This window comes from Delphinus delphis, chromosome 1 (genome assembly GCF_949987515.2).
Source record: "Delphinus delphis chromosome 1, mDelDel1.2, whole genome shotgun sequence".
In the NCBI taxonomy this organism is placed as follows: Eukaryota; Metazoa; Chordata; class Mammalia; order Artiodactyla; family Delphinidae; genus Delphinus; species Delphinus delphis.
Genome location: NC_082683.1, coordinates 24,876,971 through 24,946,354, shown reverse-complemented (window position 1 = coordinate 24,946,354; position 69,384 = coordinate 24,876,971). Strand labels below are relative to the sequence as shown.

At 45.8% G+C, this 69,384-nt stretch overlaps 1 protein-coding gene across 1 annotated transcript; it reads left to right on the top strand.

The window, feature by feature from the left end:
• Window positions 1-35,809: 35,809 nt before the first annotated feature.
• SPOCD1 (SPOC domain containing 1) lies at window positions 35,810-64,468 on the top strand. Its single transcript, XM_060003367.1, has 16 exons — window positions 35,810-35,917; window positions 36,611-36,970; window positions 53,683-53,721; window positions 54,720-54,896; window positions 55,360-55,401; window positions 55,556-55,613; window positions 55,936-56,026; window positions 56,770-56,929; window positions 57,037-57,153; window positions 58,805-58,930; window positions 60,816-60,948; window positions 61,178-61,328; window positions 61,646-61,781; window positions 62,321-62,410; window positions 62,700-62,886; window positions 63,801-64,468. Exons 1-16 carry the CDS (start codon window positions 35,810-35,812, stop codon window positions 64,466-64,468), a joined length of 2,643 nt encoding a protein of 880 aa, XP_059859350.1.
• Window positions 64,469-69,384: the final 4,916 nt, after the last annotated feature.

Genomic DNA, 69,384 nt, shown 5'->3' with positions numbered 1-69,384 from the left:
CTCACTTTTGCGGCCAAAATCCTCGAAAGCGTTCTTGTCCTTGCTTTCCGTTCCTCTCCCCTCGTCTCCTCTAAACCTGCTCCAATGAGTCCTCCTCTCCCAGCGCTTCACCAAAACTGCCTTTGTTCACCTTGCCTGACCCATCAGCAGCAACTGACACAGCTGATCACCCTCTCTTCCTGGAGACACCACTTCCAGGACCTCCCTCCCTCTGGGTTTTCCTCCTTCCTCACTGCTCTCTGTCTCCTTTGTGATTCTTCCTCTTTTCTCTTCTCTCTCGTTGGACGCCCCAGTCTTGGGCTTTGCTGCTCCACTCTTTCCTGTGTACTTTCATTCCCTTGGTGTGCCTATCCAGGTCCATGGTCCTCAGTATATTTATTTACATGCCTATGTTTCCCAAATTATATTGTCCACCCAGAGCTCTTTTCAACTCCATGCTCACGTATCCAACCACCTACTTACTCAACATCTGTACTTGGATGTCTAAGAGACATCTCAAACTGAACATGTTCAAAACTGAATTCCTGATCTTCCTCCCATTCCCAAAGCCTGTTCCACCCAAAGTTCCCCCCACCTCAGTTGATGAGGCTCCTTCCAGTTGCTCAGATCAAAAACCATGGATTCCTCTCTGTCTCTCACATCCCATATTCCAAACGGGAAATGCGTTGGTTCTGCCTTCAAAATATACCCAGAATTTGGCCATTGCTTACCACCTCCACTGCCATCACCCTTGTCTGAACCATGGTCTTTCGCTTGGATTGCTGCAATAGCTTCCTAGTTGGTCTCCCTGCTGCTACCTTGTCCACTCACATTCTGTTCTCCACATAGTACTAGAGGGATCCTTTAAAATGTGAATCGGATAATGTCAGTCCTCTGCTCAAAACCTCCAGTGGCTCCCCATGTCCTTCAGAGTAAAAGGCAAAGTACTTGCAATGGCCTCTAGGGCCCTCCGTGGTCCGGTTCCTTGTCCTGCTCCTTTTCGCCTACTCAGCTCCAGCCACACTGGCCTCTGGTTGTTTCTCCTGCATCCCAAGCACGCTCATGCCACCACCATATGGGCTTCACACCAGCTGTTTCCTGGGCCTGGAAAGCGCTTTCCCCCAACACCTGCTTCCACTCATTCCTTCATCTCCTTCAGGTCCTCACTCAAATCTCACCATTTCCACGAGGCCAACTCCAAGCACCTTATTAATACAGCAACCTGCCCGCCCAGCCCTTGCTGCCTCTTACCCTGCTCTGCTTTTGTTCCCACAGCATTTGTCATCTCCAAAAAGACATACTTACTGATTGTGCTCACTGTTTGCCCTGCTAGAGGCCAAGATCTTTGTTTTGTTCCCCAATGTCTACTAAATGCCCAGAATGATGCCTGACATTTGGTAGGCACTCCTCAGTAAATAGTTTTATATGAACAATTCCATTAGAGAAGTAAAATTTTAATTTGCATTTTATAGATGAGGAAGCTGAGGCACAGAGAATATAAGGAATTTGTCCCAGGTCACCCAGCCAATGAGTGGTGGAGTAGGACTTGAATGGACAAATCCACGTGCCTAAAAACTACCCTAAACCACCTCTTTGAAACTTAAGAAATGGGAAATTCCATGTAGGCTACTCCCTGGATTCAAGTTACTTATATTATCTAATTCTTTTTACTCAAAGAAGAGTGCACTCCTGGGAATTCCCCGGTGGTCCAGTGGTTAGGACTCCATGCTTTCACTGGTGTGCCCCCCAACCCCCCCAAAAAAAGTGCACTCCCACTCAGGTTGGGACTGAATTTTGCTTTTTTTTCTCTTAAGATGTGTAAACATGATTTTCTGTTTTACAGTAAAGACCTTTGAACTTGATGAGATCGCTCATTCTGTCATGTTCTTATGGTCACATAACTCTAGGCACCGAACATAAGCTCCATGAGGGCAGATATTCTTGGATACTCTGTATCTTCTGTTCCTTACTGATTCTCCAGTACCTAAAACAGTGCCTGGAGCAAGGTAGGCACTCCATAATTGTTTGTCAAATGTCGAATGGATGATATTTGAGATGATAACCAGTTAAATTTTAGCTATATTATATGGCTTTGTCTGACTCACAGTCACCATTCATCATGCCATACTCCAATTTATTGCACGCACTACTTGTTCCTTCCGCTTTTCATTGTCTGAAAGTGCTAGAGTGCCTACTGTGGACTGTGATCCTCCACTGGTTTTACTTCCCTGGGTAACTCCTCCCAACTCCATGTGATCTGGGTGGAGTTATCAGTCATGGTGCCCAAACCATTAAGCCATGGAGGGGTGAAGCATGGCCCAGCCCAGCCCAATCCTATGATTGATTGACCCTGTTACTGAAGCAATCAGCTGGGAGTTTTTATTATTGTTGTTATTATTATTACTATTATAATTAACAAGACGTTAAGGTACTCTTTCTTTTTTTTAAAAAAAATTATTTATTTATTTTTGGCTGCGTTGGGTCTTCGTTGCTGTGTGCAGGCTTTCTCTAGTTGCGGTGAGCAGGGGCTACTCTTCGTTGCGCAGGCTTCTCGTTGCGGTGGCTTCTCTTGTTGCGGAACATGGGCTCTAGGCACGCGGGCTTTAGTAGTTGTGTCTCGCGGGCTCAGTAGTTGTGGCACGTAGGCTGTAGAGTGCAGGCTCAGTAGTTGTGTCGCACAGGCATAGTTGCTCTGTGGCATGTGGGATCTTCCCAGACCAAGGCTCGAACCTGTGTCCCCTGCATTGGCAGGCGGGTTCTTAACCACTGGGCCACGAGGGAAGCCCAAGTTACTCTTTCTTATGTTTCACAAGGGAATGAGGTGTAGGCTGTCAGTGAGGTTGCCCCTGAGGATGCCAGTGGATCTCTTTCTGCTCACATAGAGACTGTGTGGCATGAGGGCATGGAGCCAACGTACAAATAAACGTAGAGAGACGGAGAGAGAAAGAGAAAGTGAGGGAGGGAGGGAGACAGAGAGACCTATGCCATGCTTTTTGGTTTTTAATATTTATTTATTTATTTAGGCTGTGCAGGGTCTTAGTTGCGGCACACGAGATCTTTAGTGACAGCATGCGTGTGGGCTTCTTAGTTGCGGCATCCATGTGGGATCTAATTCCCCAACCAGGGATCGATCCCGGGCCCCCTGCATTGGGAGCACGGAGTCTTACCCACTGGAACACCAGGGAAGTCCCCTATGCCATGTTTTAATGGTAGTTCTTCAATAGTCTTTAAAATCTTTTCTTTGATTATTGGTCTGTTCAGCTTTTCTACTTCTACTTGAGACAATTTTGGTAATTTGTTTTGATAGATTATCATCTTCTTGTGGGTTTACGCATTTGTTGCCATGGTGTTATCTTTTAATTCCTTTAGCTACTTCTGTATCTATCTATCTATCTATCTATATATATATATATGTTTTTATACTTAATTAGGCTTGCTAGTGGTTTTGTACTTTAAAAAAATGTTTTCAAAGAACCAACTTTAATTTATCCTTTTAACTGCTTTTTAAAAAATATATACATTTATTTATTTATTTTTAAAATTTTTGGCCGCATTGGGTCTTCATTGCTGCATGCAGGCTTTCTCTAGTTTCGGCAAGTGGGGGCCACTCTTCGTTGTGGTGTGTGGGCTTCTCATTGTGGGGGCTTCTCTTGTTGCAGAGCACGGGCTCTAGGCATGCGGGCTCAGTAGTTATGGCACGTGGGCTCAGTAGTTGTGGTCCACTGGCTTAGTTGCTTCGTGGCATGTGGGATCTCCCCAGGCCAGGGCTCGAACCCGTGTCCCCTGCATTGGCAGGTGGATTCTTACCCACTGAGCCACCAGGGAAGTCCCTTAACCACTTTTTATTTCTTTCTTTTCTACTTCCTTAATTTCTTATTTTATTTTTATTAATCTTCTTCTACCTTTCTTCATTTTGTTATTTCTCTAGGTCTTAGGTTGCGTATTCAGTTCATTTGCTTTCAGCATTTTTTTAACAGTAAAATAATTTGAAGTTATAAATTCTCTTCTGAATAAAGATCATTATACCCCATATGTTTTGCTATAAAGTTTTCTCTTTTCCTTAATTTTATTATTATAATTTCTGTTTTTATTTCCTCTTTACTCAGGTATTCTCTTCCATCCACTTTTCCTGGCTAATTCTTACTTGTTCATCAGATTTCAGCTTAGACGTTATTCCCCAGGGAAGTCTTCCTGACCCTGCAAATCAGGTTAGAGCATCTTGTTATAAACTCTTACAGAATTTATACTTCTTAATACACATCAGGAATGATTATTGGTGCGATCATCTGTTTACTCTCTCTTACCTACTAGGCTGAAAGCTCCTGGGTGCAAGGACCAGTTTATCTTGTTCTGTGTTTCAATATGTATTTATTGAATGAATGACCGAAAAATGGTTATTAGGGAGAATGTGAAACAGTACAACTCTTTGGGTGGGGAACTTGAAAATACTTTTTAAAAATACACGATTGCTTATACAATTACCCTTTGTCCCAGAAATCCCACTTCCAGTATTCTGACCTAAAAATATGCTGGGAAAAAAAATGCTGCAATGATTTACGCGCAAGTTTATTCATTGTGGCATTATCTGAGATAACAAAAGGTTGGAACCAATCCAAATGCCCATCACTAAGACTGGCTGAATCAGCTGTGGTCCATTCACACAGTGGAATACTCTCCAGCTGTAAAAAGAAACGTGGAAGGTCACTGCAATGGAGTGATCTCCAGATATATTGTTAAGCAAAAAACACAAGGTGTAGAACGGAATATCTAGGATTCTATCTTCTGTGTAACAATGGGGAAGAAAGGGATATAAAGATGTATACAAATTGTTTATATTTGCAAAAAGAAACAGAAGAATAAACCAAAATAATAAAAATGAAAAGGATACCTTATGTGGGAAAGGACAGGGTAGAGGGACAGCAATAGAAAGGAAAATTTCCACCCATAGACTGTTATGTGGTTTTGACTTTGGAATCAGATAAATATTTTACACATTCAAAAATAACGTTAAATCAGAAAGAGAGGAGTAAAAAGCAATCTCTAGAATTTGAAAACAATCTGAAATGAAGAACCTTGAATGTGTATCAAGTTAGTGATATAACCAGTCAGTAAAAATGATTGTTTCAAGTGGCTTTACAGCACAGCATATCCACTACATCTTTTTTTTTTAATAGATCTTTATTGGAGTATAATTGCTTCACAATACTGTGTTAGTTTCTGTTGTACAACAAAGTGAATCAGCCATATGCATACATATATCCCCATATCTCCTCCCTCTTGAACCTCCCTCCACCTTCCCTATCCCACGTCTCTAAGTCACCGCAAATCACCTAGCTGATCTCCCTGTGCTTTGCTGCTGCTTCCCACTAACTATTTTACATTCGGTAGTGTATATATGTCGAGGCTACTCTCACTTCGCCCCAGCTTCCCCCTCCCCGACCGTGTGCTCAAGTCCATTCTCGATGTCTACGTCTTTATTCCTGCCCTGCCACTAAGTTCATCAGTACCTTTTCTTTTTTTCAGATTCCATATATATGTGTTAGTATACGGTATTTGTTTTTCTCTTTCTGACTTACTTCACTCTGTATGACAGACTCTAGGTCCATCTACCTCACTACAAATAACTCAATTTAGTTTCTTTTTATGGCTAATATTCCATTGTATATATGTACCACATCTTCTTTATCTATTCATCTGTTGATGGACATTTAGGTTGGTTCCATGTCCTGGCTATTGTAAATAGTGCTGCAGTGAACATTGTGGTACATGTCTGTTTTTGAATTATGGTTTTCTCAGGGTATATGCTCAATAGTGGGATTGCTGGGTCATATGGTAGTTCTATTTTTAGTTTTTTAAGGAACCTCCATACTGTTCTTCATAGTGGTTGTATCAATTTACATTCCCACTAACAGTGCAGGAGGGTTCCTTTTTCACCACATCCTTTCCAGCAGTTACTGTTTCTAGATTTTTTGATAATGGCCTTTCTGACTGGTGTGAGGTGGTGATACCTCATTGTAGTTTTTTGTTTGTTTGTTTTATAAATTTGTTTATTTAATTTTGGCTGTGTTGGGTCTTCGTTGCTGCATGTGGGCTTTCTCTAGTTGTGGCGAGCGGGGGTACTCTTTGTTGCGGTGCATGGGCTTCTCATTGTGGTGGCTTCTCTTATTGTGGAGCACAGGCTCTAGGCGTGCGGGCTTCAGTAGTTGTGGCACATGGGCTCAGTAGTTGTGGCTCATGGGCTCTAGAGCGCAGGCTCAGAAGTTGTGGCGCACTGGCTTAGTTGCTCCACAGCATGTGGGATCTTCCCGGACCAGGGCTCGAACCTGTGTCCCCTGCATTGGCAGGTGGATTCTTAACCACTGTGCCACTAGGGAAGCCTCTCATTGTAGCTTTAATTTGCATTTCTCTAATAATTAGTGATGTTGAGCATCTTCTCATGTGCCTCTTGGCCATCTGTATGTCTTCTTTGGTGAAATGTCTATTTAGGTCTTCCACCCATTTTTTAACTGAATTGTTTGTTTTTTTGATATTGAGCTCCATGAGCTGTTTATATATTTTGGAGTTAATCCTTTGTCTGTTGTTTCATTTGCAAATATTTTCTCCCATTCTGAGGGTTGTCTTTTCATCTTGTTTATGGTTTTCTTTGCTGTGCAAAGCTTTGACGTTTAATTAGGTCCCATTTGTTTATTTTTGTTTTTATTTCCATTACTCTAGGAGGTGGGTCAAAAAAATCTTGCTGTGGTTTATGTCAAAGAGTGTTTTTCCTATGCTTTCCTCTAAGAGTTTTTATAGTGTCTGGTCTTACATTTAGGTCTTTAATCCATTTGGAGTTTATTTTTGTGTATGGCATTATGTAGTGTTCTAATTTCATTCTTTTACATGTAGCTGTCCAGTTACATGTAGTGGTGCCCATTTATTGAAGAGGCCTTCTTTTCTCCATTGTATGTTCTTGCCTCCTTTGTTGTAAATTATGTGACCATATGTGCGTGGGTTTATCTCTGGGCTTTCTATCCTGTACCATTGATCTATATTTCTATTTTTGTGCCAGTACCATACTGTCTTGATTACTGTAGCTTTGTAGTATACTTTGAAGTTGGGGAGCCTCATTCCTCCAGCTCCATTTTTCTTTCTCAAGATTGCTTTGGTTATTCGGGGTCTTTTGTGTTTCCATACGAATTGTAAAATTTTTTGTTTTAATTCTGTGAAGAATGCCATTGGTAGTTTGATAGGGATTCCATTGAATTTGTAATTGCTTTGGGTAGTGTAGTCATTTTCACAACATTGATTCGTCCAATTCAAGAACATGGTATATTTCTCCATCTATTTTATATCATCTTTGATTTCTTTCACCAGTGTTTTATGGTTTTCTGAGTACAAGTCTTTCGCCTCCTTAAGTAGGTTTATTCCTAGGTATTTTATTCTTTTTGTTGTGATGGTAAATGAGATTGTTTCTTTAATTTCTCTTTGTGATTTTTCATTTTTAGTGTATAGGAATGCCAGGGATTTCTGTGCATTAATTTTGTATCCTGCAACCTTACCAAACTCATTAATTAGTTCTAGTAGTTTTCTGGTGGCATCTTTAGGATTTTCTATGTATAGTATCATGTCATTGGCAAACAATGACAGTTTTACTTCTTCTTTTCCAATTTGTATTCCTTTTATTTCTTTTTCTTCTTTGATTTCCATGGCTAGGACTTCCAAAACTATGTTGAATAAGAGTGGCTAGAGTGGACATCCTTGTCTTGTTCCTGATCTTAGTGGAAATGCTTTCAGTTTTTCACCTTGATGCTTGCTGTGGGTTTGTCATTTATGGCCTTTATTATGTTGAGGTAGGTTCACTCTATGCCCATTTTCTGGAGAGTTTTTATCATAAATGGGTGTTGAATTTTGGCAAAAGCTTTTTCTGCATCTACTGAGATGATCATATGGTTTTTATTCCTTAATTTGTTAATATGGTGTATCACATTGATTGATTTGTGTATATTGAAGAATCCTTGCATCCCTGGGATAAATCCCACTTGATCATGGTGTATGATCCTTTTAATATGTTGTTGGATTCTGTTTGGTAGTATTTTGTTCAGGACTTTTACATCTATGTTCATCAGTGATACTGGTCTATAATTTTCTTTTTTTGTGATATCTTTGTCTGGTTTTGGTATCAGGGTGGTGGTAGCTTTGTAGAATGAATTTGGGAGTGTTCCTCCATCTGCAAATTTTTGGAAGAGTTTGAGAAGGATCGTGTTATCTCTTCTCTAAATGTTTGATAGAATTTGCCTGTGAAGCCATCTGGTCCTGGACTTTTGTTTGTTGGAAGATTTTTAATTACAGTTTCAACTTCATTACTTTTGGTAGGTCTGTTTGTATATTCTAATTCTTCCTGGTTCAGTCTTGGAAAATTGTACCTTTCCAAGAATTTGTCCATTTCTTCGTGCTTGTCCATTTTATTGGCATATAGTTGTTTGTAGTAGTCTTTTATAATCATTTGTATTTCTGCAGGGTCAGTTGTGATTTCTCCTTTTTCATTTCTAATTTTATTGATTTGTGTTCTCTCCCTTTTTTTCTTGATGAGTCAGGCTAAGGGTTTATCAATTTTGTTTATCTTCTCAAAGAATAAGCTTTTAGTTTTATTGATCTTTGCTCTTGTTTTCTTTGTTTCTATTTCATTTATTTCTGCTCCAATCTTTATGGTTTCTTTCCTTCTACTGACTTTGGATTTTCTTTCTCTAGTTGCTTTAAGTGTAGGGTTAGATTGTTTATTTGAGATTTTTCTTGTTTCTTTAGGTGAGATTGAATTGCTATAAACTTCCCTCTTAGAACTGCTTTTGCTGTGTCCCATAGGTTTTGGGTTGTTGTGTTTTCATTGTCATTTGTTTCTATGTATTTTTTTATTTCTTCTTTGATTTCTTCAGTGATCTCTTGGTTATTTAGTAGCACACTATTTAGCCTCCATGTATTTGTGATTTTTACAGGTTTTTTTCCCCTGTGATTGATTTCCAGTCTCATAGTGTTGTGGTCAGAAAAGATGCTTGATACAATTTCAATTTTCTTAAATTTACTGAGGCTTGATGTATGACCCAAGATGTTATCTATCCTGGAGAATATTCCGTGTGCACTTGAGAAGAATTTGTATTATGCCACTTTCGGGTGGAATGTTATAAATATCAATTAAATCTATCTGGTCTATTGTGTCATTTAAAGCTTGTGTTTCCTTATTTATTTTCTGTTTGGATGATTTGTCCATTGGTGTAAGTGGGGTGTTAAAGTCCCCCACTATTATTGTGTTACTGTCGATTTCCCCTTTCATGGTTGTTAGCATTTGCCTTATGTATTGAGGTGCTCCTGTGTGGGGTGCATAAATATTTATAATTGTTATATCTTCTTCTTTGATTGATCCCTTGATCATTATGTAGTGTCCTTCCTTATCTCTTGTAACAGTCTTTATTTTAGAGTATATTTTATCTGATACGAGTATTGCTATTCCAGCTTTCTTTTGATTTCCATTTGCATGGAATATCTTTTTCCATCCCTTCACTTTCAGTTTGTATGTGCCCCTAGGTCTGAAATCGGTCTCTAGTAGACAGCATATGTATGGGTCTTGTTTTTGTATCCATTAACCCGTCTTTGTCTTTCGCTTGGGGCATTTAATCCATTTACATTCAAGGTTATTATTAATATGTATGTTCCTATTACCATTTTCTTAATTGTTTTGGGTTTGTTTTTGTGGGTCTTTTTCTTCCCTTGTGTTTCCCACCTAGAGAAGTTTCTTTAGCATTTGTTGTAAAGCTGGACATCTTTTGTTTTTTTTTAAATTTTTTAAAAAATAAATTTATTTTATTCATTTATTTATTTGTTTTTGGCTGAATTGGGTCTTCGTTGCTGCGCGCAGGCTCTTCTCTGATTGCAGCGAGCGGGGGCTGCTTTTCGTTGCGGTGCATGGGCTTTTCGTTGTGGTGGCTTCCCTTGTTGTGGAGCATGGTCTCTAGGCGTGCAGGCTTCCGTAGTTGTGCGGCACGCAGGCTTAGCTGCTCCGCGGCATGTGAGATCTTCCTGGACCAGGGGTCGAACCCATGTCCCCTGCACTGGCAGGCGGATTCTTTTTTTTTTTTTTTTTTTTTTTGCGTTACGTGGGCCTCTCACTGTTGTGGCCTCTCTCGTTGCGGAGCACAGGCTCTGGACGCGCAAGCTCAGCGGCCATGGCTCATGGGCCCAGCTGCTCCGTGGCATGTGGGATCTTCCTGGATCTGGGCACGAACCCGTGTCTCCTGCATCGGCAGGCGGACTCTCAACCACTGCGCCACCAGAGAAGCCCGGCATGGCAGATTCTTAACAACTGCGCTACCAGGGAAGCCCTAGCTGGACATCTTTAAAGAAACATTTTTCAGGGACAAAAGAACCGCAAAGAAATCTTAACACTTCATTTGGAAGTCGTATTGTTAGTAAAAATATTGGCATTATTTTTGAAACTATTTTATATAGATCACATGATAATGCAAATCAGTAATGATGTTAATACTGGAATCCAAGATCTTCAGTGTCTGAGAAAAGAGATATGAGGATAAGACCAAAGAAGTTAAGTAAAAGCCTTGAATGTTACATGTGAATTGGAAATATTAGCAGAAACTCATAATCCTTTTATTTTTCTGTTCAAAAGTATGTACTTCCCAGTTCTGTTCACTGAAAAATTTGGACGCAGTGATAGCCCACCATCAATGAGCATACCTAGTGCCCAGATGTCTTTTCCAGCTACCATGAACCACGGCTCCTTGGAGGATTGGCTAATTCCAGGTCTGGGGCAGGAAATAGACAACATGAGCCTGGGACATCTTGTTGGGTCAGAAAGCAAGGACATTGTCAAAGAGTAATGGGATCACGTCCAAAGGAAATATAGAAGCCAAAAAGAAGAGACACCCACTGGTTAAAGATGGGAGAATTTGAATAGCAGAAAGAACAGTGACTGATAATGCTTGAAACACACTGAATATACAAGCACTCATTTGTCCATATTGATGCTCAGAGAGAGAAAGCCGCAAATCAACCAAATATCATTAAATACCACTGAAGGTAACCAGGGCATAATTCCTCATCCTGAGGATTAGCAATGAAAAGGAAAGAATTAAGACTTTATCCTGTCATTCTTCTACTATTTCATCTCAACCAAAAAGCCCGAGTTTATGAGAGAAAGTTCCTTATAAAAAATTCCAGCTAATAAATGTGGAAGGATTGATAGGATTAGAAAATCATCTTTTTTACAGCCCCTAATAAAATAATGGGTTCAGGCAATAATCACCAACGGATGAAATTATTATATGAAAAGTTGTTGGGGAGTTTTATCATGGAAGGGTCAGGCTGTCACCGCCTGAGCTCACTGGTTAATCTTAGCACCGCTATGTGTGTCTCCTGATGTGGTGTCATGTGACAGCCCTGCCTATCAAGTGTCTGCCTGTGCTTGGATTCCCTCAGAAAAGCAGACCCTAGGAAGAGGATTTGGGTTCAGATAGTTTATTTGGGAGATGATCAGAGGAAGTACCTTTAAGGGAGTGGGGAGGTGAGGCAGGGAAGGTAGAAACCCAATAAAAATGAATTAATGAGTGGGATACCACTCAGACAGCTGGGACCCAGTTCTTCTGGGCACCCTCTGAAATGCTGTGCAGGACATATGTTAGAAACCTCCTCTGAGAGGCAAGGAAGCTGGAAGTGTTGAGCTACCCGCCCCCACCCTGCTCTGGTCAAAGATCGCTCCTGGGGTATTAATACCCCGGCTCCTCTCAGGACCAGAGAATGCCCTCAGGATGCAAGACTCAGAAGGGCACTGGGGGGACTCTGGGCTTCCACTGCAGGGGGCACTGGTTCGATCCCTTGTTGGGGAACTAAGATCCTGCAGGCAGCGTGGTGCGGCCAAAAAAAAGAAAAGAAAAGAAAAAGAAAAAAAAATGAAGGGCTTTGGTACAGCCCGTCTGCAAGTGGCCTCCAGGATTGGCCAAGAGGAGCTGGCCAGGCACAAATGCCAGCTGCTCTGGTGCCTTGCCGGAAGAGTTGACTTCTAGTGACAGGAAATCCTGGGGATGGAGGGACGAGGTGAATGATACACACAGAAGCAGGTGGACAAACCCAGAATGGGGGACATCCTACAGGACAAATGATTTCTTCAACATGCTGTTCTCTGAGCTGGTTACCACTGGGGGCAATGGGCCGAATCCCACTGGAGCCCCTCTGAGGACCAGCGAGGAGGAGGCCTTGGAGTTGTGCCTCTTAAGGCCAGAAGCTGAGGCGTTTATCCAGGACTCCCGTCCCCCACGGTGGAAGGTAGCTCCAGGGACGTCAGCCTCCTACATTTCCAAACTATGCCTGTTGGAAGGCTGAGAGGCCTTCCCCAGCTAAAGAGAAGGCCGAGGCAGAAAAGCCCAGGGAAGCCACAAGACGCATTTGAAGTGGGGGTCAGGGTGCGGGCAAGGTGCACAGAACCAGCCCCCTAGCTGCCAGGAGTCACTGGGCCAGTGGGATGTGGGGAGGGGCACCACCGTGGTCTGTAAGCGTCTTGGCAGATTCTCACGCGGGCTCAAAAACGAAGAGCCAATGGCTAATGTGGCTCTTCAGCCAAGGTGGCCCCTGGTGCCTACTTAAGTGGCCCCAGAGCCTCTACTGGTGACGGTCCAGTGCCCATAAAGCCCCCTGGTAGCGGTGATTGATGGAGAGGGCTCAGAAATCTCTGGGCACTGACTCCCTTCCCTTCCTTGTGGTCCCACAGGTCCGGTTCCCTCATCCCAAGCCCCCCTGACCTCTTCCAAGGTCATGCCTCATCCTGATCCTTTTCCCTCTCCCCGCCCGGTGACCCCATTTACTTCCCAGGTGGCACATGGTGTGGGTCTTCTCTGTTCTCTTTTCAATCTGTACTTAAGGCATAAACTCTTTCTCCTGCTTCCTTCAGGACCTTCCCTTTCGATTCTCAATAGCATTTTCTTCTCTCGGCAAAAGCAGCCTCTTGAAAATCAAAGGCTCTGCCTTTCAAAAGTGTGGTTTCTGATGTGAGCTTCAGCAGACTATCTGGGAAGTTAAAAAAACAATGACATCTGAACGTTGGCTGTTTCCCTCTTTTTACATTCCAGCTATAAAAGCACTAATTCTCCTGGAGGTAAAGTGGAACCTCTGATTGGCTGAGGAAGTGGGGAAAATAAAAGCGAAATAGTTGCTTTGAGCTGTGCTTGTGTTGCCTTCCTCCATGTCTATGGCAGGTTTGTTTCCCAGTCTGTTACATGTCTTTTAACTTTGCTCCTATAGTCTCCTGTCATTCAGAAGTGAAATGTTTCTATGTAGTCAAATCTATTCACCTGTCCCGCTTTTCTTCTAATGGTTTATGAGGTTTTTAGCATTTAGTTCTTTAAATCAAAGGTACTTTGTATGTGTGTCTGGTGTGAGGTAGAGTTCAAATTTTATATTTTTCAAATTGGACAGTCATTTGTCCTCATGCCATTGATTAAACAGTCTATATTTCCCTTGTGGATTTGAAATGCTAGACTTATGATAGATAGATAATATAATTTCTCTTGTTTTATAAGTATTTTTATTTCTGGATTGGCAGTTGTCCCTTAATTTTACTCATTAAATTTTTTTTCATGTGGGGAAAGGGAGAGATGGTGAGTTACTGTTTAATAGGTACAGAGTTTCAGTTTGGGGTGATAAAATAGGTCTGGAGATGGATGGGGGTGATGGTCGCATAACAATGTGACTGTACTTAACGCCACTGAACTATATACTTTAAAATGGTTAAAATGGTAAATTTTATGTTATGTGTATTTTACTACAATAAAAAATTCTAAAATTGATTTCTACTTGGTGTGTTTTCTACGTATCTTTTCTTCTAGTATAACTTGAGAATCAGCTTGTCAAATTCCATAAAAAAAATACCTTCCAGGGCTTCCCTGGTGGTGCAGTGGTTAAGAATCCACCTGCCAATGCAGGGGGCACGGGTTCGAGTCCTGGACCGGGAAGATCCCACGTGCCGCGGAGCAACTAAGCCCGTGCGCCACAACTACTGAGCCTGCGCTCTAGAGCCTGCAAGCCACAACTACCGTAGCCCGCGCGCCTAGAGCCCGTGCTCCGCAATGAGAGAAGCCACCGCAACGAAGAGTAGCCCCTGCTCGCTGCAACTAGAGGAAGCCCACATGCAGCTAAGAAGACCCAATGCAGCCAAAAATAAATAAATAAATTTATTTTAAAAATACCTTCGATATTTTGATTGAAATCACATGAAATTTATAGGTTACTTAGGGGAGAAGTGACATCTTTATAATACCGAGTCTTTCCATCCAGGAACGTGGTGTGTCTCTCCATTTATTCAGATCTCCTTTTATGTCCTTCAGTAAAGTTTTATAATTTTACTCACATCAGCTTATTCCTAGATATATAGTGGCTTTAGTTGCCACTGTGACTGGAATCATGAGTGTAGCACAGGGCTGTCACTCAGGTCTGTCCCCAGCCCAGCCCCTGAGATGAATGACAGCGTCCAAAAGACACATGAGACAGGAAGAATTGCATGAGTCATTTCACCAAAAGCCTCTGCAATAGGCAGCAGAGAAACCTGAGTTTGTCATCAAAGGGGTCAGAGGGAGAAACGGAGGTGCTGGAGGTCGGGACCGAAGCTCAACATTAATGCTGATGTAGTTAAAAAGCCTCTTTCACTCTGCAGAGCAAATTGTGGCTTTGGAGCCAGGAGACCTGAGTTTGAACCCTGACTCTGTCACTCACTAGCTGTGTGGCCTTGGGCCAGTTGTTTAGCTTCTCAGAAGCTCAGTGTCCTCACGAGCAAAATAAGGGTGAATTCTAATTATATATTTAGTTGTTTAATTAATTGTCTGTCTCCCACCGGACTGTAACTCCACACGGGCAGGGTCCATATGGGTTTAATTCATCAATGTGCAGGGCTGCTGCTAGCCCATACGGTGCTTTCCAGGGAGTTCAAACAAGGCATCCTTCTGAACAGACACAGCTCTGTGAGCCCCCAACTTGGTGACTGGTTCATGCGCTGCAACTCAGCCCCCACTTGTCCCATACTGGGTGCCCTTGTGCAGTGAGTGACCTGCCCTGTGTGTAGAGTCAGTGCTTAGCCTGGGCCTGGCACATGGGAGGCACTGAAGAAATTTATTGAATAAGTTGATGATTCGATGTGGGGTTTAGCGAGAAGGAGATGAGGAAGTCCCTGAGGGGTTCTCATTTGTGCTCAAAAAGAAGTTCTCTACAGGAGTTCTCTGGTGGTCTAGTGGTCAGGATTCAGCGCTTTCACTGCCATGGCCCGGGTTCAATCCCTGGTCAGGAAACTGAGATCCCACAAGCTGTGCAGCGCAGCCAAAAAAAAAAAAAAAGCTCTCTACTTTCAGGCGCCAAAGAACATGGAATTGTCCAAGTGCTTTACTTCCTATATTTCTGCAGGGGCTTGGGATGGCGTCTCCTGGCACCCAGACTGGGACCCCTACAGGAATGGACCAATCTGATGACCTGGTGAGGTGGACAGCCCAGGGCATTTTTGCATGAGGCCTAGGAAGCCTCCAAGAAACAGCCTCCCTCAGGGAGGAGGGAGCCTCACTTGGTAACAAAGCCTTGAGCAATCCAGGGAAGTAAAGATGAAGAGTAACTGGGGAAGCTCTCTGAGGAGGGGAATGAAGTGGTGCCCTGAAGCATGAGGAGGTGCCAGGCGCATGAAGAGCAGAGAAGAGCATTCTAGGCAAGAGGACAACATGTGCAAAAGTCCTGAGGCTGGAGAGAGGTTGCTTGTCTCCTTTGGGGAGTTGAATATTGGCCAGAGTAGCTGGCCTTCCATCCATCTTTTTACAGAATCTTCACTGATTAGGTGCCCTTTGGGATTTCCTGCAACCATCCTCCTCTTCGTGAACTTGGTGAAGATCAAATGACTGAGTCACACCCTCACTACACCACCGTCTCCCCAGTATGTATTCCTTCCCTGAGTACAGCCAGCCTAGGAGTTGAGAGTCATCCCATCAAGATAGGTAAGACCTCAGCTCCACCGTGTATCGGCTGTGGACTTTGTCGATCCCCTCCTTCACCCTCTGTAAAATGCGGATAAGATTACTGACCTGACTGAGTTGTTGGGAAAATTCTCAATAATAAAGGCAAGAACAAAGGAAAGATAATTTAAAATGCCAGGAAAAACATAAAGATGCAGAAGTAAGGAAATATACAAGTTCACTCCTTGACTCAGCAATGAACAATATTTAGATGTTCACAGTAATCCTTACGTTTTTACTTTTTTTTTCTTCTTTCTGTGCTTGCTGGAACTTTCAATACAACATAGAACAAAAACAGTAATAGTGGGCAACGTTGCCTTGTTCCTGACTTTCAAAAGAATGGTTAGGGGCTTCCCTGGTGGCGCAGTGGTTGAGAGTCCGCCTGCCGATGCAGGGGACACGGGTTTGTGCCCAGGTCCGGGAAGATCCCACATGCCGCGGAGAGGCTGGGCCCTTGAGCCATGACCGCTGAGCCTGTGCGTCCGGAGCCTGTGCTCCGCGACGGGAGAGGCCACAACGATGAGAGGCCCGTGTACCGCAAAAAAAAAAAAAAAAAAAGAATGGTTAGAATGTGCGCCATCCGAGATGAATGCTAGCTTAAGAAAATGTGGGAATGGTAAAATCTGAGTCCTCACAGAACCTCTGATCCTTTTCTTCTTGCAACTAAACAGTGGTTTTCATACTTCAACCATTCCAGGACTCCACATTGCCTATGGGGTAAAGTTTAAGCATTAAAAAACAAAAACAAAAACCCAGCATTCAAGGCCTCTTACCCTTTCCCAATCCTATGTCTTCAGGGTTCACCCACTCTTCTCATTCCAAATGTCTGTACATTATAGAACACACCCTTGATGGTATCTTGAATTATAATATTTGTCCTGTGCCTTTATGCCTGCCTGCCTTTGCATAATGCTCTTCCTTTTGCCTGGGATACCCTTCCTTTCATGTACTCCCACTCATCTTTCAAAGGCCAGCTCACCTCTCCAAGGATGCTTTCCTCCTACCCTCTCTAGCATTTGGTATAAGACCCTTTTACAGTCTGGGGCACAGGCCCCAACACATACAAGGGTCTGTAAGTGTCTGTTGAACAAGCACATAAATGAACCCTAAGACTCCAGGTCACCAAAAGGAAAAAAAAGTCCCATTCTTCCAACAAATCTAGGCCTCAGCCTCTAAACTCCCACATGTGTTCAAAAATGTTGTCTTCTGCCTTTATAGTGGATCAACAGATTGGCTGAAAATAAAATTCTTGAGTCACACTTCCTCTCCTTGGCTGACATTGTAGGTGGTGCTCTATTGAATTCTAATGCTGGATGCTGTCACGAAGAAGTCAGAGGCCAGCCTGGTGTCCCTGCCTTGTAAGTGACTTGTCCCCTTTCATGGAGTTGCCCAAAAGATTCTTTCTGAACTTTGAAATCTCATCACTTTATTAGAATATATTTGGTATGGATCATTTCAAGTCTGTTTCTCTGGGTCTCATTTACTTTTTAATGTCTCTTTTTTTTTTTTCCTAAAATATTTTCTTGAATTATATCTTGTAATCATTGTTTGATGCCATTATTTTGGTTTACTTCTTCTGTTAGGTACATACGGTTTCTCTTTGTCATTTTCTTTCATCAGTTAAATTAAAAAGAAAAAAAACTTTTCAGTTCATTTTTCTCACTCTCCTTATTTCTCTCCCCTCTGTCCCTTATTGTGTTTCAGCAGAGTCTGTTTCTTTCATGCTACTCTCACCTTGGCTTTCATTTCTGTGACATTGTAATTTCCCTGAACCCTGACAGCTTGTTTTATTTCCTTTTGTCATCTTGCTGTTATTTCCACGGGCTCTTAGATTTCTTCTCTGTACTCTTGTTTTGTAGAAATAAATGCTTCATAGAGGATTTTTGTTTTGGTTTGGTTTTATTCTGCTGAACGTTCTTTGGTTTTTGTTTATTTGGTTCTTCATTTGATGCCTTTGCTTGCTCTTGTCCTCTTGTTTTGTTTCTTGTATCTGTGTACCCCACTTGAGATGGTTCATTGTTGATTACTAATATTTGAGTGGTGCAAGTTTTCCCTGGACCAGCTGTTTGCAAGAGGTTTATGCTGGGGAGGGGCCAGAGCTGTTTCAGGATAGCAGGAGTTATTCTTATGACTCAGGAGTGTGTATGAGTTCTTTGAGCCTTTACCTGGTTGCTGATCATGGTAGGGCGTTTCGCCGTTTAGAGTCCCTCCCCTCCCCCAAACCTCATTTGTCTGTGTGATTCTTAATTCAGCCTCAACTCCTCTGTTTCACGAAACCCAAGCAGGTCCAGGGAAGCTCCTGGCACGGGCCTCTACCCACCCCATCCATTCCATTTCCCTGGTGGCGTGCCCCTCGCCATCTCACTCTGAAAGATGAATTCTCTGCTTCCTCCTGAGCCCCTTTCCGACCTGCCCTGCTGTTACCTGCTTTTCCACCGAATTGTGATTCCAGATTCAGATCTCTCCTGGTTTCCTCAAAGATGGCCTTTGCATCTTTTCCCCCCTTTGTGTTGCTTTCTGGGAAGAGAAGTGGGGAAGGACCAACTTGATCATTTTCAAATAAGACGTTCCAACTGCATCATGAATACTTCCACTTCTCTCCTCTACGGTGGCTGCCCGTCGAGTCTATGAGCGCTGCGGGATCAGCCTCTGTTGACCTCTCTGGTCTCATTTTCATTGCCCTCCACTCTGTCCACAGTGCACTCTATCATTTCCTTGGAAGCCCAAGATCTTTCCTGCCTCAGGGCTTTTACTCATCCTTCTCCCCCTTCCTTCTGCTCTTTACCTGGCTGACTCCTACACATCCTCCGGATCTCAGCTGAGAGAGTCACCTCCCCAAGGAGCTCTCCCTGACTTCCCAGCTGGGGTTCCACAACCCTGTCAAATGCTCCAGTGCTCATCACCTTTCCTCCTGGTGCACAGTCAGGACACATCGTGATCTTTCCCCCCATGCTGCTCTAATTCCATCCAAGCAGTGAAACCGGGCACTTCAGTAGCCCACGAGGCTTTGTTCAGGGTGAAAGCACAATTGCCATTTGGCCTTTTGAAGTCCTGACAATAGTACTGGGATCCTCATTGCAGGGGTAGCCAGAGTTCCTGGGACTCCCAGGGATGGAAGGAGGGTCTTTGTGAAGAAAGGCCAGGCGCCTCCCCAGGAGTGTTTAATCCAACGAAGAGGGACAGAAGATTCAGCAGGGTTGTTTCCTGGTATTGTTAGGGCGTCGGCCAGTGGCGGGGTGGGGCACTGGTCCACAGAACTCTCCGGAGGGAACAGGGCTAAGCTGCCTTCCTGAGACAGCTTCGGTTGTTCTTTTAATTGTGTTTTGATTGCACAAAGGACCTTTAAACAGCACTAAAGGCAATGTTTAAAAAGAAAGAAAAGCCACTGGACCGCATCCATCTTACACATCTGATGTGCTGGAAAGAGGCCTGGGCTTGGAGTCCAGCACACCAGGCTTGGCAGCCCTCTTTGCCGATTCCTGGCTATACCACCTCGGGCAGCCTGTTACCCCCCTCTCTCTGCCTTAGTTGCCTAACCTGTAAAGGGGAACAGTTTCTACCTCATGGGGATTTGGGGACAGTTGTGGAAGTAAGTGAGATCACATATGTGGAAGCCGTTTGGCATAGTGTCTGGTGTATGGTGGATACTTAGCAAAGCTTCTTTTTTTTTTAAATCAAGGCAACTGTTTTCATTTTCTTGAAATTTTCAGAAAGCTTCTGCCAAGCCTTCATCAAGTCCAGATGAACATTTTGCACTTGTGATCATGCTTTAAATTTAATTTTGCAGTCTGCTTGTACACTTACTGTATCCTAAGCACTTGTTTCAACATTTTCATGATTATTTCATAGTGGACGAGCTACTGAACCAATGTGTCATCATTTATGTCGCCATTCTTCTGCTATTGGACATTTTTCAGTGTTGTAAGTAATTCCGTATCGAATTCTGTAGTCTATATTATTGTTGCTTTCATTGGTATCTCATTTGTGTTTCTCCTACTAAAGGTTGAATATTCTTCCACGTTTACTTACTCCTGCTATTTCCTCACCTGACTTGCCTGCTCATGACCTTTGTCTGGACTTCTCTTAGCGACTCAGATATTTTTTATTGCTGTGTATGAAATCTTTACATAATATAGACATTAACCATTTGTCATTTTCCCCACTCCCTGGGGACAGTTTAATTTTAGTTGTTTTCTTAATAGACAAACTAAGTGTTTCATCTATCAGTCTTTGTGTTTGTGATTTCCTTGGTTGAGTTCATTGTTTAACCAACAAACACCATGTGTAGAAGAGGCATATGGAGAGGTGGGGGGAGGGAGTAAAGGACACCCCATCTCCTGATTTCCAGAAGGTCTCAAGTTGGGGATACAGACATGAACACAGTCACGATGTTGCCCCAGTAAGTGCCAGAACAGTAAGGGTTGCACCAGCACCAGCAGTGGACTGAGCTCTCTCTCTGCGCCAGGCCCCCTTCTAAGAATTTGCATACACTCTCTCATTTAAGCCGCACAACAACTCTGTGACTTAAATACTGTTATTATCCCCATTTGATAGATGAGGAGAACGACCCTCAGAATGATTACAAGACTTATCCAAGCTCCAACAGCTAGTAAGAGCTGAAGCCAGTATTTGAAATCAGCCAGTCAGGCTGTAGAGCTTGCCTTCCTAACCACCAGACTAAGCCAGCTCCCCAGGGCATCCCCAGAGTGGTGATGGTGGTGAGGACAGCAGTGGTAGGGATGGAGCTGTACATCAAGGAAGGCCTCCAGGAGGAGGTGTCGAAACTGAGAAATGAAAGATGAAGACAACTTCACCCTCAGGCAAGGGGCTGTGGAGGAACGGGCATGCCATAAAGAAGGAGCAGCTTTTCCAAAGGCATGAAGCGGTGACCCCCCTGAGAGACTGTGATTTGGCCAGTAGCCTAGCCTCAAAGTACAGGTGGTTCTTTCATTATCCACATTTTATTTATCTGTGTATTCATCACAGGCTCCATGTTAGGTGCTAGGGATCCAGAGGTGAACAGGACATTCAAGATACCTGCCCCATGGAGCTTTCGCTCAAGGTGGGGGAAACAGACAAGAAAGGTGTACTGAACATTTGTCATTCATCACTGCTTAACAGTTTAAAAAATTCCTTTCTATCTGTTGATGAGCCCTTATATCTTGAGTTTCTCCTTCCCGAAGCAGAAGTCAGCCCTCCTTGAAGCGTGCAGATGTGTGACCTACTTTCCTCCAATCACACTCACCCCCTGAGACCACCAACCAGGAGATGGCTATGTGTGGGAACAGCTACACGTGGGGCACACCTTTTGCTGGCCTGGGTGGTGGCCAAGGCAGTACTGGTTCCGGGGTCTGTGACAGCAGCAGCTCCCCCATCAGTCCAAGTTCTGCAATGTGCTTCTTGGAGATGCTCCTGAGCTGCATCTAGAGCTCAGTTCTCCATCATCCAATGAGCCTAACATCCCTAAGTAAATTCTCTTTCTACTTAAATTGGCCAGAGTGGACTCCACTGTCTGCAAGCAAGAATACTGTGAATATGTCGACAAACAAATAAATACGCACACCAGGGAAACCAGGGGGTTTTCCCAGGGTTCCCCAGTGGTGGAGTCGAGATCCAAACCCAGGAGAGTGAGAATCCAGAGCCAGCATCTCCTCCTAGATGCCCCTGGATCAGCGCCCCCTGCCTAGTGGGTTCAGTCCTACAGGGCTTGCTGGCCTCAGGTGACCATCCAGTCTTCCATCTTTCAGGTAGAAGAACATGATTTCCTCTCCCCTTGTCAGGTGCACCATTTGCAGGTGGCTGGGAAGGAAGCCTTTGCATGTGGCACCCGGATCCCAGGCTTTTGATCTCTTGCAGCGACTGCTGTACTATCTTCCTGCCCTGAGGACTGCAAGGCGATGGGCTTGTGTATTTTTGTTAATGTTACTGTCACGCAATTCTGTATCCATCTCATGGTCAGAAATAAGGGAGGGCTACAGCCTGACAGGGCCTGTCGCAGGAAGGGAAGAAGGGGAGAAGCAACCCAGGTTGTGTGGCCTGGAGGTTGTGGGCCATCTGAGCCCCCCACGTCTGTGTCTTTGTGGGGAAGGAGGGCTCAGTGCCCCTGGAAGCCAGCTGTTTGCCCTTGACCTCACTGTTAAGACTACTACTGCAGAAGGGAAAATGGGGACTCCTGCCCGCAATTCAGGGTCTGCTTTAGTTAACTCAGCATCTTGTTCTGGGAGACAAGACAACTCGCCCAGACCACTGAACTGACAGCAAGGGAAGTCGATTGCACACAAGTGGTCTATCCACTGGCAGGGCCTGCCTGTTAGCAGCAAAAGACATGAGGTGTTTTTCTGCTGAATGCATTTCTTTGCATTTTCCAAAGCTGGTCGATCAATAGCTACAGAATTTCTGTCTCAGCTCCTTACACCCTCAGGTGGGAAGATGCGCCATTAGATAAGTCAGGTTCCCATCAGGTTCCACTGCTGTCAGCGACGGCTGGCCATGGCCTCTCTAGACCCTCATGACAGCCTTGTAGGGTCTGAACTACTGTGAGTATTTCAGAGATACGGAAACCGAAGCTCAGAGAGGGGAGTCATTACCCAAAGTCCTAGAGCTGGTCCTTGGCTTCAATGCCCCTGTGCATGTAATCTGTTTGTTATTACCATTGTCAGTTGCCCGGGCTAGGAGTAATAATGATCCTCAGAGAGGGAAAGTTGCCACTCCAAGGTCACAGAGCCAGTGAATGTCAGCTCTGGAGTTAGCAGCCAGCTCGTGGGATTGCAGAGCGCTCTGCTAGGAGAGCTCGTCAGCCTGGCTTGTCCAGCCTCCACATGCCTGCCCTGGGAATAACGGAGAAAGGCCAGAGGCACTAAGATTTGTGTTTCTCTGAGCAGCCCCCAGAGGGAGAAGCTGGCTCCTTCCCCATCCACCATACCAAGGGCATCAATTCCTGGCTCCAGAAGGACCTACTCCCCAAGGCTGCAGTTCTATTTTTAGCCTTGAATCCATCAATAAACAGAGCCCGGCAAAGCAGGCAACTTCTGGCTGCCTGATATTAGTAAGAAGAAAGACAAGGACTGTTTATTAAGTATTTTCTGTGTGCTGGGCATTATGCGACATGCTCCACATGGATTATCTACTGAAATCTTCACAACATTCCTATGAAATGACTACTATTATCATCATCATTTTATGAGTAAGGAAAATGAGGCTTGAAGAGGTTGGAGAATTCGCTTGAGGTCACATGGCTGATAAGCTGCAGAGTCAGTGTCCAAATGCAGATTACACCCAGGTTTGTGGGACTCGAAGTCCATGCTCTTTCCAACCTGGGAGTCTCCAGATAAGAAAGCCTGGCAGAGGGAACAGCACAGGCAAAGGCAGGGAAGTGTGACGTGCAAGGCCTCTTTGGGGAACAGTGAATAGTCCAGTGAGATTTGGGTTGAGAAGGAAGATGAGGCCAAGGCCTAGAGCAGGGCAAGATTCTGTAAGATCTTGAATCCCAGGGGGTTCTGGATTCTGGATTCTGGAAAGATTGTGAGTGGGAAAATGATATTGTCATGTATGAGCTTTAGAAGTAGAGGATGGATTTGAGGGAGAGACTGGGACTACTCCCACTACTAATAGCGGTAATAGCTTCCATTTATTGAGCATCTACTATGTGTGTTAGGAGTATTAGGTGCATCTCATAAGTTATCACCTAATAGACTTTGGGGGGCTCATTCAATGGTAGCTGTTTGGAGGCTATTATTATTTCTCTTTTACAGATGAGAAAACTGAGCTATTGAGAGGTCAAGTAACTGCCCGGGGCCACTAGGATTGGAATCCGAGTCTGGTTGATTGCAGAGACCTTGATGCTACCCTGACCAGATGGGAGGGCGAGTAATAAAAACAGTTTTAGGCAAAAGGACATTTATCTAAAGTCCAGGAATGAAGAAGATAAGGTAGGTTGCAAAGATCATAGAGGCAGAATTTTTATTTTGTTTTGTTCTTTAAGTAAGTTTATTCACACATACTGAGGACAGCAGTTACGTCACTACGGTTACAAAGTTTTCTGGGGCCGGAACTGGCAGACAGACTCAACCAGGGGAAAGGGCATTGTTTCTGCAGGGCAGTGGCTGGGGAGGGAGGAAAGGGCAGGGTCCAAAGTTCAGGTGTGTCCAGCAGCTTCGAGGTCCCCCATGGTCAGAGGTGCAGCCAGGGCTGGGGATGCCCCAGTAGCAAGGGGCAGGGGTGAGTGAAGGGGGATGGGTCAGTCTGAGTCTCAGCTTCATCTGATATCTGACATCAAAAGTCTCCAAGGAGATAGGAAATATACCCGTCCCCTGACACACATACAATAATGGGGGTACATCAAATGTCAAAGGGACATAGGAGCCAATTGAAAGAGCTCCCGGTGACCAAAGCTGGACCAGTTTGAGTGACAAAAGAAAGAAAGTAGCATTGGATTACAACCCAAAGTGTACGATAAATATCCATGAGTCCTTACTGATACAAATAAATGATTGAACAAATGATGTAAAGAAATGTATTAAGAAGAGACAAATGCCCCATGTGGATTTCCAAATAATTTATGTAGACGTTCCGCCCTCAGGGAGGTGGAGAATAACGCCCCACTGCTTAAGTGTGTGTTGCACACAGTGACCGCCTTCCTGAGTACAAGGGTGGGGGGGAGGGGGACACAGAATAACTTTTTCAGTGGAGAAACCTGGCAAACGCAACCTCAGCCAGGTGATCAAGGTCGACAGTGCTAAGCAGTCATGTTGATACGACGAGTGTCCATCGGCAATCTTGGGCAGGGTGCCAGCAGCTTTGCATAAAAACAGGCATGAGGGCTTCCCTGGTGGCGCAGTGGTTGAGAGTCCGCCTGCCGGTGCAGGGGAACGCGGGTTCGTGTCCCGGTCCGGGAGGATTCCACATGCCGCGGAGCGGCTGGGCCCGTGGGCCATGGCCGCTGAGCCTGCGCGTCCGGAGCCTGTGCTCCGCAGCGGGAGAGGTCACACCAGTGAGAGGCCCGCGTACCGCAAAAAAAAAAAAAAAAAAAAAAACAGGCATGCCCACCTGCAGCAGCCACAGCCCGGGGTTACTGCTGACTGCGTCTGTCCACGACCCTGTGGGATGGGGATCAGGAACCCTGGAGCATCTGGCCATTGATCGCCTCAGCTGCTAGGAGCTCAGAGGCACAGGAAATCCAGTCCCTTCAACCATGGCCCGGGTCTTAGAGGGGGAGCCGGGCTCAAGCAGCATCTTGGGAGGGCTCTGTCAGAGGCCCAGCAGTGCCCAGCAACCTTGACTGGGATCCCTGGCTACAGAGTTCACGGTGTCCAGGGGCATGACCTTGAGTCAGAGGAGCAAAAGTGCCTAGAGGAGTCCCTGGGGCTGGGGTCCAGGCAGCTGGCAGCCTCAGCAGAGTCCTGAGATACAGTGGTGCATCTCCACCTTCAGACGAGACCAAGCCTCAGGAGGAGGGGCTGCATCCTTGTGTTCCGGAACCTCTTGCCTGGGGCCCAGAGGGTCTGCTTCTGGTTTTCCAGTTCATGAGTCAACCACATAGAACATGTCCTTCAGCAAATCAGAGAACCTGGGAGGCGGAGCGATGTTGAGCCAGAGGCCCGTCCAGGCTGGTCTCGGTGGAGGGGACAGCACTGTGACCTATGAGCGAGCAGCCCCACTGCCTTCCGCTGAAGATCTCTGGGGCTGGGGCGTGCAGTGCATAGCAGTAGTGCTGTTGCTGGCTGGCAGGAGCTGGCCCGGAGCTGGCCGTGCAGGGGGTGCCTCCGGGGAAGCTTAGCTCCCAGTGACTTCTGTTCTCCCTCCAGGGGCTCGCCTCCTGGCTGCTTAGTGTGGTCCAGATCAGTCCCTTCATTCCCTGGGTTCCACAGCTTGTGAAGCCAGGTGGAAGAAAGTGCACAAAGGCATCCATGGAAAATGAACTTTGTCCTCTCTGGCCCTCCCCAGCGGCTGGAGAAGCCAATTTACAAAAATCAGCTCATCTCAGGGAGTGAAGACTGAGCTTCCTCCTAGATGAATCCATAGTGGAATCCAGTGTGGTAGCCAGAGGGAAAGAGCAGAGCCAAGGCCCAGCCCGTTGAGTAATTGACTGGAGGGAATCCTGCCAGATGAGAGCTGCCTGGTGCCCCAGGAAGGCCCCCAACCCTGGGAACTGCTGGGAAAAGCAGAGGGAGAGGTGCAATTGATAGACCTCACGGCTGATGACAGGTGAGTCTGGCTTCCAGGTTTCTGGCTGGGAGGACTCAGTGGATGGGCCCCAGGACACTGGGAGGGGGATGTAGGAGGAGGACCAGGTGGGGCAGGAACCCAGCGTCCCTGGCTAGAGGCTGGGAGCGGAGATGGCGCCTCTTGGACAGGGAGGACAAGGCCCTTTGTGTCAGGACTCCACATCTACTCACTCGGCTGGTGCCCAGCCAGGAAGGCCCAGCCCCGGAGCCCTCAATCAGTGGCAACTTCTCTGCCATACGAGCAACACCTCGGCCTCCTCCATCAGCACCCTGTCTCTCCCTGATTCTCAGGAACCCCTTTGTTTCTTCCCATCTGGGCTCCAGGCCTCAGCTCTCCCCATCCCCTTCCCTTCCTCCGACGCATGGAATTTCCGGCCCGGCAGCCAAGTGTCACCTCCCAGCCTGCCAATCTAGACTGGGCCTCAGACACTTTGCGAGGGGGAGGGAGGGAAAGAACCACCAAGTGTTGAGTAGCTACTGGTCTAGGTGCTCCTCACGTCACTCTGCCAGGTGCATTGCCGCCCTCTCACTGATGGCAGCCCTGGGATTTGAACCTACGTCTGGCTGACTCCAAAGTCAGTGCTCTTTGTGCAAGAGGAGAGAGCTGTACTGCCCACATGCTCTAAACACTGAGGCAGCCCCTTGCTCCTTCATCTCCATCATCTCCTCTTCCCTGCTTCCTTCTCACTTGGCCGTAAACTCAATGCTCCCTTTTCTGGAAATCCTCTCCCCTTGACCTTGCAATCCTCTCCTTCCTTTTGCTATCAAAGTGCCTGCTTGGTTTCCTCTGTCACTCCACCCCTTACCCCTCTGAGTTTTGATCAACTCAACCCTCACCCCTTCCCCACACACCCAGCACAGCCACTCCTGCTGGAGTCACCAATACCCACCAGGCTTCACGATGGGCCCTTTCTTTCTTTTTTTTCTTTTCCCTATTATGGTTTATTACAGGATATTGAATATAGTTCCCTGTGCTATACAGTAGGGCCCTGTTGTTTATTTTATATATAGTAGTTTATATCTGCTAATCCCAAACTCCTAATTTATCCCTCCCCCACCCCCTTTCCCCTTTGGTAACCATAAGTTTGTTTTCTATGTGTGTGGGAGTCTGTTTCTGTTTCATAAATAAGTTCATTTGTGTCATACTTTCAATTCCACATACAAGTGATACGCTGGGCCTTTTCTTAGTCTTTATATTTCCAGGTTCTTCTGTAGCAATTGACACTCTCTTTTTTAAAAATTATTATTTATTTTGGGCTGCGCCGGGTCTTAGTTGCGGCATACAGACTCTTAGTTGCAGCGTGCATGAGGGATCTAGTTCCCCGACCAGGGATCGAACCTGGGCCCCTTGCTTTGGGAGCACAGAGTCTTACCCACTGGACCACCAGCGACGTCCCAGGCAATTGACACTCTCAACAGATAAACTACTCCTTGAAAAAATAAAAGATTTGTTTTTCCTTAAAAATGTAAAGGAAATATATGACCCCCCAAAAAATAGAAAGAAGAAAGAGAGAGAGAGAGAGAGAGAAAGAGAAAGAGAGAGGCAGGCTACTAAGAATTAGAAAGTGGTCATTAACCCAAATGAACTTTTCTATGAAACAGAAACAGACTCACAGACATAGAGAACAGACTTGTGGTTGCCAAGGGGGAGGGGGTTGGGGGAGGGATGGATTGGGAGTTTGGGACTAGCAGATGCAAACTATTATATATAGAATGGATAAACAACAGGTTCTACTGTATAGCACAGGGAACTATATCCAATATCCCGTGATAAAATATAATGGAAAAGAATATGAAAAAGAATGTATATATATGTATAACTGAGTCACTTTGCTCTACAGCAGAAATAAACACAACATTGCAAATCAACTATACTTCAATAAAATAAAAGAAAAGAAAAAAAAAAGAAAAAGAAAGTGGTCATTAAGAAGCGAGAAAACGGCACTGTTAGGATGCAGAGTCATTGGGTTTCTCCCACGTTGGTGGTGGGAGTGTAAGTTGGCACAACTACTTAGGAACACAGTCGGGCATTAGGGTGTAAACTCCAACATTCACCCATCCTATCCAGTAGTCGCCGCTGGTGCCAGTGTCACATCCCCTTAGTTCACCTTTAAGCCACAGCTGTAAACCCCCTCCGCCCAGCTCAGGACTCACGTGTGCTGACAGCTCCCCACACAGCATAGGTACACATTTTTCTGTTTTCTGCCCAGGGTTTTCTCCACTGGGTGGCTGGGGGTGGCAGCACTCAGCCCATGCACAAGCACAGCCTAGAAACGTAGGGAAGTTAGCATCCCGGGGGCATCCCTTGATCAATGGGGCTCAGGAGCCTGCAGATAAATGCCCCTGCTGTCCATCCTTCAGGCCCACAATTCTGGGAACCAGCCCCCGGCAGTCACCTCAATATTTCTCCCTTATGTTGTATTTTCCTCCTTCCCTGTCTCACTCTTTCCTGCTTCCTGGCATGACTCCTCAAATAAATTATCAGCATCCCTTTTGTCTCAGGCTCTGCTTTAGGGGACCCAAACTAAGACAACTGTGATCCAGCAATTCCACTCCCAGCTCCATATTCAAGAGATAATCTTACCAGGTACGTCAGGAGATACAAGAATGTTTCTGTTGGCACAAAAGCACTGGCAGGAGAACAGACACAGAAATTCTCGAATAACATACAATGGAGTATTATACAGCAGTCAAAATGAATGCAGTAAGGTTAAGTGCAACAGTCTGCATGGAATTTAGCAACATAATTTTGAGTGATAAAAGTATATCACTAGGGCTTCCTTGGTGACACAGTGGTTAAGAATCTGCCTGTGAATGCAGGACCCTGGTCAGGGAAGATCCCACATGCCACGGAGCAACTAAGCCCGTGTGCCACAACTACTGAGCCTGAGCTCTAGAGCCCAAGAGCCACAACTACTGAGCCTGCATGCCACAACTACTGAAGCCCATGCGCCTACAGCCCATGCTCCACAACAAAGAGAAGCCACCACATTGAGAAGCCCGAGCACCACAACGAAGAACAGCCCCCACTCACCGCAACTAGAGAAAGCCCGCGCATGGCAACGAAGACCCAACCCAGCCAAAAATAAATAAATAAGTTAATTAGTTAATTAAAATAAAAGTATATTGCCAAATATCACACTCAACTGGTACCCTTTTTATAAAAATTGAATACTAGAAAAAAATATACTTTTGGGAAATAGATATAGATTTGATAAAACTACATAAAAAAGAAATCAAGAGAACACTGAACACAGGATTCAAATTCACTTTGGGTGGATTGAAGTGTGGAGGACCAGATTGTAGATGCAAGTTCTTATCAGTGTTTTATTGTTCATATTGGGCAGTGGCTCCATGGATTGTTTTATATTATTAAAATAAATACATAAATTCATAAGCAATTTAAGGGAGGCCTTGTATGGACCAGTGATGAGAATCTGTACTATATACCCAATGACTATGATGAAACTAATTATGTATTATATTATGTTTGTAACTTTTCTGGGAGCCTAAAATTATTCCAAGAGAAATGACTTATTAGCAGGGGGAAAAAAAACCTCACGGAAACCAAAATGCTCTTTCCTTGGCGTTGGACTTGAGGTTGAACTACCAGCTCTACTTCTCTTCAGATCGTGCATGATCCTAGGGAAGTTACTTCACCTACTTGAACCTCAGCTTTCCTCTTCTGTAAAAAGTGAATAATGATGCCTTATAGTGCTGATGAGAATATTAAATGAGATAATACACAGAAAGTCCTGACCCATAGCAAATGTTCAATAGATATTTTCTAAAGAAACCATCTGACGCCTGCATCCTGTCTGCATCCTCCCATGTGGTTACTCCATCTCTAGTTTCACTTCTATGGGTTCAATGCAAGAAGCATCTGAGAGGGAAAAAAAAAAAAAAGTAAATCCTGGTGATAAATTGAAGTAAGTATTGACTGTAAAAAAGTTAAAGAATAATTTTATATGTCTTAAAAGAAAGGGAAAAAAGGGTGAAATTAAAATAGCAAAGAAATGGAGATTTTTAGGAGGGGTGAAATCGTGTTAAAGGAAATTGTCTTACTCGGGAGAAGAACAAAAATGTCAATGTAGACTTCCTTGGATAAATATAAATGGAAGTTCATATGTTATAAATTTAAGGGTAACTGTTAAAGAGTAGAAATAGGAAAATATAATTTCCAATCTGGTGGAGGAAAATAAAGGGGGTAAGTATAATTTGACAAGTCCTAAAGAAGGCAAAAGGAATAAAAAGAAAGCAGAGAATTCGTGATAAGAAAGCATAAAGAGCAATGGTAGAAATAAGACCAAGTATATCAGTCGTCCCAATCATATGAATAGGTAAAACACACTAATGGGAGACAAGAGGCTCTGATTGGATTTCTAAAGCCTAACTATATGCCGTTTACAAGACGAATAGTGAAAAGCAAAACTACACGTAAAGGTTGAAAATAATAGAAAAATTACACCAGGTAAATACTGACTGAAAGGCAGAAATGTATTCATATTAATATCAGAAAAACTGAATTAAAGCAAAATAACATTAATAAGAAGAAAGAACATTTGGCACTGATGAAAGTTATAATGTACTAAAAAGATTTAAAATTATTTATGAATTTGTATGCACTTTAAAAAGTGTTTTGAGGTATATACAGCAGGAACGTACTGAAGTAAAGGGAGAACTTGACAAGTCCACAATAATGGTGTGAGATTCAAAAACACACCTCTCAGAAATTGATAGATCAAGTAGATGAAAAATTAATATATTATAGAGGAAAATGTGGAAGGACTCCCTCGGCATCTATTCCCACACCCTAGTGTGCAGAGGATGGAAAGCTAAAAACTGTTTCCCAGAGTCTCTTACAGCTAGTGTTCCAGATGTGGATTAGTTTCCACCACTTGGTGCCACAGTGCAAGATCTAGAAGGTGGATGAGAGGCAGAGATCATTGTCCTTTTCCTTGGGCTGTTATTGCTTACAAGCACAATCCTAGAGCCATCGAGTTTTTCTGTGTCAATGACTGGCCTCTGGTTTTGTGAATGTTAGGAAGCAGTGTCTGTGTTGGCAGTGCTGGTGTCCCACTCTTTGGCTTGTTACAACCGTGTACCATAAACGTGGTTCTAGCAATAGATAGCATCGCAGAGACCCAACCTCATGTGCACTCCTACAGCCCTTCCAATGACTCTGTAAAAACTTAATGCTCATTTTGCTTAAAATACCTGGAGTGGTTTCTGTTTTGTGCACTGAATGCTGATTTCTACAGATTCACATTACTATAGATTACTATGGATTTGAAAATGTGGTTATAAACCTTTAATATATAAAGAGGCAAGAAAAGCTTACACCATTAAACTGAGAATTTACATTATTTCAAGCACACAAATATTTTTAAAATTTATTTTATTTTTATTTATTTGTTTATTTTTGGTTGCGTTGGGCCTTTGTTTAGGTGTGTGGGCTTCTCATTGCGGTGGCTTCTCTTGCTTCGGAGCACAGGCTCTAGGCGTGTGGGCTTCAGTAGTTGTGGCACTCGGGCTCAGTAGTTGAAGCACACAACAAATATTAACGGCTCACAAAGGAAATCTTAAACATTTCTCAAAGTCAACATTATATACCGTTTTCTCTCATCACAATGCAGTAAAATTACATTTATTTTCAATAATAACAGGTAGCTTTAATTTTTTCATTTATTTGAACCCTAAATGCACACATAAACTTCTAAATTATCCATGAATAAGAGAGTAAATTATAACAAATTATAAAATACTTATAGCTGAATGATGATAAAAGCATCACCATTACCTATGAGGGCTTGTAGGATGCAGCTAAAGAAGTACTTGGAGAAGAATGTATAGCATTAAATGAATTAATTATGAATAAAAATAGTTTTTAAAATGAGCTGAAGGTTCAGGTTAAGAAGGAATTAAAAGAACAATAGTAAACCAAAGGAAGTTGAAGAAATCGAGTAATGAAAGAAAGAGCAGAAGATAAGGAAGTAGAAAATATAATGACAATGGAAATTCCCTGGCGGTCCAGTGGTTAGGACTTGGCACTTTCACTGCTGGGGCCCAGGTTCAATCCCTGGTTGGGGAACTAAGATCCCACAAGCTGTGTGGTGCGGTATATATATATATATATATATACACACATACATATATATATGTATATATATAATGACAACAACAACAAAAAAAACAGATAACAAACAAAACAAAAGTCTAATTCTTTGAAAAACACCCTAGAAAGACTGATCGGGAGAGAGAGAAAGAGAACAAGCCCAAATAAACATTATTAGGAATGAAAAGGGGAATATAACTCTGATACAACAGAGATCTTTTGAATCATGGAATACTATGGACAACTTTGTGCCATTACATTTGAAAACCTTGAAAAAATGGACAAATTTTAGGAAAATATAAATTGCTAAAATTGTTTCAAAAACAAATAGAACTGAACAAACCAATAGTCATTTAATAAATCAACATAGTAGTAAAATGTCTCATTCACCAAATGGCACCATATAATTTTCCAATGAATTTCACCAAATGTTATAAGGAGTAGAAAACCTAGGGACTTACCTGGTGGCGCAGTGGTTACGAATCGGCCTGCCAATGCAGGGGACACGGGTTCGAGCCCTGGTCCGGGAAGATCCCACATGCCGCGGAGCAACTAAGCCCATGCGCCACTACTGAGCCTGCGCTCTAGAACCCGCGAACCACAACTACTGAAGCCCGCGCGCCTAGAGCCCGTGCTCCGCAACAAGAGCAGCCACCGCAATGAGAAACCCGCGCACCGCAACGAAGAGTAGCCACCGCTCGCTGCAACTAGAGAAAGCCCGTGCGCAGCAACAAAGACCCAACGCAGACAAAAATAAAATAAATACATTTTAAAAAATGAAATAGGGATAATAACAGTATTTACCTCTTAGACTTGGTGTAAGAATTAATATAGGTAAATTAAAAGAGATAAACATAGGATTAATATAGGTTAAGGATTTAGACCAGTCCCTGGCTTGAAGTAGCACTATTTGTATTAGCCATCATTGTCCTTTTATCCTCTATGCCACGTGGTACCTTCATTCCCCCTTTCTTTGCCCAGTGGTGGGAGACATCCATTATCTGAATGGACCAGAATAACAGTCCACTTGGTCTTAGGGGTCCTGGTCCACGTCTCTGCTATCATGGCCAGGACATTCCATAGTGGGAGGTCATCTCATTCCCCAAATTTTTTTCTTTAGAGCAGTAATTGTGGTCATTGGTGACATCAATCTCAACTCTTACCTCATTTGTGACCCTGGCAGCCATATCGTGAGAGTTTTCAATATGGATCACGCTACAACTTCCTTTTTTTTTTTTAATTAAAATTTATTTTCTAGAAGAGTTTTAGATTTAAAGAAAAATATTGAAGATTAGTATAGAGAGTTTCCGTATACCCAGCACTCAGTTTCCCTCACTAACATTTGCTTTTTTAATTCAACATTATGTCTTTGAGATACATCCATGTTAATCTACATATATCTAAATGTATTCATTCTAACTGGGTGTAGTAATTCATTGACCTGGAAGCTTCTCAGCCTCACATGTCACAGGTTCAGTGCTGGGGAATTCCATCTCCCTCTCAGTGAGGTCTATCAAATCCCTGGTTCTGAAATGAAAGTATTTACATAGTCATAATGTTATAAATGTCATTTGGTTTTCAATGTTAAGAAATACATACAGGCAAAGTATGGCAAACTGAATTATGTTTACAAGAGAGAATGTACATGCTAACAACCTTAAAGCAAAAGTTAAGGTTGAGTTGATGGAGGAAGGCAGAAGTGGGGAGGGGAAATCAAGGGAAATTATTCATTTCACACGGGAGAGTCAAGAGATACAATCTAAAGAAGAACAGACATTTAAGACTATTATTTAAACGGATACAGTTGACCCTCCATATGTTCTGGTTCCAGATCTGGATTCAACCAACCTCAGATGGAAAATATTTTTTAAAAATTTTCAAGAAAGTCCCCAAAAGCAAAACTTGAATTTGCTGGGCACATGCAAAATATTTACACAGCATTTACATGAGGTATTATAAATAATCTAGAGATGACAAAGTATTTGGGAAGAGGCACATGCGTTATATACAAATGCTGTGCCATTTGATATAAGTGACTTGAGCATTCGGGAATTTTGGTGCGCCTGGGGGCTGGGGAACCGAATCCCCCATACAGAGAGAAGACTGTAACAGCAACCAATGGAATAAAAAAAAAAGATGAATATAAAAACAAAAACTGGGAGGAGAAAGGGGGAAAGGTTGATTAATGAAATCACACAGCAGGTTAGTCAATAGATACTGTTAACATTAATAAACCAAGTAATAGAGGCATGAGTATATTATTCATAGTTATATGAATTTTTTAAAAAGAGAGAGAAAGAAAGAGAAAGAAAGAAAGGAAGGAAGGAAGGAAGGTTGCTCCCAAGAGTTGGGGAGTGAGACGACATTTTTAGCTTTTTATTTCTAATCTCTCTGTTGGGCATTGCATCGGGTGTGCATTCTCATCTATATGAATTATATTTGAGATAACAATAATTAAAAATAAATAATTGAGCAAAAATCTAGATCTGATTCTGACACTCCTCTAGAGGTTCAGGCACTAGATCTGATTCAGACACTCCTCTAGAGGTTCAGGCACTAGATCTGATTCAGACACTCCTCTAGAGGTTCAGGTTCAGGTTTCAGTAACTCCCCATCGCCTTATGAACAAGTTTAAACTCTCAGGCAGGCAGGCAAGCAGGCAGGTAGGCATTCAAGGTCCTTTGTCACCAGGCACCTCCTCCGGGAAGCCCTCGGTGGGGGAGAGCGTCCTCTGCCGGATACGGACGCCAGCACGCCTGGGGTACCGCCCTTTGCGTACCAACAGACTCCGCCCCTATCCCTCCCTCAGGGCTGCCCGCCTCACGTGTTCTCAGGCCCTTTACAGTTGGGGGTGGAACCCCGAGAGGTGGAACCCAGAGACCCCAGGTGAGAGCGTGTAGGCCGGTGGGGGACTGCCGGGTCAGGCCTGGGAACCTGACTGGAGTGTCTGTCAGACCCGGCCCGATGTGAGGCGGGGTCGGTCAGGAATTATGGGAATTAACGTCATTACGTGTCTGCTTGGTTCAGAGTGGTTTAAGGGCTGGGCTTTCTGTTGGGGAGAGAATCCCGGCTCTTCCACTTCTTATCTGCGCGTGTCCTTGGGCGAGTCACTGAATTTCACTTTCCTCACCTGTGGCTGCCAGCATGAAATGAAATAATGCACAGAAGTAACTAATTAGTAAATGATAACTGCTGTTATTATGGCCCATTTAAGCAAAAGTGTGAACTCCCAGAGAGGGGAAGACCTTAAAGGTGGCCGTAGCTCAACCCTGCTTGGAGACAGGCCTCCCCTCCCTCACCTGGGGTGCTTACATCAGTGGTACCTGGAGGTGCCACCTGTAAGGGAGGCAGCCTCCCAGGTTCCCACTGGCCTGGTGTCCTGAGTGGGCTGGCGGGTCAGACCCTCCGAGATGAAGTCCCTTTCTGTCTCCTCACAGGGCCTGCCTTCTTCTTTGGGCCCCTGTCGGTGGGCAGACATGTCTCAGGAGGCAGCTGCAGAGGGTTCCAGCACAGAGGACCCCGTTCTCAGTCTCCACAACAGCTGTGGGCTTTTCCAGGAGGATATGGAAGAAACCAGCTCCATGGTAGGCCTGGCACCAGACCTGCCAGGAGGGAGCTCTGGGGCCCCAGTTTGGGTGGGCAGCAGGAAGAGGGTCCTCAGGGAAGAGGCTCAGCAAGGTGCCAGCTCCCAGGTAGTGGGTGCTCCTGGGACTAGCCTGGAGGCCAAGGGCCACCTGGTGGTCCTGGGGCTGCAAGCTATGGGAGAGAGCCAGGATTCGGTGCCCGGCCCCAGGCTCCACATCCAACTGCCCACAGTGCCTGCCCACAGGAGGGCTCAGGCCTCCAAGAGGCTCCAGGTTACAATGCACAACATCTTAGCTGGAAGCTGGCCCAGGAGTCTTTGTAGTGTGTCCGTGGGAACAAGACAGAAAAGCAGGAGGTCTGAGGCCCCCTCAGAGGATGAGGGAGCTGATGACTTCTTGTGGCTTGGTCAGAGCCCTGGTGGGGACAAGCCCCAGTCTGTGGGAGACTCCCCCCAAGGTGCTGACGTGGAGTCCTTGGGAGGCCCTTGCAGTCCTCTCTCTTGCAAGGACACTGGGTGTGGGCCTGGAGATTCAGGTGGAAGTTGGATGAGCTGTGCCTCAGGGATTGAGAAGTTTGAATATTTGCCCACTGCAGAGGGCGGGACCCAGCCAGGCAGCCCCTGTGACCCTGTCAGGTCCCCACTGCCCAGTGGAGGCGAGTCCCTTCATCCAGCTGCCCGGGATCCTCCACAGAGCCCTGTACTGTGCCTGGGAGTGTCCGGAAAGGCTTCCACAGAGCAGCAAGAAGCCAGACACATCGCGGGGCCTGGCGGTGGTGATGGTCCTGCCACCTCACACAACCAGGAGGAGTTGGAGGTCAAGGCTCAGCCAGTGTCTGGGGGGATGCCAGGACAGGGACTCGCTGCTGCCCTGCAGCCTGTAGCCAGCAAGGCTAGCTCAGGCCCATGCATGGGGCAGAGAAGATCCAAGTGTGCTAAACAGTTGAGAAGGAGCCCGGTGCCCCATGCCCAGGACCAGGGCACTGAGAGATGCCCAGACGACTCCAGCCAGGACCAGGCAGAGGAATCCAGCCCAGGAGACTGCCCCAAACTGGTAGGTTGAGTCTGAAAGGTTGAGATAGGAAGGGCATCATTATCTTTTGGAGTCAGTGAGTCCTGGATTGAAATCTTATCTCTGCCCACTTCCTTGTTGAGTGACCCTGGAATTGTTTTTAACCTGTTTCCTCATCTGTAGAAAGGGAATACTAATTCCAATTTAATGGGTTTTTTTTCATAGTATTTGCATATAACCTACACACATCCACATCCTATACTTTATTTTATTTTTTAAAATTTATTTATATTATTATTTTTCTTTTGCTGTACATGGGCCTCTCACTGTTGTGGCCTCTCCCATTGTGGAGCACATGCTCCGGACGCGCAGGCTCAGCGGCCATGGCTCACGGGCCCAGCCTCTCCGCAGCATGTGGGATCTTCCCGGACCGGGGCATGAACCCGTGTCCCCTGCATCGGCAGGTGGACTCTCAACCACTGCGCCACTAGGGAAGCCCTAAATTTGTTTTATTATTATTATTATTTTTTGGCTGTATTGGGTCTTTGTTGCTCCGCGCGGGCTTTCTCTACCTGTGGTGTGGGGGCTACTCTTCGTTGAGGTGAGCGAGCTTCTCATTGCGGTGGCTTCTCTTGTTGCAGAGCACAGGCTCTAGACGCGTGGGCTTCATTAGTTGCAGCACGGGGGCTCAGTAGCTGTGGCTCACGGGCTCTAGAGCGCAGGCTCAGCAGTTGTGGCGCACGGGCTTAGTTGCTCCGTGGCATGTGGGATCTTCCCAGACTAGGGCTGGAACCCATGTCCCCTGCATTGGCAGGCGGATTCTTAACCACTGTGCCACCAGGGAAGCCCCAATGGGGTTGTTCTGAGCAGCAGTCCCTAACCTTTCTGGCACCAGGGACCAGTTACATGGAAGACAATTTTTCCACGGACCGGGGTCAGGGGATGTTTTCGGGATAATTCAAGTGCATTACATTTATTGTGCACTTCATTTCTATTATTATTACATTGTAATATATAATGAAATAATTATACAACTCACCATAATGCAGAATCAGTGGGAGCCCTTAGCTTATTTTCACTTCCCACCAACTGATAGGGTTTTGATATGAGTCTGCAAGAAATTGATTTGTTATGGTCTCTGTGCAGTCAAACCTCTCTGCTAATGATAATCTGTGTTTGTAGCCGCTCCCCAGTGCTAGCATCACCGCCTCAGCTCCACCTCAGATAATCAGGCATTAGATTCTCATAAGGGGTGCGCAGCCTAGATCCCTCGCATGCGCAGTTCACAGTAGGGCTCATGCTCCTATGAGAATCTAATGCCACCGCTGATCTGACAGAAGGCGGAGCTCAGGCGGTAATGCGAGCAATGGGGAGCGGCTGTAAATACAGATGAAGCTTCGCTCACTCAGCCGCAGTTCACCTTCTGCTGTTCAGCCTGGTTCCTAACAGGCCACAGACCAATACCTGTCTGTGGCCGGGGGATGAGGACCCCTGGTTTTGAGGGTTAAATGAGATGATGGTGTAAACTAACGTGCCTAGCATAAGGCACAAGGTAAATCCATTTATGTCAAATTTGCTTTTCCTTGAGTGTTATAATAGCCTTATGAGACAGGCATTAGCCCTGTATTTCCAGATGGGGAAACTGAGGCTCAGAGAAGTTATCAAACTTCTCTAAGCTCACACAGCAAGGGAGGCAGTGCCTGGCTGTGTTCCCTGTATTCACTGCTTCCCTTTCCTTTGTTCTTTTACTGATAGTAATATTGGTCATTTTATAAATAATCATCGCTAACATGTTTGTACACCAAAGGCAGAAGATGGCATTACCTGTGTTTGATGTATATTTCTCACATAGTTGAATTTTTATTTAAGTATTTGATTTACAATATCATGTTAGTTTCAAGTGTACAGCATAGCAATTCAGTGATATATATATATATATATATACACATATATATACACATATATATGTATATATATTGTTTTTCAGATTCTTTCCCCTTATAGGTTACTACAAAATATTGAGTATAGTTGGTTCCCTGTGCTATACAGTAGGTCCTTGTTGGTTATCTATTTTATATATAGTAGTCACATAGTTAAATTTTTATCACATTGATTGAATATGTATTCTGTGCTAAGTGCTTTTGGTTTAGTCTTCACCTGAAGCCCAGAGAGGTAAGGTTATAGGCCCAAGGTCCCACAGCTGGTAAATGACAGAGCCAGGATGCAGACCCAGGCAGTCTGTCTGGAGAGCTTGCTGGGCTGCTTGCTTGTGCACATTCCCCGCTAGCATCACAGCAGTAATAGCAGCTGGCCTGCCTACCACGAGCTGGGTATATTCCCGAGCTCTTTATCTTCCATCTTCCTAACAACCATACGAGGTAGATGCTAATGATGTATACCCGTTTTAATGTTGTGGGCACTGAGGCTCAGACAGGTAAAGTGACTATGTCAAGACCAAACAACAAATTAGTAGAACTGGGATAGGAACCAATGAGCTGCCTGTGTGATTTACCACTATTTGGTACTATAATTACATTAGAAGTGCTATTACATTGTCTTTGCAAACATCACTCAAAAACATTAATTTTTAATAAAAAAAACTAATATGTGTTTATTGTAGAATATAAGGAAGAAATAAAAATCCCCATAATGCCAACATTCACAGCTATCTCCTGTTAACATTTTTTTTGTAATTGCAACACGTTTTATTAATAATGTCAAAATTCTATTAGAACCTAGTCTATGTTAAGTTATAAGATACAGTTAATATTCTTTTTTTTTAACATCTTTATTGGAGTATAATTGCTTTACAGTGGTGTGTTAGTTTCTGCTTTATAAGAAAGTGAATCAGCTATACATATACATACATCCCCATATCCCCTCCCTCTTGTGTCTCCCTCCCACCTTCCCTATCCCACCCCTCTAGGTGGTCACAAAGCACCGAGCTGATCTCCCTGTGCTATGCGGCTGCTTCCCACTAGCTATCTATTTTACGCTTGGTAGTGTATATATGTCCATGCCACTCTCTCACTTTGTCCCAACTTATCCTTCCCCCTCCCTGTGTTCTCAAGTCCATTCTCTATGTCTGTGTCTTTATTCCTGTCCTGCCCCTAGGTTCTTCAGAACGTTTTTTTTAGATTCCATATATATGTTAGCATATGGTATTTGTTTTTCTCTTTCTGACTTACTTCATGCTGTATGACAGCCTCGAGGTCCATCCACCTCACTAAAAATAACTCAATTTCGTTTCTTTTTTTTTTTTTTTTTTTTTTTTTGCGGTACGCGGGCCTCTCACCATTGTGGCCTCTCCCGCCATGGAACACAGGCTCCGGACGCGCAGGCTCAGCGGCCACGGCCCACGGGCCCAGCCGCCCCGCAGCATGCGGGATCCTCCCGGACCAGGGCACAAACCTGTATCCCCTGCATCGGCAGGCGGACTCTCAACCACTGCGCCACCAGGGAAGCCCTCGTTTCTTTTTATGGCTGCGTAATATTCCACTGTATATATGTGTCACATCTTCTTTATCCATTCATCTGTTAATGGACACTTAGGTTGCTTCAATGTCGTGGCTATTGTAAATAGAGCTGCAGTGAACATTGTGGTACATGACTCTTTTTGAATTATGGTTTTCTCAGGGTATATGCCCAGTAGTGGGATTGCTGGGTCGTATGGTAGTTCTATTTTTAGTTTTTTAAGGAACCTCCATACTGTTTTCCATAGTGGCTGTATCAATTTACATTCCCACCAACAGTGCAAGAGGGTTCCCTTTTCTCCACACCCTCCCCAGCATTTACTGTTTGTAGATTTTTTGATGATGGCCATTCTGACTGGTGTGAGATGATATATCTCATTGTAGTTTTGATTTGCATTTCTCTAATGATTAATGATGTTGAGCATCTTTTCATGTGTTTATTGGCAATCTTTATTTCTTCTTTGGAGAAATGTCTATTTAGGTCTTCTGCCCATTTTTGGACTGGGCTGTTTGTTTTTTTGATATTGAGCTGCATGAGCTGCTTGTAAATTTTGAGATTAATCCTTTGTCAGTTGCTTCATTTGCAAATATTTTCTCCCATTCTGAGGGTTGTCTTTTCGTCTTGTTTATGTTTTCCTTTGCTGTGCAGAAGCTTTTAAGTTTCATTAGGTCCCATTTGTTTATTTTTGTTTTTATCTCTATTTCTCTAGGAGTTGGGTCAAAAAGGCTCTTGCTGTGATTTATGTCATAGAGTGTTCTGCCTGTGTTTTCCTCTAAGAGTTTTGTAGTGTCTGGCCTTACATTGAGGTCTTTAATCCATTTTGAGTTTATTTTTGTGTATGGTGTTAGGGAGTGTTCTAATTTCATTCTTTTACATGTAGCTGTCCAGTTTTCCCAGCACCACTTATTGAAGAGGCTGTCTTTTCTCCATTGTATATTCTTGACTCCTTTATCAAAAATAAGGTGACCTGGGACTTCCCTGGTGGTCCAGTGGCTAAGCCTCTGTGCTCACAATGCCGGGGGCCCGGGTTCGATCCCTGGTCAGGGGACTAGGTCCCACGTGCTGCAACTGAGAGTTTGCATGCCACAACTAAAAATCCCACGTGCCGCAACAAAGATCTTACACACGGAAACAAAGATTCCGAGTGCTGCAACTAAGACCCAGCACAGCCAGATAAATAAATAAATATTAAAAAAAAAAAATAAGGTGACCATATGTGTGTGGGTTTATCTCTGGGCTTTCTATCCTGTTCCATCCTGTTGACATTTTGATATATGTCCTTTCTTCCATTTTTTTCCTATGCATATAAGTCTTTTCTTTGCCTAGAAAGGGGATCATGCATGTCACGATTTATTTTTTTAAATTAATTAATTTATTTGTTTTTATTTTTGGCTGTGTTGGGTCTTCGTTGCTGTGCGTGGGTTTTCTCTAGTTGTGGTGAGCAGGGGCTACTCTTCATTGTGGTGCACAGGCTTCTCATTTTCGTGGCTTCTCTTGTTGCGGAGCACGGGCTCTATATGTGCGGGCTTCAGTAGTTGTGGCACGTGGGATCAGTAGTTGTGGTGCACAGGCTTAGTTGCTCCACAGCATGTGGGATCTTCTCGGGCCAGGGCTTGAAGCCATGTCCCTTGCATTGGCAGGCAGATTCTTAACTACTGTGCCACCAGGGAAGCCCCATGTCACAATTTATAACTTGATTTTTTAGGTATTAAAAAAATTGTTTTACAATGAATTTGTTAACACAGAGTGAGGAAATCCTGTTTAATACCTCCCGGCCCAATTGCCCTTTGTCTGCTGTTAATGGTTAGCATCCTTCCAGTCTCCTTTTTATAACTTCTATACATATATGAACATCTGTATATTGAAGGCACCTTTTTATATATAAGTAGGTTCACGCCATGCCTCATTGTTCTGGGACTTACACTTTAATTTTCAAGTGCTTTAGTATTCGAAGGTGTTTCCCAGTTGGTACATACAATTTTGCAAATCTGTGCTTTCCCTGAACCCTGCATCATAGCGGTCTACAGGCACTGCCAGGACCAGAGGATGGGCTGGGTCTTCCTCTTCTCATTTCCGACCGCTGTCATGTAAGTTAAGAGCACAAAGCTCAGAGGCTGACAGACAGGCATTCAGTCCTGGCTTTGCCACTCTCTGAATGTGACCTAGGCAAGCGGCCTCACCTTTCTGAGTATAATTTCCTCATCTGCAAAATGGGGGTATTAGAAGTACTTACCTCATAGGGCGGTGTGAGGAGCAAACGAGATGACACATGTGTGTGTTCAGTATTTAGCACAGTGCCTGGTACAAGAAGAAACTAAAAAATGTTACCTGTTATTGATGTATACAATTTTGTCCTGCTTTAAGGACTGCCGGGGTGAACACTCCTGTGCATCTGGCTTCTCCCCATTTCAGATTATTTATTTGGGCCAGATGCCCGGAATTGGAATTCCTGGGTCTGCAGTGTTTTGAGGGGGTATTTGAGCTTGGTGGCGGAGCCAGGTTCCTGCCCACCTTGACTGGAAGCAGCCCACAGCTGCTCTCTCCTCCAGGCCCCATCGTTGACTCTGCGGCACAGCCCCATCATTCCACAGCTTCCCAAACAACCTGTTAGCACGGCAACTGGTGCCAGCTGAAGGAGAAGAATTGAGGCTGGGCTGTGACAGAGACGGGCAGGTGGTTGAGGACAGGGCTGAGTGGGGCGTGGGCAAGCATGGGCATAGTGCCCAGCTGATCTGCATCCCCTTTGAGGGCCCTGGCACCTTCTCCTGGAGGCAGCTTGGCTCATGTCAGGGGCAGATAGACAGGTTCAGGGTCAGGCTTTGCTTCTTACAACGGAGTGACTTTAGACGAGAGATGTCTCTTCTCTGAATCTTGTTGCCTCCTCTATGAAATGTGGGAATCAGCTGGGCCCCAGAACTGCTGGGAATCTGGTATGAGAGGCTGGCTGTGTTGTATTCTTTTGGTGTGAGATAGAGACTCTTAGAGGGGGGGTGGGGAAGTTGGTTGAAGCGCCATTTTCTTCGCTATTTGATCCCCACGGGGGTCAGTTAGGTCTGGAGCCACTCAGCGGATGGGATAGCAGGGACGTGGGGAGGGCAGCTCTGGCAGTGTCCCCTGTTCTGCCTGTCACAGCTCGGGAGGCACACAGCTCCTCCGGCCCCACCTCGGCTCCCACAGTCAGGTACCCCGTCTGCAGCTACGAAGCATCAGGAGTTGTGAGAGGGAGGAGCATGTCTCCAGCAGATGGACAGCCTAAGAATAGCTCTTTAAGTGCTTACTGTATACCAGGAGCTTCACATAGGTCATCATCTCATGTTTAATCCTCACAATAGCATGAAAAGTCAGTGTTAATACCCTTGTTTTGCTGATTAAGAAAACTGGGATTCCGAGAAGCTAAGTGACTCACTCAAGGTCGTGCAGTAAGTAAGCAGTGGAGTCAGGATTTGAATCCAGGCCTGTTCAGTTCCACTCTGTGCACTGAGCCAGGATGCTAAAGGCCTGGCTAAGGGATTTAGATTTTTATGGGGCTTTATTTGTTCAGCAAACAGGGAGTGCTCCTCCAGGATCTCAAAGTCCAGTGTGGGGAGACAAACAAGTAACCAGAGTTGAGATTCAGATTGACACCTAGCAGATTCTGGATACCCAGAGAGCAATTGAGTCTTCCCTAGGGAGGGGTGTGTGGGAGGGCTTGGAGGTAGGGTAGGGCACAGGAGGGGGCTGTGGGAGCTGGATCTGGGCAAAGGAAGTGGGTGTGCAGCAGGCAGAGAAGGTAGGAAGGGCATACTAGGAAGAGCGCAGAGCACATGCAAAAGTACAGAGACAGGGAGCAGCTTGGAGCATTGCAGGAGCAGAGCAGTAGGTGGGGTGGGGTCAAGAGGGGAGAAGGAAGGTGGGAAAGATCATTGAGGACAACATTGCTTAAAGGGAAATGGAGAGACTGAAGTCTGGTCAGTTACCGGGAGGGACTCTCTCAGGGGCAGGAGCCAAGGAAACTTAACAACATCAGAGTTTATAGAGAGAGCTTGCTGAGTCCCAGGCGCTGTTCTAAGAGCCTTGAATAATGATAATAATCCTTGCATTAACACTATGAGGTTGATACTTGTATTATCCCCATTTTACTGATGAGAAAACTGAGGCACAGAGAGGTTAAGTAACTTTCCCAAGTTCACACATATCCTAAGTATTGGCAGTAAGGATTCTATTGCACGAATATACCACAATTTATTTATTCCTTGACTCCACGTGGACATTTGGGTTGTTTGCAGTTTTTTGCTATTACATATGGTGCTGCTATGATGAACAGTTTTGTATGTTTCTTGGTACATGTGGGCAAGAGTGGCTCCATGGAATATTCCTGGGAGTGGAATTGCTGGGTTATAGGGTATACACATATTCAACTTAAACAGTGCCAGATGTTTTCTAAAATGGCTGAAAATAGTTTGTACTCCCGCCAGCAGTGCAAAATTCCAGTAGCTCCACATCTTTACAAACACTTGATATTATCAGACTTCAATTTTTGCCAAAATAGGGATACGCTATGGTGTCTCAATGTTGTTTTAATTTTCATTTCCCTATTACTAAGAAGAATCTTTGCATGCATTCTGGTCATTTCTGGTTAAGTCTTGCCAAAAAAAATTTTTGGTTTTAACTTTTCCTTACTGATCTGTAGGAGTTCGTTATGTATTCTAGATACTCTTCCGTTGTCAGCTATATGTTTTGCAAATATATTCTCCCAAAGTGTGGTTCATATTTTGCTTTCCTTATGGTGTCTGTTGATGGGTAGAAATTCTTAATTATTAAAAATTGTTTTATTGCGGTAAAATATACATCACATAAAATATACCTTTTAAACCATGTTTAAGTGTACAGTTCAGTGACATTAAGTACATTCACGTTGTTGTGCAGTCATCACCACCATCCGTCTCCAGAACTTTTTCATCTTCCCAAATTGAAATTCTGTACCCATTAAGCAATAACTCCCCATTCTCCCCTTCCCCCAGCCTTTGATAACCACTATTCTACTTTCTGTTTCTATGAATTTGACTATTCTTGGTACCTCATATAATTGAAATTGTACAATATTTGTCCTTTTGTGACTGACTTATTAGCATAATGTCTCCAAGGTTCATGTTGTAGCATGCGTCAGAATTTCATTCCTTTTTAAGGCTGAATAATATTCCATTGTATGCCTTTACCACATATTGTTTATCCATTCATCTGTTACTGGACATTTAGGTTATTTCCAACCTTTTAGCCATTGTAAATAATGCTGCTGTGAACATTGGTATACAAATATCCAAGTCCCTGCTTTCAGTTCTTTTGTGTCTATACCCAGAAGTGGAAGTTGAATTGAATTGGAATTAAAAAGAGGTAGAATTGCTGGAGAAATTCTTAAGTTTAATGTATCCTAATTTATATGTATCCTAATAGGTATAATCTTTTTAAGGAATCTCTTTCCTATCTCAAGGTCATGAAGATGTTCTTCTATGTAGTGTTGTGTTTCCTTTCACACTTAGGTCTATAATTTGCCTGGAATTGATTTTGTGAGTGATATGGGGTATATCACTTTTTTATATGGATACCCAATTGTTTCAACACCATTTACTGAAAATTCTGTCCTTCTCCAGTTATATGCAATGCCAGCCCTGTCATAAATCAAGTCTCCATATATGTGGGATTGGTTTTGTTCTCCCTATGCTCATCTTGTTTAAAATTTCTTTCCTTATGCATATATTTTATATTAATTATAATTAATAATAAATTAATTATAATATATAATTATAATTAATTATAATAATTATTAATACTTCTTGATATCTAGCAAGAAAAGTCTCCCAATTTTGTTATTTTCAGGAGCATCTTTACTCTTACTTTTTTTCCTCCTTCACATAAATATTACAATCAGCTTGTCAATTTCCACACTTGAAAAAAACCTGTTGAGATCTTAATGGGAAATATACTGTACCTGTAAATCATTTTAAGCAGAACTAACATTTTTACAATATTGAGTCTTCCAATCCATGAACATAGTATATTCCTCCATTTATTTTGATCATCTTTATTGTTTTTCAATAAAGTTTTATACGTTCTTGCATATAAAAGTCTTGCATATCTTTTTCAGATTTATTCCTAAATACGGTATCTATATATAATATTTTGTTATGGAAAATTTCAAATATATGTAAAAGTAGATTGAATTTTAAGCAGGAGTTGGCAAGTTATCACCCACGCTTTGGTCACCTCAGCTGGTTTAGTAAATAAAGTTTTATCAGAGCACAGGCACAACTATTTGTTAACAAATTGTCCATGGCTGATTTCCTACCTCAGTGGCAGAGTTGAGTGATTGCAATGGAGACTGTATAGCCAGCAAGCCTAAAATATTTTCTCTCTGGCTCTTCACAGAAAAAAATTACCGGTGCCTGGAATGAAATCTCTTGTACTCATCACCCAACTCTAGCAACCACGCATTATTTTCTCTAAAGGTTGACCATAATTCCTTAATATCAAATATTTGTTTAATATCCAAATTTCCAATAGTTTCATAAAGATGATAATTTATTTTTATACTTTGTCTTTTTAAAGTCGGGATCTAAGTAAAATCTACACATTGCAGTTGGTTGATATGCCTTGTAAGCCTCTTTTAACGTATAGGTCTGTTTCCAATCTTGTTTTTCTTGCAGTCATTTTTGAAGAAACTAGGTTGTTTTTCCTGTAGCTTATTGCATCGCTGTGGTTATAGTGCAGCCTGTTCCTCTGTCTTCTGTATTTTCTGTGAACTGGTGGTTAAACCTGGAGCTTTGATTAGATTTGGATTCAAAGTTTTGGGGCCAACTACTTTTTAGGTAGTGGTGTGGTCTTTCCATCAGAAAGCACATACTGTCTGATTTTATTTCTTTATGTGTTTATGTATTATAAAATGGTAACTTTTAAAAATTGCTGTTTCTAACTATTGATGGTATATAACATGCAATTGATTTTGCAGAAATCTTTTATTAATTTATATAATTTACCTATTAGGATTTTTTTTTGCTTTCTATGTAGGTAGTCATATAACCTGCAAATAATGAGAGTTTTGTTATTTCCTTTCCAATTCTTACATCTCCCCCACCCCCTTTCCTTACTGTGCTAGCTAAGACCTTTAGTATAATATTGAATAGAAGTAGTAATAGGGTAACAGGGAACTTTGTCTTGTTCTGGATTTCAAAGGGAATGTGGTCATCATTTCACCATGAGTGTGATGTTTGCTGTGTTTTTATATAGATACTTTATCAAGTTAAGGAAGCTCCCTTCTATTCCTGATTTGCTTGTTATTCTGAATGGACAGTACATTTTAAGAAGTATATTTTCTGCATTTTTTGATATAATATGATTTTTATTCTCTTACTAATGTTAATTTAATGAGTTGGGTTTTTAAAATATTAAGTCAATCTTGCATTTCTGGAATAAACCCCAAATTGATCATGTTATATCTTTTTTATGTTTTCTGAATTCATGTTGATAATATTTGGTTTGGAAATTTTGTATTTCTGTTGATGAGTTAACTGGCCTGAAATGATTTATTCTTACAGTGTCCTTGTGAGGTTTTGGTATTCAGTTTTGCAGCCTCATAGAATGAATTGTAGAGCGTTTTCCCTTTTTCCATTTGCTGCAGTAATTTGTATAAAGTTGGAATTATTTGTTCTTTGAACATTTCGGTAGCATCACTGGTTAAAAAAAAGAAGTCTCGACTGGTGTTTTCTTTAGGGAAGATGATTCCTTCCCTACTGATTCAATTAATTCTATGCTTATAGGTTTATTCAGTTTAAAAAATTTTTTCCTTGAGTCAATTTTGGTAAGTTACATTTTTCTAGAATTGTATCCATTTAATCTGAGTTTTCAGATCTACTTGCATATTGGCATAAAGTATTTCACAATAGCCTCTTATCTTTTTAATATCTGTGCACTTATGATTACTCATTCTAAATATTGTCTCATTGTCCTTTCCCTCTTTTCCTTAGGCAGAGAATTGTTTTTTTTCTTAGTCTTTTCAAAGACCTGATTTTTGGTTTTGTGGATCCTCTCCATTATATGTTTGTTTTCAGTATCATCTTTCTTTCCATTTATTCTCTTATTTTTATAATATTTTAAGAATGATGCTTAGTTCATTAATTTTCTATCTTTTTCCTTTCTAATAGTCATTTAAAGTTCTAAAGGAACCTCTAATGATGATGTTAGTTCCATCCGCACACTCTAATATATGTCTTTCTTATTATCATTCAATTCTCAGTATTTCATAACTTTTATTACAATTTTTCCTTTGGCCTATGTGTTATTTATTTATTTTATGTTTATTTATTTTATTTATTTTTTGGCTGCATCGGGTCTTAGTTTTGGCACACGGGATCTTCATTGAGGCATGCGGGATCTTTCCTTGTGGCACATGGGCTTCTCCCTAGTTGAGGTGCGCAAGCTCAGTAGTTGTGGCACATGGGCTTAGTTGCCCCTCGGCTGTGGGATCTTAGTTCCCCAACCAAGGATCAAACCCACGTTCCCTGCATTGGAAGGTGGATTCTTTACCACTGGATCACCAGGGAAGTCCCTGGCCTATGTGTTATTTAGAAGTGTATTTCTTAATTGCCATTCATATGAGTTTCTTTCTTTACTTTCTTTCTCTATGTTTTTCTTTTTGTTATTGCTTTTTAACTTAATCATATTATGGTCTGAGAAAGTGATCTTTATCTGAGTCATCTGATGTGGTAGCCACTATACACTTGTGTCTACTGAGTACTTGAAAGTTGGCCAGGGGACTTCCCTGGTGGTCCAGTGGTTAAGATGCCGTGCTTCCAATGCAGGGGGCGTGGGTTCAATCCCTGGGAACTAAGATCCCACATGCTGCGTGGCGCGGCAAAAAAAAAAGAAAGCTGGCCAGTCCAAATTGAGATGTACTGTAAGTGTAAAATACATACAGGATTTCAGTGACTCAGTCACTGAAAAAAAGAAATTAAAGTTTCATTAATAATGTTTTTTATTGATTACAAGTTAAAATGATAATATTTTGGATGTTTTGAGTTAAGTAAAATATAAAATGAATTTCACTTGTTTCTTTTTACCTTTTTTTAATGTGGCTAGAAAACTTAAAAATACACCTATGGCTCACATTTGTAATTAATTGGGCAGTGTTGGTCTAAAAAATACTAGTCTTTTGAAATTTGTTGCTATTTGCTTTATGGCTCAGGTTGTGCTTAATTTTCATGTATGTTACATGTATACTTGAAAAGAATGTGTATATTAAGAACAGTGTTCTATATATGTACACAGATTAAGCTTCTTCATTGTTTTCATTCAATCTTTTTTATCCTTACTGATTATTTTGTCAGCTAGATTTAGCAATAGTTAGAGAAATACATTAAAATTTCATGCTATAGTGGTGGTTTTGTCTTTTTCCTCATAGCTTTGTCAATTTTTACTTTATGTTTTTTGAGATTATGTTATTAGACGCTTATACATTTAGAGTTGTTATAGCTTTCTGGTGAAATTGCTAATCTTTATGTAATGAGGTCTTTGCCTCTAATTATTTTTTGCCTTAAAGTTCGTTTTGTCTGAGACTAGTGTAGCTACAAAACTTTATTTTGGTTAGTATTTGCCCACTCACATATTACTCCATTTTTTTCTCTTAACCTTTTTGCATTGTTGTGTTTCATAAATAGGTTTTATAAGTGTCTTATAATTGGATTTCCTTTCTTTAAAGTTCTGATAATTTTTGCATTAATCTGAAATATTAATCCATTTACATTTGTTGTAGTTATGATTTATTTGACTCTATTCCTACTGTCTTATTTTCTGCTTTGCATATATCCTGCATTTTCTTATACACTTTCTCCCTTTTATTACCTCCTTTTAGATTGATTACTTTTTCTTATTCCTTTTTATCCCTCTATGCCCTGTTTGTATTCTTTTGGTGGCTGTTGTAGAAATGTTAACACAAATACCTGACCTATCAAAGTATAAAGGAAGTTACTGTTTTTATCTTCCTCTGAAGTAATACGATGATCTGGGAATGCTTTAGTTCCAAGCATGCACCTTCCCAATTTATGTGCTGTTGTTATCTAGTAAGTTGGTCCTAAGTTATTTTTTTAATCCCACAAATTACACAAATATTATAGTTTCATATAATCAGTGTTCGTTTAGATTTAACAACATAGTTATCATTTTCTTTGCTCAGAATTCCTCTCTACATCTCAGCTTTTATATCTGGGATCATTTTTCCTTCCTTCTGCCTCAAGTTCATCCTTTAACATTTTGTTTATTGAGAAAAATAAAATTATCAAGAAAAACAATAACTCTCTTGGTTTTCTCTATGATATCTTTATTTTTTATTTTAAACCATTTTTAAAATTGAAGTATAATTTACAATATTTCAGGTGTACAGCGAAGTGACTCAGTTCACTGAATCTGTTCTTTTTCAGTTTCTTTTCCATTATAGGTTATTACAAGATACTGAATATAGTTCCCTGCGTTACCCAGTAGGTCCTTATTGTTTATCTATTTTATATGTAGTAGTGGGTATATGTAAATCCCCAACTCCTAATTTATCCTTCCCCACCCCCGCTATCCCCTTTGGTAACCATAACTTTATTTTCTATGTCTGTGAGTCTATTTCTGTTTTGTAAATAAGTTATAATATCTTTATTTTATCTTCATTCTCAAAAAATTTGTGTGGGTGCACAATTGATATTTTCCTTAAGCATATTGAAAATATTATTCTGCTATGTTTTGCTTCCATATTACTATCGACAAGTTAGCTGTTAGTCTAACTACCGTTCCTTTGTAGGTAGAGTGTCTTTTTGTGAGAGGCAGGCATTATAGCGTTAGCGGTTAAAGGTGTGGCCTCTGGAATCGGACTGCCAGGATTTAAATCTTAGATCTTTGGTTTACTAGCTGTATGACACTGGGCAAGCTGATTAACCTCTCTGTGCCTCAATTTCCTCTTCTGTAAAATGGGGGCAATAATGGTACCAGTACCTAACTCGCAGGGTTGTGATGAGGATTAAGTGAACTAACAAGGAAAGCATTGAGAACAGTGGTAGCACATTTTCAGTGCTATTAAAGTGTTAGATTTTTTTTCCCCCTCTCAATGCTTTTAGGATCTCCTTTTTTTAAAAAATAAATTTATTTTATTTATTATTTTTGGCTGTGTTGGGTCTTCGTTGCTGCACGCGGGCTTTCTCTAGTTGCGGTGAGCAGGGGCTACTCTTCGTTGCAGTGCGCGGGCTTCTCATTGCAGTGGCTTCTCTTGTTGTGGAGCATGGGCTCTAGGTGTGCGGGCTTCAGTAGTTGTGGCTCGTGGGCTTCAGTAGTTGTGGCTCGCGGGCTGTAGAGGGCAGGCTCAGTAGTTGTGGACACGGGCTTAGTTGCTCCGCGGCATGTGGGATCTTCCCGGACCAGGGCTCGAACCAGTATCCCCTGCATTGGCAGGCGGATTCTTAACCACTGCTCCACCAGGGAAGCCCAGGATCTCCTTATCATTGGTGTGGAGCAGTTTCACTATGATGTGTCTAGGTGTGGATTTACTTTCATTTAAACTTTTTGAAATTCACTGAGCTTTTTGAATCTGTAAATTGTCGTCCTGTATCAAGTCTAGAAAATTCTTAGCTGTCTATCTTCAAATACTCCCTCTGCTCAATTCTCTCCTCTCTCTTTCTGGAACTTTAGTTCCAGAGTGATATTAGTCCTTTCGCTCTAGCCTTTGTGTCTCTTTGATTGTGTTTCACGGTCTCTGTGTTGTAAATATTTTGTATAATTTCTTTAAGTCTATTTTCTAGTTCACTAGCTTATTTCAGCTGTGTCTAATATGCTATTAAACCTATATATTGACTTCTAAATTTTAATAGTTATTATTATCATATTTTTATTTCCAGAAGTCGTGTTTTGTGCCCAACCAAATCTGCCCTTCAGAGTGTATATATATATATATATATATATATATAATATTTTTAATACATATTTTTGCCCTTCACTCATATGTTCGACATTGCCTTTTATTTCTTTAAATATATCATACATAAATATGTTGTATTCTTGTCTGATAAGTCCAGTATCTGAAGCCTTTGCTGGTCTGATTCTGCTGCCTGTTGTTTGGGAACCTCATAACACTGGTATGTGGACCCCTGAGAACAGGGGCCAGTCAAAAGGTTTGAAACTGTGAAGGACTATTCTTAATCTCTTTCCTGTTTTCCCTCCCAGATGTCCCTTGTTTTCTCTCTGCCACCCCCTCCCCCCCATCTCAATTTACTTTTTTGAAAGGCTGATTCATTCCCATGGTTAAAAAAAAAAAAAAAAAAAGTGAAAAGTCTCCCTCTCAACTCCCAGTCCCTTTCCTATTGGAAGCCTCTGATATCCAGTTCTTGTGGATACTTCCAGAGATATTTCATGCAGATTCAAGCAAATACAATGAAAAAATCTTTCTCTTTTTAAAGCAAATGGTAGCACACTACACACATTGTTCTGAACTTGTCTTTTAATTTAAAAAGTATGTTTGTGCTTATAAAAGAGACACATGCTCATTCTGAGTAACATAAATACCCAAGTGTCTACAAGTAGAAAGTGAAAATCCCCCTGGAATTTCATTCCCCAGAGATAACTTCTATTATGCATCTATAAATATATATTTACATAAATGGGTTTATGCAACACATACTGCTCCGTAACCTATTTCTTTCTTTTTCTCCAAACAATACAGCTTGACATCTTTCCATGAATCTTACCATATCTCTCAGTGCTCTCCACATAGCCCAGCAGTTAAATGCCTGGGCTTCGGAGTCAGACAGAACTAGGTTCTAGTTACTTAGTAGCTATGGGACTTTTCAGAGCCTCTGTCACTTAGTAGCTATGGGACTTTTCAGAGCCTCTCTGAGCCTCAGTTTCCTCATCTGTAAAATGGGGATGGAAATAGTACATAGTTCATAGTGTTGTTCTGAGACCTTAATAAGATCATGTATGACATGCTTCTTCCAGGGTCAGCTGCTTTATAAGCCCTTGATGAATGGTAGTTTTTTATTACTACTCACTCTTTTTAATGGCCACTTAGAATCCGTAGTATGATATGTAACTATTTATTAACCATTACCCTTTTGATGGACACTGGATTGTATCCAATTTTTTTGTTGTTGTTATAAATGCCAACCCAGTGAACACTGAATGTACATCTTTCACCTTTGTGTGTATTTTCTTGTGAATTCCCTGCAGTGGGGTCACTGGGTCCTCTGAATTCTAATGTCTGTTTCTTCTTTCTCTCCGAGGAGGCAATGAAAATGGCCCATGGGGTGAAGCATGTGTATTACGTAGGTTTTTTCCTTTTTATTACTGCTGTTTTTTCTCTCTCTCCTGAGGTGTGGTGGGGTGGGAGGGGTCCTCCCCAGAGACGATCCCAGCCCCCTGCCCCAGCCTGCCCTCCTCCGGAGCTTCCTAGTACTCCCCACTTCCTATGACGTGAATCTCAGACCTCTGTTTTCCCCCAAACCTTGGAACCTGACCATTCATGATCATTCATTCAATGATTACTTTTTAGACCCATCTACTTTCAAAACAATTCCCTGTGGTTTGTAATAAATTAAAAGAATCAAAACACACTCAAATGGGTTAAAGTCTAAAGAAAGCAAGAAAAGGGGGAGGAGAAGGGGAAATCTTGTTACAACACCCCACCCCCCAATCCTGGAAAGGTACAACGTCTAGGCTTAAAGTTAATACTAAGCTTCCTGGCAGCCAATGCAAAAAGGGGAGCAGGAGAGATTCTATAGCTCATTAGAAGACCCAGAACCACTCTGCATCTTGAAATGGTCATGAAGGGCTTCCTCTCAGGGGCAATAGAGGGGTGATCAGCAGGCTTTCAGAAGGGGTGTTGGACGTGTTCGCCACGTGGCTGTTTCAGGGCAAAAGGCAAGTCAGTGACCCTGGAAAAGGGGCATGACAAAGCTTTGAGGAAGAGAAGGTGGGTTCAGAACAGGATATGGCTCCCTGGTAAGATGTATCTCTGGTCAGAAGGGTGAGAAGGGTCTCAGTACAGGGTCCAGGTAACTCTGAACGTGGCTGGGAGTGAGAGGGGAAGCCGAGAGGATGGGAATGAAGACAGGCTTCTCTCCTGGGATGGAGGCCAGGCAGTCAGCAAATATTTATAGAGCCCTCCTCTGTGCCAGCCTTTTCTGGGCATTAGGAATACAATGGGGGCTAAGACGTACATGCTCCCTGTCCTCATGGAGCTTACAGTTCAGCAGGGAAGAGCGAGGACAGTAAACAATTGCAGGTGAGGTTAGTGCTCTGAAGGGCTCTTCTCCCCTGGCAGGTTGGTTCTGGGGCAGTGATCCACCTCCTGGGGGCCATCGGCTACGGCCAGGCAGGGGGGCTCCTGCCTCCGAAGCTGGAGGTTCTGGAGGACATGATGGAGGTCAACTCAGCCTCACCTGTCCAGAGGCCCAGATTGAAGGAAAGGCCCATGGCCCGGGGCCCCACGGGGTGCCAGGTACAGAAGATGTTCTTTACACTGGCAGGTCTCTTCATCCTGTTGGGAGAGGCACATGCACACCTGATTCGCAGAGATGGTGCTGCAGCCCAGAGAGACGCCGTGACTTGCACATGGTCACACAGAACGTAAAAGCCAGAGGCAGAGTTAGACCTCTGCTGGCTGGCCGCCCCCGGGCGGTGGTCTGTGCATTCCTTCTCCTGCACTGCAGAGTTCAGGAGCTTGACCGGAGCAGAGGAGGAAGGGAGGGGCTGGGCCTCCATGCATTTGGGGAGAGAGCAGTTGTTGGCCTTTGTTCCTGGCCACCCCTCATGTCCTGCCATCCCAAGATCCTCTAGCCACCTCCCTCAGGGGGGACAGCATGGGGCTCTGGTGGCCTCTCTGACCCTTTCCACCATCCGAGGAGTCATTCCTTTCTGCCCAGGGGCTCCACCTTCTTCTGCACATGCTCATTCTGTTGCAGGAGGGGGTTCCCGTTCAGGAGGCTGGTGCAGAGTGTCCGGGGGTGAGTGCTTCTGCCCTGGCCACGCGGCATCCCTCCCTGGAGCACGGGTAGGGGGAATGTGGGACTGGGGAGGTGACTGGGGAGGCAGGGTCCCCCTGGGGCTGGGAGGCTGCAGCCGGGGACAAGGCCTCGGGTCCTCACCCCTCCCCTACAGTGTGGCCCAGTGGAGGCTGAAGAGGAGCCTGGGGAGCAGGCGCGGGGAGAGGACTCAGGTGAGGGGCCGTGGAGGGTGCCCCTCAGCAGCCGTCTGTCTTCTAGGGACTGCTGAGCACGCAGGGGGCTCCCACCCAGCTCTGGGCCCCAGCCCCTGCCAAGACTCCTCTCCTCTCCCACCCGCAATCAGCCTGTAGTCCTTCCCCAATGGGGTGGGGACCGCTGGCTGCCTGGACTCGGCTCCCAGACAGACATCCTAGACGCCCTGGGTCTCTGAGGGTGGGACCCTTGCCTTGCCTGCCTAAGCCCCTCAGCATTGAGTCACCCCCTCCCCTTGCCCCTGAGCATCCACTGGGCGCCAGAGACTCTGTTTCCCCACAGCTCAGCTTCAGCCCCAACAGGAGAAGCTACCCCTGGATATTGGGGTACGGGGCACTGTGGTCCGTGCCATGCGGGAGGCGCTGTGGAGTCGGTAAGGCCTTGTTCCGCGTTCCCTGACATCCAGGACGTCCTGAAGGGCTGCCTTCACACACACCACCTCCCAGAGCCGTGCAGTGTTCTAAGGGCTTCTGTGTGTACGACTAACCCCATTTTATCCTGTGAGGTCATTTGCCCACACGTTTGAACCTGGGTCTCTCTGGCTTCAGGGCTGTGCTTTCTCATTAAGCCGCTGCAGCTCTCAGTGTCTGCTCAGGTCCTCGTGGATGTCGCCCACAGCAAATGCTTTCAGACACAGTGAGACTCTCAGAGATCTGAGCACAGAACTGTCACTTTACTAATGGTGAGGCCAAGGCCCAGAGAGGACAGGGTTTTGCAAAGGTCACACAGCAAGTCAGTAGCCGATTCAGGGTTACATCCAGGGCCAGGGCTCCATCCCCTCCCCTGACCCATGCCTTGCCCTCCCCCCACCAGGCTTCCTCCCCTCCCTCCATACCCCGGTTTACTGGCCAGGGACAGAGCAGGGGCTGAGCAATCCGATCTTGCTTTTCTACTCATCGTGTGGCCTCAGGCAAGCCCCTTATCCTCTGTGAGCCTCAGTCACCCCATCTGTAGATGGAGAATGATGATACCTCTTCTTCACGGAGTTGGGGGGAGAATAAATGGGTTCATGTAGGAAAATGTTCAGAATAGAAACCAGAGTTGGCCCAGACCCTGCTCTCCACCCATGTCTCCCTCGCGGGCTCGGTGCCCTGGCCCTGCCCTTGTGCCCCACAGCCTTCAGGGGCGCCCAGACCTGGCGCTGAGTGAGGAGGCCGTGGAGGGCATCGCTGCCGGCATCGAGGCAGCCCTCTTCGACCTGACACAAGCCACCGACGGCCGCTACAAGAACAAGTACCGCAGCCTGCTGTTCAACCTGCGGGACCCCAGGAACCCGGTGAGTGGGGCTCTGGGCTAGGCTGGGTCCCCCTCAGAGGTGGGAAGCCCTGGCAGGATGTTGGGTGGGGCTCTCCAAGCGGTGTGGTGCAGCCCCTGCCCCTGCAGGACCTGTTTCTCAAAGTGGTTCACGGAGACGTCAGCCCCCACGGCCTGGTGCGGATGAGCTCGGTCCAGCTGGCCCCCCAAGAGCTGGCCCGCTGGCGGGACCAGGAGGAAAAGAGGGTGAGCTGTTGGGTCAAGTCAGGACATGGAGAAGGGGTTTGGGGAGGGGGAGGCCCGAGGATGGAGCGGGAGAGACAGACAAAGAGTGAGGAGGAAGGTGATGAGACAGGGGAGCACAGGACAGACAGAAACAGAAACGAGGGAACAGAAAGATCGGGCAGACAGGGAGAGAGTCAGAGAGACTCTCCCCACCAAAAAAGAAGGGAAAAGAGGCAGAAATGAAGGGGGTTGGAGATGGAGAGCTCAGTAGAGAGGTGACACCAACGGGGGTGTTGTCTTCCACTTGCTTTTCTATGGAGCTGGGCTGGGGGGAGTGGGGGGACTGGGGATGTTGGCGCAGAGTCTGGAATCCAGGATTGTCATCCGCCATCCATGGGGCACAGACCCAGTGTGATGACCCTGCTCCAGTCCAGCCCCAGAAGTTCCAGAAAAGGCTGGAAGTCTTCCTAGTGCCCCAGGCTGAGCGAGGAACCCCACAGCCTCCAGCAGTTCACAGATACACCCCCATACACCCAGGGGGAACTGCACAGGGGCAGGGGAGGTGTGGGCACTGAGCCAGCTTCAGGAGATGCTTGCATAATGTTTGTTGGTGCCCCAGTGAGAAGGGGACTGACCGAGGGAGCAGGGCCTGTGGTATGGGCTAGGGCAATAAGGCCCTTATTCTGACAGACACTGGGCTGGTTAGAATTAATAACTGGAATCCGTTAGGAGCATCTGTCCACTCTGAGCTTCTGTCCGGGCACTGTGGGCGACCAGGACCAGCTATGTAAATTGTGGAGCCAGTGCAGAATGAAAATGCGGGTGCTTTGTTCAACGATTAAGAATTTCAGGGACTTCCCAGTGGTTAAGACTCTGTGCTTCCACTGCAGGGGGCACTTGTTCGATTCCTGGTCGGGGAACTAAAATCTCTCATGCGGGCAGCGCGGCCAAGAAAAAAAAAAAAAAAAATTTCAAGATGATGGCAGTATTTAGCATGGGGCCCTTCTAGGCACAGGGCCCTGGGCTACTGCATGGAGCCCATGCCCGCAAAGCCAACCCTGCTGGGAGGACAGGGCTTCTGTCCTCCCGGGGTTGTTAGAAAGAAAGAGACAGGCTTTCAGGAATCGTTTCAGGTAGGATGACACTGATCAGCAATAAGAATCACAAGTAGCGTTTACTGTGAGCCAGGCTCCAGGCTAAACACTCAACATAAGCTGTTTAATATGATGCTCTTAATTTCATTTCTAGAGAACAGATCAACTAAGGCTTAGAGCAATGAAGGGCTTGCCCAGGGCCACACCATCTTGTGGGCCTTTATTAATGACAGCTGGTGCTCTAGCGCCTGTGCTCTTTCGACTACCCCACACTCTTCCCAGGGCAGAGGGTGGGTGGGATACAGTCGGGCAGATTTGACTCGTGCGAGAAGGCGAAGTTCAAGAAGGCTTCCTGGGGGAGGCCGGGTTTGAGTTGGAGGGTGAATGAGTGGAAAATGGAGAAGTAAGGCGGATGGTGGGGGGTCTCCAGGTGAGGGACTGGCAGAAGCAGAGACGTGGAGGAAGGGAAAGGGCTGGCATGGAAGGGGCCACAGCGGACGGGCTTCAAGGGAGCACTTGGGCTCTTGGTGGCCAAAGTCCTCCAACCCTGGCTGAGCTGGGGCTGCTCCGCCCCTCAGAGCCTGGAGATCATTGCGCAGCTGCAGAAGGAGCCGTGCAGCCTCCCGGCCTCCAAACTGACCCACAAGGGGGAAGTCGAGATCCTGCGGGACGTGGACCAGACGCTGACCCTGGAGGATCTGGTGGTAAGTGGGAGCCTGACGTGGTGCCAGGCAGGGCCTGTGCCCTCGGATCCCACCCCTCACCTCACCAGCTGTGTGGCCTTGGGCAAGTCATCTGACTACGCTGAGGCCCACGGTCTTCATCGTAGATAGGGGAATGACGGTGGCCGCACAGGGTCTGGGTGAGCACGGGGTGAGACAAACGCCGGCACCGGGCCTGTCCGCACCTTCGCAGCGCTGCTGCCCCTCCTTTTGGCCTAACCCCAAGGCACCTCGTGTGAGTAGTAGTGAGTCCTGTCTCCGCAGTTCCCCCCAACCTCAGGCATTCCGACCAGATCCCAGGTTGGGAAGCAGGAGGGACACGCTGTTTGAGGCAGCGACTTTTCGGATGTAAGGAGCAGAGACTTGCTCTATTCAGCAGAAGGACTTAGGGATGCGCCGGCAGGGCACCACCTGGAGTCCAGAGCAGCCTGTGCGGAGTGTCCTTTTCTTTGTGGGGGACCTGCCCCATCCTCCTGTCCATCCTGCTTCTTCCTCCCCCTTGGCCCCTCCTCCTTGCACATGGCTCAACAGGATGGCTCAGCAGCCCTCGAATCAGTGAACCCATCCCCTCAGCCTCCTGCAGCCAATCAGAGCGCCCCCTTGGCTCACTTCAGTCGCTCTCAGGAGAAGGCTGCTCCGGCTTTGGTTGGGCGTCCCGTGGGTCAGATGTTCACCCCGGTCTAATCAGCTGTGTGTCCGGGATGGGGAAGCGCAGGGTCCCTTGAGCCACGTTCGTTCGCTGGGGAAATGGCAGTGACCTTGACCGACAAAAATCCCTGCTGTCCCTCACCAGTATCCAGGCCAACAAGCAGACCTCCTGGCTGTGCGGAGAGGAGCCCTAAGAGGGCGTGGCTGCTCCCCAACCCAAACCAACCTGTATTCCCTGAGTAAATTGAATGTAAATATAGGGGGAGGAGCCAGAGAGAGAGGGAAGAGAGAGCGGGCGGCAGAGTAGGGGAGGGGAAGATAACACAGAATAGCAACATTTCCTCCGACTGAACACCTACTATGTGCCACTTTTACAAACAACGCCTCATTCAAACCTCACGATATAACCTACGAGATGGGTGATGCCTGTTTCCTGGGTGAGGCACCTGAAACCGTTTGCCCAAGGTCACTTAGTTGGCAGTGGGGGAGACTGGAACCCAGGCTCTCTGACTTCAAAGCCTGTGCCTTGTCACTGCTCTGGAGGTGGTTTTAAGGCAAGAGTGAGAGTTTCAAGATCTTTTCAAATCTTCCTGAAGCAATCAATGTTTGTTGTGTGTTTAAAGCTGTTTCTATTATGAGGAAGAAAGGGTGATTTGGCATTGGGCTTCAAGGTTCTTAAAAACGTTCATTCTCCCCAGTTCTGTCGTCTGCTTCTGAGAACTCGTCCTAAGGAGATAATTGAAAGTCTAGGAAAATACTTTCAGCATAAGGATGTCCTCAGTGTTATTTGTTACAGTGAAAGCCTGGGAACGACCTGATTGTCTAGCAGCAGAGGTGATGCGTACACTCCAGCCCACCCCATCAGTGCAATGTCTACAGGGACGGTATAACACGGCAGATACCTTTGCTGTGCTTCATGGACACATGAACCACAAAAGGACCCCCGAAACTCTGTGTATAGATAAACTATTATAAAGGAACACCCGGAGTATCAACGGTTGTTTCTAAGTGGTGGGACAAGGGGGGATTTTTTTTTTTAATTTTCAAATTTTCTATATTTTCTAAATTTTCTGTAACAAGTTCACGATACCTTTGTAATTAAAGAATATATTATTTAGAAAAATAAAACCACAGCCCTGAGGGCCCCCTACTCATGGAGGGCTGCTGACCTCCCCAGCCGCCTTCCCGGCCCACCCCTCTCTCCTCCTTTGCCTCCCAGGAACCCATGGTGTCCATAGACTGCGGCCCACTGGCCCTGCCTGCCACGTCGAGGGGCACCACGGAGCAGCACGAGGACACCACAGAGCAGCACAAGCACCACTTCCTAGACCCCAGCTGCCGCATCTGCATGGGTGGGAGGGAGACACAGGAGGGGCACAGGGGTGGTGGGTAGGCTGGGGCTGAGTGTGGGGTTCAGCGGCAACAGGGATTCATGGCTTGGGGAGAAGGTGGTGGGGTGGGGGTACCTGTGTTCCAGGTCACCTCAAAAAGGACCTGGTTCAAACTCCGTTTCTAATGCCCTGGGCTGGCTTCAGCCTAGCTGCCGGCCCCCTTTTCAGCTCCTGCCTCTGCTCTTTGCAGACTGGAAGCCCTTGTATGAGCGGCCAGCCTCCTTCATAGCCACCAGGACGATGGGGGATGATGCTTTCCAGAGAGCCCCAAGCCTGGTCCCTATGTCCTCTCCAGAGATGCCCCAAACCAAGGAGAAGCCTCCCACGGAGCCCAAGGACAGGTATGGGGCAGTGGGCAAGGAGGTGGGCAACTGGCAGGGTGGGTGGGGGAGGCCACCTGCTAGGGCAGCAGACACAGGCTGGGTTTTTCCATATGGCCTTAGGCAAATCCTGCCTCTTGTGTGGGCCTCGGTTTCCCCATCTGTGCAATGGAACTAATCATCCCTGCCTACTGGTCTCTACCACATAAGGCCATGTTTGGACCAGTGTTCCAGCACCCACAGTGGAGACACAGGACCTTCTCTGAAAACTAAGGAGCTGCTGGGGAAGCCCTGGTGACCTGTTCATCTGGCCCTGTTCTCTCTGTCCCTCCCTCTAGGCTCCAGATGCCTGCTGGGTCCACAAAAGCCCTGCCCAGCCAGCCGCCCTGGGAGGGGTCTCTGGACATGTTCTCCATTAAGCAGTTCCGGGTCAAGGCCCAGCTGGTCTCGGGGCACAGCTTTTGTCTCATCCGGGTACTCCTGCCCAGCTCGCCGAAGACTCCCTTGCACACTGACCAGCCCAGTCAGCTACACACACCCCCGTTCATTCATTCACCCACTCACTCCTTCTGAAACAAGTCTTTGGCTCCCTCTCTGTGCTTGGCCCTGTGCTAGGCTAAATGCAGCCCCACTCGTGCAGAGACACATGGGCAAAGGACTCCCTATAACCCAAGGCATAAAGCAGGAAGGACCCAGGAAAAGGGTCTGGTGCATCCTGGCCCAGAGTAGGGTTTTAGGAGTTATTGTTGAGTGAGTGAACGATCAGCCAAGTGTTGGATGAGGGTAGGGGGTTAGAGGAGGGCGTGAGGGGCTCCTGAGAAGTGGAGGAGATTGGCCAGGACAGGCTGTAGGCCTCCAGGGGTAGTTAGGGCTTTCCAGCAGCCACTGGGGCTCCTGATACACTGCCTGTCAATCCTCTTGGCCACAGGCTGTGGCTTCCGGGTAGCCAGTATTGAGTCTGCCTAAAGTGGGCGGGAAGCTGGGAGGCTGACTGGCCTCGTACCTGTCCCCAGGCCCTGCCCCAGGTGATCCGCTCTGCAGGCTGCATCCCCCCCAGTGCTGTCTGGGACTTTCTGGCCAGCATCTGCCCAGCCGAGGCCAAGGTAACCACCCACCCTTGGGCACCACCTCTCCTCCTAGCACCATATCCCCAGCCCTGAGCTCTCTTTCACTCCAGCTCTGGAGCAGAGGCCTGGTTTAAGATATCCGGGTCCAGTTCCCACTGTGACTGCAGACTCACTGTGTGAACCTGGGCAAGTCCCTCTGTTTCCACCTCTGGAAAATGGGGCCACCCTTCCTCACAGGGTTCTCAGAGGTTCAGATGAGACCAGGGGTGTTCACAGGAGCAGAGAATGACTGTTCCTAAACCTGCTCTTCTTCCTGCAACCTCAGGACATCTGCGTGGTCAGACTGTGCCCACAGGGCTCTCGGGACACCCAAAATTGCCACCTGCTTTATTCCTACCTCAACAACAAGCAGTGCCACGGCCTGGCAGCTGTGGAACAGGTGGGGGTGGTCCTGCTGCCCCTGCCTGCCTTCCAGCCCCTGCCCTCCAGGCTGCGCCCTCTTGGAGGCCCAGGTGAGTGCCCAATGCCCATCCCAGGCCCTGTCTCCCCTCACTTGGTGACCAGACAGACGTTGTAGACACAGTCACCCCTGTCTCCATGGAGGCAGACACATCTCAGAAGGGAACTTCTGAGATGGGCAAACGTGAGAACAAAAACAAGAAGAGCTCAGACTTGTATATTGTTTACTATGTGCCAGACACCATTCTGAAAGCTTCACTTATATTAATTCAGTTAGTCCTCAAAATAACCCCTTCAGGATGGTGCTGTTAATTTTTTCACTTCATAGATGAGGAAACTGAGGTAGGGAGAAAGCAAGTGTCCAGAGTCACAGCCAGTCAGTAGCAGAAACTGGCCTGCTAACCACCACACATACAGTCTCTCCAATCAGGCACCTTGATGAGAAACTCACCAGTCACATTTGACCCCAGCATAGCAGAAGAGGCAGGAACCACCAACTGGCTGAAATTAGGACCTACATAAAAGAGGAAGGAGAGATGTTTTCACCACAGCTATCCTGGGCCAAGCTTGGCTTTTGTGCCTGGATAGCCTCCAGGGTGTGGATCCAGGAAAGCATGGGAGGGGGCTGGAGGGGGTATCAAGGGGAAGACTGTACCTGTTGCCGAGTAGTGTTTGATCTTTCTGGGCTGCCTGTCCTGGGGACAGTGTGGTAGAATGAATCATACAGCCTTGAGATTAAACCATCCATGCCCCAGTCTCAGCCAGGTGAACCCTTTCACACACTGTGAGAGCAAATCTTACGCCCTCCTACTTAACTTTCCTAGCATCTCATGGGCCCCATCTCACTACTGGAAAGCTCTTCTTGGGGTCTAACCTCCAGACCTCTTGCCACAGCCAGAATGCAGCTTCTGGGGGCTGTGAGTTCTCTCCGTCCAAGCCTTTGGTCTCTTTCCTCCTCTTTCTCCAGGCCTGGAAGCCACTCACGCAAGCCTGTTGCTGGCTGTGCTGCTCCCCAAGGCAGGGCTTCTGGCCACAGCAGAGTTCAGCCCCTTGTGGGGGAAGGTTCGCAAAATGCTCTCCTTCAACAGAAAAGCAGAGATGAGATGCCACCAGCCAGAGGCCACAGGGCCAGACGTGGCCCTGAAGGGATCCCCTCCCCCGGTGGGTGCCCTGCAGCAGGGCCAGGGCAAAGGCAGCCTGGCTCCAAGGGGAATCTGTGCTTGGCAGAGGCCTGCCAGAGGCAGGGGGAGACTGTGGGGAGAGCCTGAGACCTGGCAGGGTCCTGGGCGAGGGCAACGGCGTCCAAACCCAGGCTGGCACCAGTCCTGGCATCCCTATTCAGCTTCACCAGCTGGCCATGACCAGCACCTCCACAGGGCTTCCTGTCCCCGCCAAGCCCTGCTTCAGCATCTCAAATCCCTGGTGGCCATGAGCCAGCAGTTCCAAGCCTCACTGAGGTCCCTAGGCCAGGAGCAACTTCCCCGACCTCCTGCCCAGCCTCCTGCAGCCGCTGGGATTCTTGGCCTCCTCTGCCAGTCCCCTGCAGCTCCAGAGCCCCCTGGTCCATCCCTTGACTCCTCTTTGGGGTCTACAGATGGAGTCGGCTCTGAGTGTCCCCTTCCTGAAGAGACCTGACCCTCATTACCCACCAAAAGAGGGGCTTTAATTCCCTAACCAGTGCTGAACCCTGAGGTGCTCCGGAAGGAGCAACAGGGGCAGAGGAAGGGGATGGTTAGCTGTTTGAATTTCCTGTTCTGCAGTTTGCTTGGTGTTAATTTTTGGTTTAATAAAGAATTTGGCAAAGTTGAGACTGCATCTGCTGGCTGGACAGGAGGGACCCTGGGCCTGGCCACGTGTGGGTTGACGTGGGTGTGTCTGGGAGTTTCTGTGCACAGATATAGCAGAGCTAAAGTGTTAGGGATGGAGGGGGTAGCTTTGTCTGCTGCTTGTCTGAGGTCCTTAACCATCACTGTGCGCCAGGGTTCAGCTGTTGCCATGGTGGACTCTGGAAGCATTTTGCAAGTATTTTGAACTGGTTGGAAGAAGTGATGGGAGAGAAGGCAGCACTAGGTTGGGGGAGAGAGAAAAACGAGGCTTTTGAAGGGGCATAGACACTTAGAGATTGTTAGAGAGGAAAAGGAGAGCAAGTTGCAATGGATTTAAAAATTTTCAGTTACCAAGACTTTTTCCTTTGGAGAGTTGGGGGTTACCGCCGTAATCCCTACGCGTCTCTGTGTGTATCTGAGGGTCGCTGTGTGTGTGCATGCCTGTGACCATATGTCTGTGTGGGTCTCTGTTGAGGAAGTTGGGAGGTCCAAATAGGATGTCTCCTCTCTGTTCCTCTTGCCAGCTCCTGGGGACTGATACTGGAGAAAGCCAAGGGCCTTGGCCTGGTGGATGGGGGTGGACATTGAGGATGGGGTTGGAGGCTGGTGTTACAGGGCAGGATGGTGCTGCTTTGCCTGGGGCCTGGAGTGAGCTCTTAACAGCAGCTACAATTGGAAGGCATCTCCGTGTGTGTGTACCTCCGGAGAGCTGAGTCTAGGCATTGCCATGGGAACTTAACTGTCTCCTCACTACCTAATCCAGGGTCCAGAAGCAGGGCCTGGCTTGGAGGACAGAACTTGTGGCAGGACCCCACCGTTCACCCCTGCCCCGGCCTGAAGGGGTGTATCTCTTCCCACCCCTTCTCTGAAGTCTACCCATGTACCAGCCTCGCCCTGGGCTGGGAAAGATGGGGCAATAGTTGGGGGAGTCCCACTTCTCTGCCCCATGAGCTGTGCTGCTGCCCTACCCGCGGCCGACAGCAGAGGGGGCCCTAGGCCTTGGGATGGAGGTCGGGGCTGGCAGGACTGGAGGCCAAGCTGGAGGCGGGGCGAAGTGTGGGAATTTAGCCGTAGGGATTGGGCGCGTGTGTGTGTGTGGGGTGGGGTGCCGGGGGTGGGACAAGGAGGGGGGACTGGGCAGGTGAACCGCGGGTGGGGGGGAAGCTCCGAGGGCCTTGTGAGGGCCTCAGTGCTATATGCAAATTACCCAAATTACCCTGCAACCTGCGGCTTGACTCAAGTCGGCAGCAACTTGGGTCATTTTCTTAACACAGGGCAGTTGGGGGACGGCTGTGCGCCCTCTCCCTCCAAGCCCAGGACTTCCTCCCAGGGAGACGGGAGACCGTTTGGTCCCTTCCCGAGCACTCAGGGGAAAAAAAGCTCCGTACTCTGGGCTGGGACTTCCTTTCGGAGCGTCAGTTTTCCCCTCTGTAGATGGGAGTGATCGTGCGGCCCTCTGGCACCTCGGCCCGCAGAGAAGGCTATAGGTGAACCCCGAAATCCTCAGCCTGCTTCGAGGATGGGGGCTGGACAGCATGATCTCCACCCACCTTTTGGCGCTAGTCCGCAAGCCTCTTGCCTTTCTTTTGGCAGAGGAGGCCAGGAGCGCGGATTAGGCGAGCTGTTGCTAGGGGGCGTGACCGGAGGTTGCTGGGCTCGGGTTGCTAAGCAACGCTGGGCGGGGCTCACGTTGCTGGGCCGGAGTAGGCGTATCAGGGGACCCGAAGAGCCAGCTAAGCTTCCCTAGGTTTTAATGGAAGGCGGCCGTCGACGCTGGTCTCCCCGCGACTTTCTGCGGGCTTCACCTTCCCCTGGGCAGGACGCCGTCTCGGAGGGTCCTTCCGGTCATACCCTCCGAGACTCCGTTATCCTCTGGGCTCTGGAGCGAGGAACCCTGGGTCTTTGTGCACGTGTCTACGCGTTTGCTAGTGCGGTAGGGGGAGGGAGGGTCGCTTTTGGGTTTCCATAGCAACCGCTCCAGTGTCACCCCATTGCTCCCAAAGGTTTGAGCGGTTGCGTGTGTAAATTTACATATATCTGCATGTCATTAACATAGAGGCGGAGCCGGAACTTGTTTGGGCAACTATCCCTGGACAGTTCCGTTTGCTTCTCTCTCATCCCGCCTGATGGGCACGTGGGCCGCGCATGCGTGAGTGTTTTGCTTATTAATGTTCCCAGATTTGGGGTGGGGGGGTGAACTGTAATAGTGACCACCGGTTCCCAGGCCCCGCAGTCACCTCATAGAGCTGTTTGGATGAATCCACGTACCCTTGACCAAAGACCCAGTCCCACCGGGCAATGCCAGGCCTGGTTGGAATCCCAGGTATGCCCTTTCTTGTCTGTGTGGCCTTGGGCAAGTTTAGTTGTCCTCTCTACGGCTCAGTTTCCTTCTCTGTGGATAGGGATACTAATCCCTAACTCATCAAGTTATGAGAGGGTTCAATGGGATGCCACTTTTATATGCATTTCTTGCTGCTCTTGGCATACAGTATCCACTTAGTGGTAGCTCTCTGCCTCCCTCCATGGAGCCCAGCTCCTCTCAGGCCCCAGCCAAAGCAAACTGACTTCTTTGCAGCTCATGTCATGACAACTAAACACCCGGAAGAACTTCCAGATGTCAGGGCAGACTGGGTTCGAGGCACAGGATGAGGACTATTAGTTTGCCTGTTTGTCTTTCTTGGATGCTGGAGGCCAGGTTGGTGAGAAACACGGACACCACCCCACCATCACCACCACTACCACACACACCTTTACACCCTTGTCTCAGCGGCCAACTGTTTCCAGAAACCTTGCATTTCTGTCTCAAAACGGCAGCAGGGAGGTTGAGAGACTTAAGAACCAGAGCTAAGGTGATCGAGAAAGTACTCTCCAGGACTGAGATGTCTGGGATGGAGCAGGGTCCAGCAGGAGGCTAAGGTCAGAAACTGCTTGAAGAGCCATATATCTGAGCCTTTACCAGAGAGGACTGGGGGACCCTGGGGCCACTCCTTTGCCCTTTCTGGTCCTCAGGGTCCCCATTGTGGACAACTGGGACTCCTCTGCTGTGATTTGGGGTGGAGGGCTCAGTATGGAGAACCCTCTCACTGCTGCAGCTCTGTAGCAGTGCCATGGAGGAAGTGAGTTTTCTGTTGGGGCAGAGGCTGCGACGTACCCTACCCCTTGAGCGTGGCTGGGATGGAGCAGTAGACATCCTGGAAGTTCTTGTTCTTACTTGGACTCTAATTGTTCCAGATAGCCTCTTCAAAAGCTGGGAAGTCCTGCCTGGGTCTAACTTTACCTTCCTGCTCTGGCAGAAGCTCCTTCTCTCCCTCATTTTTGCTGGTGTCTCTGTAACCTTAACAGCCTTGACTGCTAGGGTCAGAGGGGAGGCAGAGCAGGTGTTAAAGGAGGAGAATCAGTTCCACTCTGTGTTGGTCTCTTAGTTCTCAGTTAGGTTCAGATAATTAAAATAAATGAGATTGGCTCCTATCCTGGGTAGAGGAAGGTTATTGGTGATGAAGAGGGAGTATAGAAGCTGGATTCCGATTGGTTGGTTGGCTTCCTGGAGGAGGTAGAATTACCTGGGGGCCATACCCTGCCGTTGTCACTCTGACACTATGCAGGACTACTGTCTGCCGGCGGATGGCAGTGAGCCACTTCCTTCCCTCGTAGCCACCTGTGCTCCACAGGTAAGGATTCTAGGGACAGGCTGAGAGCCTGGCAGTGCCCAGTTGGCCTGCTTGTGTCCCGCTCTGGGGGCCAATTAAGTCTCCATCTCTAGCCGCGCCGATTAACAGTTAATAAGGCAGCAAACACCTGCAGCTATGGAGGCGAATTAAGAGCAACAGTCGGCATAATACACAACCCGATAAGTGAGCAATTAACAACCGGAGAAAGATTAATAGAAGCAATTACATCCTACTCGGGGCTCTGTAAATACGACTGTCAATGGCTGACGGATTCAGTGCGGTCTCTCCTGGCCCCGCCCCAGGCTGCAGCCTCTGCAGGGAGGGAGTCAGGCCAGCCAGCCTGTGGATTCAGGACCACAGAGTCATATATACATGGGAAATGTGCATATACACAAATGTAGACATACATAGACAGACATGCTCACAGAGATAGTCCACAAAGTGCAGTCACACAGATACACACATCCTGTACTGTCACCCACACTCACATTCACACAACACAGAGCTACACATTGGTCATTCGGAAATACACACCGACATACACAGGAAAATAGCCACAGTGTCATAAACAGACACTTCCCTGTTTTAGACAGAGCCACACAGACAACCAGACACACAGTGACACTCACATATATGATTTGGATATATAGACACACAGCTCCATACTCCTAGGGTCCCAGATGCATGTGGCATCTGTCCTCCTTTGATGCCCACCTTGCAAAGGGTCGTGCATAGTGGGTGAGAGCTGCAGCTGGGCATTGGTTTGAGAGTACTGGAGTGCGGGTAGGAAGGGACAGAATATTTGTGAACATGTACGCAAGCATGTCTGTGTGCGTGTAAGTCTAAGCATGTATGTCCTGGCAAGAGTGTGTTTTACCGATGTCTGGGCATGTTCCTGTGTGTAAGCACGCATGTGTCTATACATCTGAGTGCCTGTATGAGTGTCTGCGTGTATGAGTGTCTGCGTGCATGGGAACGGGCACATGTGCTTGTGTGCAGCGTATCTGTGACTACACACGTGGGTTTCCAGTTCATGTGTGATGCTATGTCAGTGCCC

Bases quoted from the DNA above. Each gene is read 5' to 3' on its own strand.
- SPOCD1 (XM_060003367.1), top strand. From the start codon at position 35,810: ATGTCTCAGGAGGCAGCTGCAGAGGGTTCCAGCACAGAGGACCCCGTT. The intron at 57,154-58,804 runs GTGAGCTGTTGG...TCCGCCCCTCAG, and splicing joins GGGACCAGGAGGAAAAGAGG to AGCCTGGAGATCATTGCGCA. The intron at 60,949-61,177 runs GTGGGAGGGAGA...TGCTCTTTGCAG, and splicing joins CAGCTGCCGCATCTGCATGG to ACTGGAAGCCCTTGTATGAG.